Raw genomic sequence first — 71,219 nt, 5'->3', positions numbered from 1 at the left:
TTGCGCTTTTGACAACTATGGTTGGCATGCATTCTGATCTACACAACCAAACCACGTACTTTCATAGATCTCCATGTTTGAAGAAAAATAGAGCTTACATCTTGTTAAGCAGGTAATATTCAGAGTTTATATGTTTAATATACAGGTGAAAAAATCATGAGAAATATGTTGTACCTTGACAGAGTGTTCTGGAGAGAAGTTGCATTTCCTTTTTATGTTACCTGCTTCCATCTTTTTCAGAGTGCAAAATTTTCTTATTTTGCTTTTAAAATTATTGTTTCTCTTGCAGTATGTTTTCAACAATGGTCAAATGGACCTGGAAAGACTAAAAGATCTTGTCAGTATTGTTGGAAAGCGAAGGCTGGTGCTGGACCTTAGCTGCAGAAAGAAGGTGTGACTTCAAAAATTGTATTTGGCTTTCTTGTTGGATGAGTTGATTGAAATCTGAGATGGGATTAATTGAAACTTGATGATTAGGCATAAGCTTTCAAACTTTCCTCCAATATTATTCCTTTTTACTTGATATTATTGTACATTTGGTGAATAATTTTAAGCACAATTAATGCAATGCAGAATATTGAAGTGATCAGAAAGTTTATGGCATATTTGAACTGTTGGAACTTAAAAGAAAGACGTGTTCAAAAAGTTTTAGCTACTCTTCTTTTCACAAACTTGAAACTATTTTATTTTCAACCACTACATTTTACAGCCATGTATGTGCTGCTTCTCACATGCAGGAAGGTAGATATGCAATTGTAACTGATAGATGGCAAAAGTTCAGTGATGTCTATCTTGCTGAGGAAGTATTACAATTTCTTGCCAACTATGCGGATGAGTTTTTGGTTCACGGTGTTGATGTTGAAGGGAAAAAGTAAGTCTTTTAGTCTTTTATTATACAATTCTAAAATAATTTACTATAAATCCTCTATCAACTCTCTGATTCACTCTCTTTCTAGACTCTCAACACTAAACAAAGTAGAGAGCTCAAGCCCCGGTTTTAGACACAGAAGAATATTTAATTCAAGATCTTTTTATTCGATACTGGGAACTCTAATTCATCATGTTTAAGCCTTACACATTGACTGGTAGGCGGAACTTAAATATAGTAAGCACGGTTTTTCTTGACTGATTTTACATGATGTTTTACCCCAACTCTTGGACAAGGATAATTTGCTTTATAAACTAGAGACATTCTCTTATAACTTACCTATATGAGTCCTTTGTATTGGTTGTTTAGGTAGGATGAGAAACAAAGGTCAGTGTTGTAAATCTGAAACCTTTCATCCTGAGACCGAATAATTGTAATCTGGCCGTTCCTTATAACAATCCAATACCTTCAATTGTAAAATCTCCCTCTTAATTTTGTTTTTGCTTTTATTTCTCTAATAACTAAAAAAATGAAAAACATGCACAATTGAGGCCATGCCATTCTGTTGCTTGATCTTTGGCATGACAGGATATGCTTTTGAATTTTTTTTTTTTTTTTTTTTTTTTTTTTTTTTTTTTTTTTTTTGCCATTAATTTTGGTTCCAAGAAATTATATTTGGACTACATGCACCTACTGCTTCCTTTTCAGGCTGGGAATTGATGAAGAGCTTGTGGCATTGCTTGGCAGGTACTCTCCGGTAAGTGACATATAATTTTGCATATTTGATTCTGTTGTCTTCACTTGACACACTGCAGATAGTATTTCCTCAAGAAATGTTGTGCAACTTTGGCAACAACATTAATCATGCCATTTCTTATATTCATAATTTTCAATGAACTGTTCCTACCATGAGCATAATATGCCTGTAGTTGGGTAAATGTGCCCCATCATCTAGTGGTTTAAAGTGGGGAATTATGTTAAAAGTTAGTGAATGATGGATATTCTTCCTGAGTTGATACCCAAGCTGTTAATGGATTTTGGTTATCAATCCATTGGCTTATGCAGCTTCATTTTCTATATTATACTGATTTTGATATGCTAGTATTATTGAGATTAGAGGTACAAGTATAAAGTAATCATAAAGACCGAAACTATTTATAGCTTCCACCTTTATGCATAGTGAAAATTAAGCACTTCTGAAGTATCCATGAGCCTAAACTGTCATTTGGAATTTTAACAATCCTAAATGAATCTTTCTCTTAAGAGAGGTTTGAAGGTACAGACTATGGTTCTTTGCTTAATACTTCTGATGGCCACGGAATTTATTCCTGCTAGTTGAAACTTTTAGATGGATTCCACTTTGCCATGGTGAAACCGAGCTCATAGATAAATGCTCTTTACTATGGCTGTCTAGATATGCTGTAATGCCTGGATTATTGATGCATTTGAGGTTTTGGGTGCCAGATTCCGGTGACCTATGCTGGTGGCGTGACTGTAATGAATGATTTAGAGAGGATAAAGACTGCAGGACAGGGACGTGTAGATGTTACTGTGGGTAGTGCTCTTGATATCTTTGGAGGCAACTTACCCTACAAGGATGTTGTTGCTTGGCATATCCAGCAAGAGTCCTTGACGGTGTAGTTCCTCAAATGTTTCATTTGCATGTTTATCATCAAGCAAGAGGAAAAGGGTTCTATTTCATTTTTTATTTCGTAATTGCTTAGATTTTTATACTCGTTGCCTGTATGGAGGATTGTGTCTTATACTGTCTTGTTATACGTTTTTATTGAAACCTTTTGGCTACTGAATTTTGTTGGGGGATAGAAAGATTTGCTTTGGCCTGATGGAAGAACTGAAAATTTGCTACTGAATTAAAATTTACAATCGTATTTCATTACAGTTTACCAAACATTCTTGGTTTTTAGCTCATTTGCACAGGCCAATCAGAAAGACTTCCAAAGCCCTCCACACTTATGGGTCAATTCGGAAAAATAAAAATGACTATTTGTATGAATAAGTATGTCATTTCTTTTGATTGTGGAAGCTTTAAAAACAATTAGTTACTAGAAATTTTTTTTATTAGAAAAATATTTTTTCATTGTTAGCCAGCTAAGGTGAGCCAGCAATTCAATGAATTGAAATAATGTTTGGACTATACGGTAAGAGTAATTTTCCTTTTTGAATAATATTCTCTAAATTGGTGATAATTTTCATGGTTGAAAGAATTCAAATTTGAAATCTCTCATTCCCTGTTCAGACGATATCGATTGGCTAATGAAATCTAATTTAATGAAGTATTTGAAGATAAATGAAATTAAAATTATAATTGCAAATTATGGAAGGTTTTAAGTTTTGGGATAATGTTATTTTTAGTGTTTCAATTTTCAGTTTTTTTTTTTTTTTTTTTTTTTTGTCTAGTCGGAAAACACTGTGGCATTTGTGGGCCCATCTTTAAAGTGCTGGCTCCAACATGGCCTGCTTTTTTCCACATCATCAATACATGTGGATTCCACGTGTGCTTTCACATAATTTTTCTTTTTCCCTTCGCGGGAACCTAAGTTGTATCTCAATTTGATTCTTCCCTCTGCCTTTTTATCTGTTTCTCTCACTAACCAAGCAATCAGTTTCTCTCCTAACTCTCAACGCAAGCAGTCACTTTTCTCTCTCTAACTCTTAATGCAAGTAAGAGTGAGCGAGATAATAGGCAAGTATGTCACATCCATGACAGAATTCTTGAAAAGCACCCGCAAAAGTCTGGTTTGGATTCTAATAAAACGTGTATGCAGCACTCTGCTCTTAGAATAAAAATAAATAACCCAGTTGAGAATTTGTGGGTTTGAACCAAAATATAAAAAATACATACTTGTTTCCAAACAAGTTGTGAAGGAGTTCTTCTTCTATGAAGTTACCTCGCAAAATGAGGAGTATCGAACTTCAATGTCCAAGGCACGCCGGAGATAAATGAGATTCGACTGGGAATTGAATTTTTAGAAGGCAAATTAGAAGTTAATAACATGTCCACATGGGCTCTAAATCGCAAGTTGATTTGCAGCTTCTTTGTGCCATGTAATATGACATACGTGAAAAAGTGAGTTTCACGTATCAAATCGAGACGCAGAAATGTAAATTTTTTAAAATTTTTTACGTTTAATTAATAATATTTTTTATTAAACATCAAAATAGAAAAAATTTAAAAAATTAAAGACTAAAATTATAATTATTCCTTAATTTTTTTGAAAAAGTATGAAAGATTCTATTATAGGTTGAATCTCTATGCACTTAAAAACCATGAGTAATAAATTAAATAAGTGACATTTGGAAAATGATAATTTATTTTCAATTAAGAGTACAATTAAGGAAAAATTCTAACCACCACAATTATTATTATTATAATTAATTAAATATAACCGATATTTCACTCCCAACAGAAATTTAAGCCACAACTTTATTTTGGAGCGAAGATACGATAGCAACATGCTTCTTCTCTGCAGGGCTTCAACGATGATTCAATCTCTGCCAAAAACTATCACTGCCACTTCTGCAAACCCCAACAAACCATCCTGGAACGTAATCAATTCCAATGCCACCGAAAGAACCGCCTCTTCACCGCCGAGAAGAGCCATGTCATCCGCTTTCGAAGCTCGTGTGTCTCTCGTCTTTGCTATTGCTTCCCAGTCTTCCAATGTCTCTCGGCGACGTAAATTTTATGAAATTTCTTGGTATATGCGTTTCTGTGTTTTAATTCAAATAGTTTTTAAGCTTTGATTGCATTTTTTTATTGCAGTTTTGTTCGATTTGGCAAATGAGACTGCGAAATACTTGTTTCCTAGGAGGTTCGAAAGCCGCAATGTGGAGGAAGCATTGATGGCTGGTATTTTAAATTTCTTTACAATTTTCAATTGCAGAGTTCTCTAATTCTCTTTCGCTTAATCTTTCTTTAATGGAGTTAAAGTTTTGAGTTCATATCTTTTGCTGTTTTATTAATTATCAATTAGTTCCGGATCTTGAAACTGTGGAGTACAAAGTATTGAGTAGGAGAGATCAGTACGAGATTAGAGAAGTTGAGGTGTATATATATGGATTCAATTCATTCACTCTTTTGCTCTGATTTTTATGGTTAGTTCAACATATTGTGCTAACGTTTAAATTGGCTTACTATTGTTTACAAGCCTTACTTTATAGCGGAGACAACAATGCCAGGGACGAGTGGATTTGATTTCAATGGTGCATCTCAGTCTTTCAATGTCTTAGCCGAATACTTGTTTGGTAAGGTAGTTAAGATGCGAGTCTAGTTGAGGATTGCTAAAGCGTGACTGACTTTGTTAAAATGCTTATTTATTTTGGTTTAGTTCTTATGCAATTTATATTGACTTGTAGAATACAACAAAGGAGAAAATGGAAATGACTACACCTGTTTTTACGCGCAAGAGTCAATCTGATGGAGAGAGAATGGAAATGACAACACCTGTGATAGCAAAGAAGGTGAGTCAATTTATATGTAACTGGAAAAAAAAAAAAAAAAAAAGAAGGTGGTGAATTTACAGGATGGGTTTCTGTTTACTAAATTGTGAGTCTCAGTTAGCAGATGCAATCATTAATTGCATGCTTATGTTCTCTGTTTGAATCATAATACAGAAGCAAACTGTGTCAGGTTATTGTTATTAGATTCAGTTTGGCTATATTTCCAGCCTAATTTTAATGCTTTGTTACCATTTATGTCTACTTCTAATTTTCTAGAATGAAGGTTTTCATAGGCTCAAACATCTAGCTTATTCTGTTGGTTGATAAAGTAACTGAAAGATGATTTCAATTCCATATGTCAAGTTGTGGGCCTCATCCCTGTGTGGCGAGTCTAGTGGTTCAATTTGCCTATCCCGACCTGGAAAATCTCAGGTCTGGCCATTAGAATAGAGGGTGAAGTTCACTGGTTCACCCGGTGAACCTATAAGAATGGGAGCATCAACTTTGCAGCATAGTTGAAATTGTGATTTTTGCAACTCAGTTACACTTAGTTATAGTTGATCGTAATACTTGTATTTTCATACTTAAGTCTGATTGTTTAACTTTGATCCCAATACTTGTATTTTCAGTATTTAAAGTCTGAATGTATAACTAAGTTATATTCTTTTAAGAATTTTGGTATTTTCTTTTGTTTTGATTTAATATTATCACAACTTCATTTAGGTGGAAGATCAGGATAAGTGGCAGATGTCCTTTGTCATGCCGTCCAAATATGGTGCCGATTTGCCATTTCCTAAAGATCCAAAAGTGAAGATTAAAGAGGTGCCAAGGAAAATTGTTGCAGTTGTGGCCTTTTCAGGTCTGCCCTTTATGATAATTGAGAACTCTCAAACTTTGTGAATATCTTGACTCTGGTTTGTGATCAAATTAGAAAGTTAAATAGCAATTTGTTTTGTGGTAAAGGTGTTAGTGATGTGGTAGATGAACTACGAAGAAGAAGATCCATATTAACATTGCATTCATTATGTTTGATTTGTACGATTGTATATGTGAGATCTTCATCCAGTTGCATTGTCATAGCCATATTTTAGCCTTGATACATTTCAAGCTGGTAGTTGCTTACAATTTCATCAGGGAGTCTCTGTCTTGAGAATATCATTTGTAAAAGATTTTCATTATTGTAAAATGTATTCTTCAATCACACGATTAAAAAAAAAAAAAAATGAAGAGGTGCACCTGTGAATTAAATAGTGAAGATCATAGCAGGATTGATTTATGATAGATGTGGCAGCTGAGTTTCTTGCAAATCAATGTGTAGATAAATTAATGAAGATTTCTCAATTCCTTGGGTGTATAACATGAATGCCCATGATCATTTTTTTTATATCTGAATCAGGTTTTGTTACCGATGAAGATGTTAAACGACGGGAATTGAAGTTACGAAATGCTTTGAAAAATGACATGCAGTTTAGAGTAAAAGAGGGTGCTTCAGTGGAAGTTGCACAGGTAAGAACCTGCAGTGAAATGCTAACAACAGATTCTGGAACACTGTATTTTTGTTTGCCTTTTGCACTAAAACGTCCATTTCAATATTTCTAACTTTCTGTAATTTGGCAACAGTATAATCCCCCTTTTACACTTCCATTTACACGGCGCAATGAGATTGCATTAGAAGTAGAAAAGAAGGAAGGATAGCTGCTTGATACTGATTCTATAATCTTGAGGTATACTGTATATTGATTTTACTTTCCCCTGTAAATTAAGAATATTCTACTCCATGGATATCCATTAAATGAAACTATCAATATTGCTTATATATATAAACTTTGTGAATTATTTCTCTTGAATTACAACTGTACATCAAACTTATGCACAGCAATAGGAAATTTACTGATTCTTTGATAATGGAATTTTGTTGGTCGTAGTGTTCTGTTACTAATACGATAATCACAAATGAATTTTCTAGGGGCAGATCAATACAAAACAGCTGAACTGAAATCCATAAATGTCTGCCAAGAATATAGCATATTTCAGCCAAATATATAGAAAATTTGACCAATGTCCTTTACATTTCTTTCTTTTTCTATTGAGCTTTGGACATTCTAATCCAAAGTTCTATGAGGATGATAAGAACTAAATTTACTATGTGGCAAGAAAATAGACTTAGTTGTCAATAAATCATATAAATTAATAATATAATACAAATTTATGTATCTTGTAAGAGACTTACTTGTCTTATATAACAATCTATCATCATTCTTTTTCATTGCCAAGGAAATCACTATAAGAATGAATCTGAATATCAAAATATCATATCTGGTTGGTTTTTTTTTTTTTTTACCACATGTATCCCAGCCTACTTGGCTACAAATAACTCGACTTTACTTAAAGAGGAAGAGTGCCAAATCACTGATCTCAACAGTCAGTAATATTATCTGATTGTTAGTCTCTTATTATTGGAATATAAAATCAACCAAAATTTCTATAATCAGAGCCTAACTCTTCCAAAAGGGTTAATATATTATAGAGTTTAAATTTTCCACTTAATTGTTTCATTAAATATTTATTATTTTTTATTAAATAATATATAAAAAATCTAAAACAAAAGAAAAAGAAAAAAAATTCAAAGGAGATCATAGACGTTGACCTTTTTTGTTATATGCTTCGGCTCTAATATACATGTACAGATAGTATAATATATAGATTATGAGTTGGGATGAGTTACCATTTTTTTCTTTTAATATAGTATTCCGTATTTTCGTGTTTAAAATGGTATTCTTGAATTATCGGCACAAATATTAAAAGTTGATCATACTTGTAATCCATTTCTTTTGCTGCTTTGTTCTTTCTTCACTTTGTCAAGAAACCTCATATTACCTACTTCAAACTGCTTTCTCTGAATTGGAATGGCGAGAGAATTCTGATGGAGGTAATTCTTTCGTGCTACACAATTCCTTGCGTGAAACATGTTGGCTATGGCTAATACAGTAAGCAAACTACATTGGAATTTTAAATTTGCAGACCTTCAGATTGGGGAAATTTTTTAAGTGACTTTTAAAATGGGCGGCTTCATAGTGGGGATAGTGGGTTTTGAAAATATGGTCACCTAGCTACCTCGAATCTTCATTGGTAGATTCATGCAAGAAGAGGAAAAAATGTACTTGTAATCAAATTTGTATGGCGACAGAATTATTTGCTCATTTCTTTGGATAGATTCACATAGTTTTTTCTTTACTTTTATTATGAGTTAATCTCTCTCAAGCTGGTGGATGAATAGGAACAAAGGGGCAGCCGGCTGCCCATTAAACTTTTTAGTCGTTTCAACGGATTCCTGTTTTTAATTTATGAAATTCGTTCGGGGTAACAGGTTATAGTTTTTTGTTCTTGCAACTGGTTGCAATAAGACTTAAAAGAAATATAAATATTGATAAATTCAAGCCAAAATCACTAATCACAGACATAATCATATTGATTAACCAAATGAACTGTGTTTATTAATTACAATCCAAATTTTTTTAGGCGCAGAGAATTCCTTTTTTAGATGAAGCCCTCAGAACGGTCAAGGCTACAAACTTGTGACTTTACGGGTAGTTAAACAGTAATAAATGGTACAAATAAGGGTATTGATGTTTTTTTTTTTTTTTTTTTTTTGTGACATTAAAAAAAGAATAAGATAATGAGAATAATGTGTGGATGTTTTCATACATCCATAAGAGGAAAGTAATTTGCTTGTAAACTTTGCTAATGTATACTAACTTCGTGCCTATATATTTATCACATTTAAAATTTCACGTCCTTTAAAAGCATTAAATTTATCTAAGTTACAGTAAATTATTTAATAAAATTGACTATATTACCCTTAATTTAATATATCCAAACACTAAATTTATAAGGAATTAAAGCAATAATTGTTAGTTATATACAAAGGATAAATGTGAAAAAAATAATTTTTATTACTTCTTGAGATTATAAATGTGATTAGAATTTTGGAACATAGTACTTTTTCAAATGTACTCCCTTTGTCTCAAAATATAAGTCATTTTTGAGTGATTATTTTGTATCAAAATATAAGTAGTTTTGAGTATTTTAAAGAGTAATAAATAATATTTTTTCAATATTACCTTTGTTTAGATTAGTTATAATAAATATTTTCACAAATAATTATTTTTTTTTTTTTAGATAAATGATAAGTTAGTTAAATTACCCTTGAGTTTGTCATAATCTAAGAGAATTAGTAACTTTGTTAATTTTTTTTGTAACAACTTTAAACGATTTATATTTTGGAATAGAGAGAATAACAAATATTTTGAAATGGAGCTAGGATAAGGTTTGAAATAAAATTGAGGATGTACAGTACACGCCTGAGGCGTGTAGCCCTTGCGTTACGGGAATTAGGGTGTTCCTAGACTCGGGGCAAAGGCTTGTGCAGTTGTGCCTTTAATTTGATGAGTAAGATATCAAGCATGATAAAAACAGGAACCCAATTCTGACCTTTTTCTCAGCTTTGGGCATTTTTATCTTTTAATAAGCTAAAAACATATCTTAAACTTGATCTTGACTAAATTGTACTCAAAAATTAAGCTACTCAAAATAAGCAAATAGTACCAAATTGTAAACATGCGTGGAATTGTTAACATGAATTCTGCACAAATCAATATGATTAAAATTATAAAGAATAAATCTCAAAATCCAACTATTAGAGATTCAATAGCACACATCTTGAAATTAATTTGAGTACTTACATCAGGATTTCATTTCACGATGCTCTTTACCATTAAAGTTGAGATTAATTCAATTACATATTTCATATATACATCGTTTATCATCCATTATATATTAGTGAAAATCAGTAGGTTCTCAGGAAGGGGACGAAGAGATTAAATTTCGAGCCAGATTAGGTAATTTCTGGTAATGGGTTCGGATACCGATGTTTTACACCAAATAAAAAATCAGTGGACTCTATCATCGTGATTGTGAGGAATGCAAAATTAAGCGTGTGCAAATACACATTGCTGAGGTTTTTTACCCACAATGCATTCGTATTAAGCATTAGATTAGATCGACTTAGTCCTTTCACTCAATTATATCCAACGCCACCATGGCCACCATGGTAGGAGCAGTAGCAGCACTATCCCTAATAATAATGGCGCGTGGATGGAAGTTTGGTTTCTCTTTCTTTTATATATATATATATATATATATATATATATATATATATATATAATATTGCTGCATGATCAAAGAGAGGACTCTGATAGTAGTATAGAATGGGTAGGTGCGCCTATTATAGAACTAGAAGGGCCTTGCTTATATTGCCATGAACACATTTTTATTTTTTTTAATGTATCAGCATGAGTCCGTAACTTTTGGCTACGAGACTATTTTTATTTTGAAATTCGTAATTATCCCTTCCATTGGTGCTTTTTTCTATAGATTAAATTCTTGGCCTTATAGAAATAATCTGTTGAACTCAAATTTATTATATAGCATAACAAATTGCTTAACTTATTACATGTTAAACATGTCTTGTTATCCTTCCCATGATGGTGACTTGTGAAGCTTACATGGAAAAAAATGGTTTCTTTTCTACTTTTATATGGTGACATGAAGCTTATCTGGTAATTCAGATTGTTTCATCAATAGCAATAATTAGATGACACTTTCCCTGTACTGTCTGGATCCACCCATATACGAAGCTAATCTAATGAAGACACAGTGAAAGAATGGACGTATTACTATTCACGGGGAAAAAATGTAAAAGAGTCTTGAAGTATTGAATATATAGATGTAATTTTACTAGTTGAAATGTTTAATAAGTATTACCCTAAAATTTGAGGATATTACAATTTTTTTTTTAAGTTCATCAGGGCGTAGCAAGAAGTTTCTTTTTTTTCCCACTCTCCAAAGCTGCTATTTTCATTTACATCCTTCATGTATCTTGGATGTTCTAATTTTGCATTGAACTAAGCAATACATCCTTTCAGTTAAGTCTAATTGAATGAAACCATATGAATGGTGAGATATGATGGTACTTTGAATGTGCTACAAGCAAACTTGGGTGATATGTGTTAGCTGCAGATTCATTTCTTCTGACTAAAAAGCTAGAGAAGAGATAAACCAAACACTTGTGATTAGAGGACAAGTTAAACTGTCTATTTTCCAATATCTTTCTGGTATACACTATCTATTGTATATTAAATTAAAGGGAAATTATTTGCTAGTCTATTTCGGGTATGCTTTCTAATACAGGCTTCCAAGCTTTACGGTTATCATCATTATCAGATATATCAACACCGTCCACTCTCTTTTGATCCTGAAACTGAGAGACAATATAATCAATTGAAACTCCTCCTTTCTGCAGGAGTTCTTGCAGTTCTTGCTTACTGATGACCAACTTGATTCTCACTACTCCAGTAGTTTCTTGTTTATCTTCTCCTTCTGGAATTGAAAATCTTACTTTCTTCTTAGCTTCTGGAGATGGCAAAGGAAGAGGAACAAGATAATACAAATTACCACCAAGAAGTTTTGCATCTGGTAGAAGATGCTGCAAAGCTTGAACTGAAGCAGATACTGCAAAACCAGAAAAATCTGAAAGGACTTGTTGAACTCTGATTGGTGATTTATATTCAAGAATCTTCCCATCTGGTTTCATGACCTTCACAACCTTTTCTTGCAGAACTAAGCAATTCCCCATGGTTTTTATTGTTCAATAGCTTAAAGAAAACTATGGCAAGTTTTGATTTTCTTGCATGAGAGATGTTGTGATCAGAAATGCAATGTATTTATATGGCAAATGGTTATGAGATTGCCCTTTTTATGTTCAAATATTACTTAAACACCCCTCAATCTTTTTCTGGGCCCCATTGTGTTGATTTTTGCTGGTGTGTATGCTGGACTTGCAACTTAATGGCTTGTGAGCTAGTCATTCTATTTTGAAACTCACAACCGACCTTGTCAGATTGTGGGGGTCAAACCAGAATTGGGAAGTAAATCGGTAAGAAAAAGTATAAATTAAGCATGATTAGCAGTATTATACACAAGTGATTAACATATCATGAAAGCTTAAAAGAATGATTAACATACTAATTGCTAGTTGTTTACACTGTACACCACAAACTGTGTAGCTGTTAATGAGTGGGTAACAATTTTCAGGAACTTGCTTGCTCTTCCTATTTGGGATATAAGTGGATTATCACCAGACACCATTTTTTACGGTGGAGGATTAGCTAGATCTTGTGGGCTCCACATAAAGCTTAAGTTAATGGTTGACCCATTGGTGGATCAGGTTATCTGGTTGACTGCAAGTGCAAGCATTAACTACCTGCTATTAGCAACATAAGGTTAGTAGGCAGAAAGCACTTCCTCCCATTAAAATGCATTAGGGTATATACTAATTACATCTTTATAACCATTTGGTATATGTCTGATTTACCAAATACTATAATTTATAACTTCTATTTTATTGTCAGGATATGGAGTTATTGCAATGGACTACGTAACACGGAAACTGAGATAAAGAAACGTGAAAACATGGAAATGAAATGAGAAACGACGTTTAAAATATAATTTTACAGGAACAAATATTTTATACAGGAAACAGGTACAAGAAAACGTTTCCGAAACGCAGAAACGCCCTTCGCTGGGAGTTTCTGTGCATCATAAGCAATGAATATAAGAGAGAGATGCAAATTCGTTGGATGCACTGAACAACTTTACCAAATAGGAATTTTGAAACTCTAGGAATAATACTTAATATGAAGGAAAGGAGTAACCTTAAAGTAGGAAAATAAAATTAATAACTAAATTAAAGCAACTTGGTTATTAATTTAGTTAGTGTTAAGCCAGCTTGTTTTACACTTTATTACTAGTTAATCCAGATTGGCAGTTGCCTTAATTAATGTCTTTATCACATATATATCAGTGCCCGTCCTAATATATCTTATTGTGACTGTCCACTAACCTACCAATACACATTATATATGTGCTAGTTAGGTCTCAACTCTCATTTCTTAATTTTTGTGGTGACCACGCTACAACCATTAGTGCAGGATTATAAGCTCTCATTTGCTTCAACTGCACTTTAAGGTATGAGAAAGATATTTGTGGGAAACTTGAAGATGCAAATGGCAGAATTACAATTTGGAAGAAGAATTAACGTGGGTTTATGTCCAAAAGAGGGATTGAAATTAAAGAAAAGAAGTTATTGGAGGCTATGAAATGATTGAGAGAGACCCACTAGAATTAAGGGTGATCATGGAAATTTAGAGAGAATTTTACAAGGAAAAAAAAGGGTTTGCTCAGTGCTGAGTGATGTTTTGCACACGCATGATCTAACATAATCAGTTTCTGGGTAATTCTTTAACTATGAGTGGGTAGGAAGTGAACATTTCTTGTTTACTATTCAAAGGAAAGAAAGAATTAGTAAATAAATGAAAATAACAGAAAAAGACAAAGACTTGGGAGCAGAAAAGCAATTGTTACTTTGTTAGTGCTTGTTGCTTATAATGTTTTCCACACGCATGCTTGGGGAAAAAAATTGAAAAAATTAGAGAAGTATTAAATTTTTTTTCCCCCTCGTGTGAATAGAATCTTATAGGAAACCTCTAATCTTAGGTATAAATTTCGTCTTGAAACTTATATTTTTAGTATATGTGCGTGTACATTCATGAACTTATGTAGATAATTAACTCTCGCTCTACTTCTTTTCATAAACACCATATCCAAATCCTAAGCAGGATTGAAGTGTCAAGCTTTGCCTCAATCCTTTCTCTAATATAAGCCATTTACTGATATATTTGATCAATTGTGATGGATTTGAAATAATAATAGTAAGTTATTGACTATTTTTTTTCTATATAAAATGAACAAAAAGAGAGAAATTAAATACCATATATCTTGTTGTGCTTATAAACAATGATGTAAATGAAGACAAGATTTCTTTACCAATGTGTCTAATGGATAGTGACAATGATCATCTATGTTAAAGAAAATTTTGATATTTTGTATAAGATAATGAAAAAAGAAAAGACAAGGAAATCTTGATATTGGTTTGAGTTGATGAAAAAGCTAATTAATTTCAAATAAGGGTACATGCCAATTGCCTAGCATTCGCTGGCTGGGCTAAAGGTTTACTTTAACAATGGAAGATATTTTGGCAAAAAAGAGAGCACAAAAGAGATTAGATCCTGCCTTTTACATAGTGCTTTAACACATTCAAGAATTGCAAGCTTAAAAAAGATGTTCCCTTATAATAAATTATTTTCTCATTTCTATTATTGTATTTATTATTCTCCACTCTTTCGATAAAAGATTTATCTAAATATGAGGCTCTGACCAGTATGTCTTTTAAGGAATGAGCAATGGCTTAATGAAAGGAACCAATAGAAAAATATTGAAAGCAAGTCTTTATAGGACAATTCTCAATTCCTATGAACTCGAACCTAGGTGATTTACGCAAAATGATTTGGGTGAAACTAAGAGGAGGCTCGAAACTATTGATGTTGAAGAATCAATGAATGAGTTGTTGTTAGGGGTGAAATGCCCCTCGAACCTAGAGCTAGTTGATTCTCTACGAAATATGTTGAGGCGCTACAGTTAACTATATATATATAGATAAAATACTGTTTTGATGCAGGTTGCGAAAGACAGTATTAAATCTAGATATAACTCTTTATAAATTAAGTATCTGAATCCCCTCTTGAACCAGTTTAGAAATTCATTTTTATTATTCAAGTTTGTCCCTAATCCGATTACAATTATATATTTATTATTTGAACTCGTTTAACATTAAAAATATATTTTTTATTTTAAAATATAAAATAAGTAAAATTTATAAAACTATAGTTTTACTTAATAAAAAAATATAATATTAATGTTAAACATAATTATAGTATTAATTATAGGTAGAATGGAATATTTTTTTTTGAAAATAATTATTTTAAATATTTTTAGAGTATTAATTAAAAGGATAACAAACAATAGACACTCGATTCCTCCTCGAGCTCGAAGACAATACATGTCATAAAAAAATTAATTCAACCTGTGAAAATTAATCGGATCGAATACCTGACTTATGGGGTAAATTTGTAATCCAAAATTTTACTACTGTAATATTTATGTCAGGATGATGAATGCGTTTTCTTCCCACTATAAATACAGTAATTGTTTTATGTAACCATGATAAAGGGACCTAAGTAAGAAATGGTTGAGCCTAGCTAGGGTTTCACTTTTCCTATCTTATGAATAATTTTGAACTCCTTTGACTTATCATATTTTTGTTGTTTTATGTAATCGTGATCAAAGGGACCCACCCAAAACTAGCCAATGCTAGAGCACTATGATTTTACTTTTTCTTTTATTGATTGATATGTGTACAGTTTTAAACTTCTTCAACTTATCATATTTTATCTATTCAATTATTTATTATTATTATTAAGAATTACGTTAGTAGTTAGCTGTTAGTTGTTATAAAGAAAGAGAAGCGAAAAGGGGGAAGATGGAGGACCGAGACATCACTTCATGGAGGAAGAAACAAAACTCTAGGGCTTAGCAGAGGAGGAAATTTAGCTAAATCTGTAAATTAACCTTTGTATTTATTTTAAAATATCTTGTAACATTGTAAACTTCGCAACAAATCTATTTTATACTTAAAATTATGAATTTTGATAACACTTGAGAGTTAGCCCTAAAAACTTGAAATGAGACTTCCAATTTCTAACATTTTCTATAAAATATAGGAAATTAATCATATCACACCTGATTGGTGATTTAAATGTCCTATTAAATTCTTAAATTTTAATAGTTTCATATTAAATTCTTGTATTTTCATTAAGAAATTTCTTTTTGATATTTCCATTTATCATAAACAATATCCTCTCACATGAAAAAAATATTAAAATTTTAAGAATCAAATTAGAGCAATTAAAATTTATATATTCAACACGCAAACCCATGCCACTTTTCACCCATGTTTTTCTTTTTGTACATTTCCTGTGGAGTTGGGATTCCCCCTCCATTGGTAGCTCTACAAGGCATGTTTTATCACATGTACAAATTTTTATTTCACAATTTTGTCCTCTTCGAAGAATTCAAAATGGAAAACCAACTCCACCTTCCAACATTCTTTTCTCATTCAAGATTTTCATTTTGGATTCCCCTCCCAACATCTCCTTTCTCTTTGTTGCTTTGTTGCCACTATATGCACATTTGCTCTAAGTGGGAGGGGACCATGGTCTGCTGACGTGGCATATCGGAGTATGACACTTGCTCCTCAGTGGTTGGCCGGCACCGCCAAGTAGAATTCTGTCCGACTTCGACAGTTATTGTTGACTTGGAGTTTCAAATTATAATTACTATTAGTTAAGCGCCTAATCTATAATATATATAATATAATATAATATATAAAAGTACGAATAAGATCATTCAATTCTATTGCTAATAATAAGGATAATTTAGTCATTTATTAATTAGAAAATTTTTAATTTTATTGGTATTTTTATTCCTATTTGAATCTAAATTTTATTGAAAAAGTTAATCTAATCCTATTCTAATTATGATATCAATTTATTATTTTTATTATATTAATATTAATTAGAAATTTGTTCTATCATACCAATATATATATATATATATATATATATATATATATATATATAGTTTTAATTGTTTTTCGATATCAAGAATTTCTTTCCTTTGACTATTAAGAATTATTACTTCAAACTTTTGCTAATTTCAAATTATTAAGTTTGCAATCGTGTTTTCTTCTCATAGTAAGCATTAACTCTCTCTTTTTATAAATTAATAGAATAATTTTTATTTATATTTCTTATAATTTAATAATTCCTTTATTCCTCTTGTTTGCCTTTAGAGTTATAAATTTATTGATAAAAAAAATAAATTTATAGATTCGTTATACAAAGGGTTCTGCTTATATATTAGCAACCTAATTTTTTTTCGTTTCTAAAATTTATTAATAAAAGATTCTCAAGGATTTACAAATGGGTTAGCAACGGAATTTCTACCCATTGCTAAATTTATAACCAATTCAGCACGTCTCTTTCGCACTGCATCCTTTGGTATGCCTGCTCTTCCTTTTCTTTTTTCTTTCTTCTTTTTATTTTATATTTTATTAATAAAAGTTTAAATTTTATTTAGATTGTAAAATTAATATTTTTCATGTTAATATATTTTATTTTTTATTTTCAAGTATTTTGATGGAACAATGAGAATTTTAATATTCAAATTATAATATAATAAATTATAATTTTTTTTGAGTACAGGGAAAAGGGGATTCGAACTTGAATTTATTATCAACATATATGCACTTATTACTAGGCTATCCCTTGGTGTGCATAAATCATAATTTTTTGGCTTGTATAGGAATTCCAAATTTTATTTGTATTTTATTGGTTGATTAACAATGTCATTAATGATAATTTAGTTACATCCTAATTAGGAAATATTGCATTCCTAAAATGCCCTCGTTAAGTTTATGAATTGACAAAAATGCCATTGAGGATTTTGATTTTATTGGTTAAAAAATAAATGTAATTTAATTTTGATTGATTATGTTAATTTCCTATTTGAATCTAAATTCTATTAGAAAGTTTAATCTAATTTTAAATAGAAAATTATCCAATTACCTAAAAAATAAAATTAAATTAAAAATTGTAATTGTAGTTGTTGAAGTGATTAAAAATACATACATATAAAGTCTATTATATATAATTCAAATTTGTTAATTTTGTCCTATGAAAGAAGAATGCAACCTGATAATATTACAATATCAATTCTTTTTGTTTTTTTTATGCATGAGATCATAAAATCTTTCAATATCATATTTAGTACTATTCTAATAATGATATTGTCACGGCCCGTTTTTATGGGCCGGACCGGTTGTAACACCCTTCCCGGTCCACCTGTAAACCCGAATAAACCGGACCGAGACGCTACAAACTGGTTGACTGTATGGCCTGACATGCTAAAATCATAATATGTATTGAATATAATAGCATGCTGATGTTGTATACAAAAATAATGTAATTGATATTTACAAAACATGATGCTAGTGTCAAAATGAAATGGGCCCAACTGAGTGCCCTGTACATGCCATAAAAAGGGTAGACAAAGATACATATTAAAATGAGTAGCTACCCTGAAGACTGAGTCTTCTACAGATGAACTGCAGCAGTTGTAAGCCGACTCTCTATGGTCCAAACTCAAAACCTGCGAGTTAAACAGGTAACTCGCTGAGCAAATAAAGCTCAGTGGATATCTCAACATATAAAGAAACAAATAAACACATACATGTATAGAAAGAACCATTTAAACACATATGGCACATATAAGCACACACATCATGATACTTTCATGATACCTTGATTATCTTTTGTACTGTTTATAATACTGTGTAATTCATGAAATGTTATGTCAAGATATCTGTATGGCTCCATAAGGTTATAGTGAAACCGAAGTGATAAGAAAAACTGTATGAAACTGGATGAATACTGTATGCTTGGCTGCTATGGCCCATATATAATCATATCCACTCAACGGCCTGTAGCCGGAGTATCAAACTGTATGAGGTGCAGATCTGCTATCCTATGTCGCGACATAGCCTTATCTACATTGTTTCTACCTAACCTCAATGGAGCATAATATTGGTATGTCAATAATATAACACAACATCATATTAATAGTTCATAACTCATAATGTTTATTTGATTTCACATCATTTGTATGCTTGCATGTTGTTTTAATACATGATTTAATGTTGTATTTGATGTTAAAATGATTGGAGGCATATAAGGGAAGCAAAGGAATACAAGTGCAGTGAAAATGAAGTCCAAAAATGCATGAAAACACAAGTCGCGAGCGCGCCTTGCAAGGTCGCGAGCGCGTAATGCACTAGATGAGAGACAGTGAGTTATCGGGCACAAGTCGCGAGCGCGTACTTGAAAGTCGCGAGCGCGAGAAGTGCCAAATGAGAGACAGTGAGTTCTCAGGCCAAATTCGCGAGCGCGCGATGAAGGTCGCGAGCGCTTACAGGCCAAGGGCCAAGTACGCGAGCGCGTACTTCAAAGTCGCGAGCGCGAGATGTGCCAAATGAAAGTCAGAGAGTTTGCGAGCACAAGTCGCGAGCGCGCACTTGAAAGTCGCGAGCGCGAGATGTGCTAAATAAGAGTCAGAGAGTTTCAGGTGAAAGTCGCGAGCGCGTAGTTCAAATTCGCGAGCGCGAGAAGGCAACGCGAACTCGTCATGCAATTCTCGCGCGCGCTTCCAGCCTGCACTGTCTGTACTCTTTTGGTCATATCTCTCAATATACAACTCCGATTTGGATGATTCAAAAACCCATGTAAAGCTAACACATAGAGGAACAAATAACTCTTCTATGACACTTCCTAATTCCATCATTAAATGGGGTCAAAATCAAGATGAAGTTACTGGTAAAATTTCCAGCAAAACCTGTTTCAACATAAACTCAATATTCACTTCATTTATTCAATACTTCCCCTGTTTTCCCTTGTTTTCTCACCATTACCAGTCCTCCCACTCAACATGAAGCAAGATTTGTCTCATAGCAACACACCACACAAATCTCATACAAAGAAAATGAAAAATAACAAGAGATATCAAACCTTTACTCCAAAAGCTTGAGCTCCTCTTTAACTTCTTTTCTCTACACTCTTAGAACTCCCTTCACCTATAAATAAGAATTCTTATGAATTCTAAAATAATAACACCAAATGATTCAATTATGAACTTCAAGAAGGTTTACTTACTTGAATAAAAGAGAAGTTGAAGTTAAGGCTTAACTACCATTAAAATTGAAAGTAAGGTGGAAGAGGAAAGGAAGAAGATGAAGATAAACATGAAAATGGGAAAGTGAAATGGTTATTACGGGTAAGCCATCAAAAATCAAGGGATTTTATGTAAAACTTCCTAAATGGTACCTCAATTGTAAACAGGCTACAACTTAATACCCAAGCTCAATCTTTTAATGCAAATCAATCCTCACCCATATGCTTTAATCTTTTCTCTCAATCAAGTAACTCCACTTAATAACCTATTCTACCCCAACCGGGTTTGATTCAACTCGACTCAACTCGACTACTCAACTCTATGCTAAGACTCGACTCGGTAGGATGTCACACCGGTACTAAGATCTAGGTAAACTTAAGACCCTCGAAGCTCGTATTAAGTCTAAATCACAAAAATTCAACTATCTTAGTATGAATTTCTACCATTCAGCTCATATTACTATGCGCAATAAACTTCATAATTATGTTATGTTTCGGCTCTAAATGTAATATATTAAGTATTTCATAGTTCGGGTCCAATTGTAATGCATTACATTCATAATGTGGGCTAACAAATTCAAGCATTCTAATAAATGATTAACTAAACATTCTTATCGGTTTATTGATTACAATCCTACAAGTGCAGAGTTCATTAATAGCTAAAAGTAGTAAAGTTCTTACACATGACAATACATAAATTAGCCTATTACAAAAACAAAAAATTTATTTCTATAGCCCTACAGAGAAGATTGCAGAGCTTCGGTCGGATCAATAAGAACCCTACTTCCTGACAAGTTAAATAATAAAAAAAGTGAGTTTTATAATGAATAATAACTATTGTATACACAGGCATTCTAACATTTCAAAGGCTTCCTCACATCAACATCAACTCTAATCCGCATAAACGATCACCAGCAAGAGAGACTACTATTAGCATCATATTCCACAAATTGGCCAACAAAATTGCCCAGTTGTTGGCGAACAGTTTCGGACATTGTCCCCCTTGGCAAATAAAAAATCTAAACCCAAAACTCATAATGAAACAAAGGGACCTGCACTAGATCATCACCCATAGGAATTCTTTTAAGTACCAACAAATAATTGTTAAAAGACCAAGGACCTCACTTCCACACTCGAGAAACATCCACATGATGGAAAAATTGGAACAAAAAATTCTTAGGATCTATTTCAGTGATACAAATCCCACGACCCGGCTACCAGAGAGTGGCTAGAGATGATTTCATAGCCTCAACATTAACCTTCTTGTTCGTTAAAAGCTTTCCAACCAAACAGAGTTTGTAGTCTGGAGGGGGTTCAACACTGTCAGTAAGCGGGAACTCCATCTCCGCCTCCTCATCATCTGACATCGCCATAGCCGCGGTCTCGTTCTCCATCTGGTGTTCATGTACAGAAGCCATAAGATTATTATTATATAAGCTTATATGAATGCTATGAGAACAATAATTAACGATTGAAAATGGTAGAACAAACTCTTAACTTAGTATTTTTGCAAAAACTGAGATATGAGTAGAAATTTTTCTTTCATCTATAGAAACCATTTCAAACACTGAACCGAAGGCTTACATTAAAGCATTACCTCAAAAGAACACAAATTTGCAAATGCAATATGTAAATAATTATGAACACGCTGAAATTCCGTTTCATGAGGTTTGTCATACCTCAGCTTTGCAATCACCTACTAAATCCATTTATTGGTATACTTTGGATTCCAACCATACACAATTGCTAAAAATAAATTAACAATTATAGTTTATTGAATATGGAAATAACAAAAGTAAAAAATCAATAGAATTATAATCTCATACCTAGGGGTGAGTAGTATTTAGTTCGGAACGAATAACCAAATCAAACCAACTCATTTCGGTTTGGTTAGGTAAAATTTTTTAGAGATTGATTACCGATTGGTTTAAATAATAAACTGAGTGGTTTTTGATTTTTAGTTCGGTTATTTGCATAGCGAATCAAATTTATTTTTACGTCCAAAAGAGAATATTCGATTCAGAATAACCGAAACAAAGTCAAACCGATTTGATTTGGTTCAATTCCGAATCAATTTTCATAGTTTTCGGTGCGATTTTGATCGACATGAAATCTATTCGATTAGATCGAACTTAACCAATTCGGTTCGGTGTGGTTTGGTTAGACTAAATGCTGACCCCTACTCATTCCATTGTTCAAAATGAAACTTGGGGTCTATGAGACAGAATATAATATATTAAGTCGAAAAATAATCAGAATTTCTCATAGTCTTACTAAATTATTTTTTCACTAACAACATAAAATTACAATAATTATCAATTACAATCAAACAAAAACCCATAAATAGAGATTTGACTAAAAAAATGAATAAAACCAAATAGTTTAATTATTGATCCACTATTAAATTGGTAATAGAAAATCTATTAGTTATTAGTTTCTAGTCAATAAGGGCATTTAGTTTAGTTAAAGAAAACAATTCAAAGACTTAGTACAATTTAGTTTTCCTTATACTTATAAATTTTATCTCATCATTGTTTTTATTATTATGGTCTTTAGCTTTTCAAATTTTAATACTTATATGATCTAATCCCCCAATATCATCTGAAAAAAAAAAGAGTAAACATCTGATAGTGTTAAACATAATCAATAATCAAAATAATTGTAGCTAATATTTTCTTTTGTATGAATTAATCTTTCTATTTTTTATTAATAGAAAAAATTTATTCAGAATTACTTAATAGAGGAAAAATCTATGTTAAAATTATTTTCTTATTATTATTACCTCAACAAGTTATTGGTGTCATAAAAAATAAAAAGTATGAAAATGGTTTTCATGAACATAATTTGAAATTAATAAAAAAACATCTAAAATTTTAGGGAAAGATGACAAGGAATATTCAATTTTTGAGATGGGAGAAAATGAGATGGAATTTTGATCGGTTTTAATCAAAGAACTAATTATGTCTCAAAATTACTTTCAGGTGACTCTTAAATTTATATCAAGGTTTATTCAAAATGAAAAATTCAAGACCCCTTTATCGAATGAGGATTTTCTAAAGTTGTATACATATCTCTTCCACACATGATGCAACTTGTATCAATTGTATCCTAAAATAATCTTAAGCCTTCATGCACCCAATTTTTACTTTATGTTAAAATCTTACTGTCACGACCCATTTCCATGGGCCGGACCGGCACTAGGGCCCAGGTAAGCTTAAGGCCCCCGAGGCCCGTAGTAAGCCTGAAACGCTACAAATTTGCTATCTCAATAAAATTTTAAACATTTACAAATTTTCCTGCTTACAATACACTATAGTTATAATACAGGCTCACAGAATTATTCCATCTATAATAATACACAACTTAAAAGTATACAAGTTCTATAACTGCGGAGTTTACTGACGGATGTATACATATAAGTCTTCGGACAATTATCTATTTAATTGATCAATACTAAAATTAGCGAATTTCTTTTTAACGGTGAAGAGAAGAGTTATAACTGGGATTTAGAAAATGCTACTTCCTGAAAGAATTGAACAAAAGGGATGTGAGTTTATTAATGAATAATAATTATTGCACAACACACACATTCACACATTTGTATAAATATATCAACCTAGTCATCCGACTAGGTATATGCTCACACAGCCAGTCACACAAATGGCATATCACCGGCACTCACAATTATTAACATCTTCATATAATCACATCACGTGGAAATTAGTCAGTGGAGTCACCGAACCCCCGATGAGCCGTCCTCCCACATGGCTCATCCTCTCACATGTGCACCAGGGAGCCGATCCCCCATACTGGCCGACCGGTCTAATCCTCACTTGACCAGCCCTCTCATTATTTTTCCATTCTCTCTTTTCTTTTCCATACCAACAGGAGGCAACCCGGTCGTCTCCATCAAATCTAGATTATCAGGCGCTCACAACAGGAGGCCACCCTGCGGGCTGCGATCAAATCTAGATTATCCGGTGCGCCCAATAAAGAAGCCAACCCGTGGTTAACAGGAACGGTAACGGTAGGTGCACACGGGGGCGCCGATCTCCCATTTACCCGGCTAACAGAAACAGAATCAGGATCCATATAACAGAATCAGAATATAACAGAATCAGAATCAGGATCCATATAACAGAAACAGTCTCACAAACCCATGGTGACCCACTTCATCCCAATTCCACACAAACAAAGCAAGGCATTGTCACATCACAACTAATCAAGCATTGCAATTAATTGCAGAAATATTGCAAAGTTAAACATCAGAATGCAATGCATAATTAGACATTCATACTCAAATGCAAATAAATGAATAATATTAACAATAAACAACAATGATAGAATAAACAATAATAATGAAAATAAACAATAACAATGAAAATAAATAAGTAATTGAATAATTAAGTAAATAGTGATGATAGTAAAATAATTAGAATACTTTATTTACTATGTATTGAGTTATAGAATTATTCTAAGTAAACTTATTACTTTACATTGTTAACTAAACTAGCCTAAGTTCTATCGAAATTTCGGCAGCACCTCCCCTAAATATTGGACTATCTACCTGCTCAAATATCACAATATTAGTATATTTTTATGAATCAATGCACACAGCCCATCCGTCGGGCAATCAATCAGCTATATTCCCATCCTCCTTTCAAAACAACTCAACCCGTTCACCATAATCCTATTTTTCAATCATAGATCAATCAATTCAGACAGCCCATCAACTTCAAGCTACATATATCATTCATCACACTTACATATATACTTAAATGATTTCAACTAGTTAACCTCCATGCGTGATTCATTAATAGCGTTAATTACCCTATAACTATTTACTTTAACTTGTAACTTCTCCTAACAATGTTTATTAAAATTCCTATTTAACTTACATAGAATTTAGTTAGAAATTTTTATTATTTATTATTTATATATATATATATATATATATATATATATATATTTTTTTTTATCTTAATATCAAACTTCCTAATTAATTATGGTTCATGTGATTTATTTGACCATGTTCTAAGCTAATTTGCAATTACATTACTCTAAAATCCTAAGCCAATTAACAAATCATATTCACTATTCAAATACACACACTAATCAATCTCATTTATTTACAAGACTATAAATGTTCATATATTTTTAAGCTAATGCAATAACCTAATTTCTTGTTATTCAATTTAATCTATTTAATAACTCAATTAAATTCATTAATCAATTAATTCGTTATATACAAAAATTGAAAATTTAGTTCAGAACGTACCAATTGGGAATCGGGCGACGATTCCGTAATCAGCATGAAGAGAAGAGAATTCTGTCTCTCGGAGGCCTCGCTGGAGTGTCGCCGGCAGGTAACCGGACTGCCGCCGTCGCCGCCGTGCACGGTGGTCGGAAAAACGACTTTTGCCCAGAATTTTACAATATATACACCAAAATGTTCGAAATCTCATGGGGACTCCGGATCTGTGTTCAAATTGGACTGACTGTGCCTTAATTGGCCGAAAATTACTTCGACAATGGCTTCGCCACTGCCATTCATGGCAGTTCCGTCATCCAGGCTTCATCGTCGGAATCAATGCAGGGAAAACGTCAAGCAAGTGATGCGGAGTCAATTGAGTCCCTCAGTTGCATGTGAAGCAGTCGTAAACGGGGTGGATTTCGCCGGAATCGAAGCTGCGTCGCTAAGAGGAAGAGGCTTGCATCGTCGCCGCTGAGGGCCTGATCGGCGTGAAGAAAGACTGGCAACGTGACCGGCGGCATGAGAGGAATCGATCGCCACCCACCATCGTCAGTCTGGTGGCCGGAGACAGAAGGAGAGGGAGAGGAGGGAGTCGCGCCCGCCCGCGAAGAAGGAGAGGAGGAAGGGAAGGAAAAGAAAGAAAAGAAAGGTATGTCGGTTTCTAGGTCATTCCGGTTCGATTCGAACCGGTTTGATCAAATTCAACGATTTGGCTCGATTCTTGCTCAGTTTGCAGGTTTTTCTCTCGGTTTTCGAATTTTTCGTGTGGTTTTCGAAAAATCAGTTTGATTTTAAGGGCCGGTTTGATTTATTTTAATTATGCAGTTCGATTCCATAATATTTTCTCCATTTAGTCAATATTAATAGAATATGAACAATTGTGACATTTGATTTTTTTAGGAAAATTAATTTATATATATACATAATAGATTAATTGCTGGACTTCACATTATTATTCGAAAATTTAACTGTTCTCGATTCAAAATTTTCGATATTATATTTGGGCTTGCGCCCAATTCGAAAATTTGGGCTCGAATTGAGACTGTATTACATTTACAGCCCACACGGTCAAAATTTCCGATTTTTAATTAAATAAAAATCCAAAGATTTCAAAAATAAAAATTCGGGGTGTTTCACTTACCTTAATTTCAAATTAGTCAAAATTATAGATTGAATAAATAATATTCGTGGGTCCCACATTTGAGCTTGAGTTACCTAACCTAAGGAATTGATTAACCAAAAATAGACTATTTTTCACCTACGGTAGCTAACCTTTCTTGTCTTCTTAATTCTCAATCGAACCTCAGGCGCAGATTTCCACTTTCTCTCTCTATCATCATAAACCCTAAGGCATCACAACCACAAAATTGTCTCATCTCTCCATTCCTCATTCCATGATGTTTCTCTTGAGCTTCCTCGCCTAATCGCTACCTCTTCTCTTACCATTGTCGCCCGCAAAAAAATACTCGCTATAATTATTGCTACCAAGAAAGGTGTCAATATCCTTAATAATACTTCCACTATTGAAGACATTGTCATTTTGCCCAAAAAAATGATAGTCTATTTTCTCACTTTTAAATTACTCCTTCAATTCTCTTAATTTAGAGAAAATTTTCATTTCAAGTGTTTGTTTTATAGAGAATTTAACTTTAAATGGAAATTTTGAAAAGGATGCAAAAAGAAAAAGTTTAATATGCCCTTGATTAACCTCTATTTTTCGGCTTAATTAACGAGCATAGTGCAGACAAAAAGTGGGTTGAGCAATTAATGATTTTATGTTTCCAAAGCATGAATAACAATTTATAGGTGGTTTGTTAGAAATGTGTTCGACTTTACGAATTTCAACTTGAATAAAAAATACGTATACTAGCCATGTTTCATAATATGACCACACTTTTTAATTGTTGCGTGTTATTTATAAAAAAATCTTTATGTCCATATTACATCTTTTAATTTGGAGAGAAATTTAAATGTCTTCCAACAAACTTAATTGTAATACTTTGTTGACTAAGTTTCTACTCAATTTCTAAGAAGTGTGAACTAATTTAAGCACGAAGTACAAATATGACTAAACATGAGTATTTTTCTTGGAATGTCAGCATATAATAGTCACAGGTTTATATTGTTACACCCTACTTTAAAAAAAAAATTGCTTGTACATGGATATAAACCCTTACTAATATGTGCACAAAATTTTATTTTATGTTCCCATATCCAGTGATTTTGAGGATAGTTTCTTTCTTACTAGTGCCGTATTTTAAAAATGATGTAAATCTATTCAAATGTTCTAATTTGAAATTGAAAAAACTCTTGTTATCCTTAAAGATTTTGGTTAATAAATGCACTCTTGGAATACTCAATAAGTGAGTTGGCTTCTTCGCCATTATTTATGTATTTAAGGCTGATCAGGTTATTATAGGCAAAAAATGAAAAAAATATTTACTTAACTACTTTTTTAATTCTAGAGCTTTTTCTATTTTCTTTAAAGTAAGTGAACAGAGAGAGTAATATTTTTGAGATTAATTTTCCTTTTGCATTCTCTGTTTGCCTAATGAGAAAATGAGTGAAAAGAGTTAATTGATGTATTCAGTTTTCTGTTTTGGCTGATGTGTTTAGTGTTATTTTGAATCATTAATGCTATATTTGGAAAAAGGAAGTAAAATAAGGGTGAAAGTAAGATAAGGGTGTAAACTAACACTAATCATTTTCCTTACAAAATAGAGTGAAAATTAGGATAGAAATGTGTAAAATAAAAATTTTTTTACACTCTTTTTAACATTCTCACCCAAACTAAATAAGAGATTTTAAAAATTTTAAGACATTTTCACCATCTATTTTACATCCATCCCATCTATCCAAATAGCCCATAAAAGTAAATTTTGAAGAATTTATGGACTTGCGAAGAGTATAATTTTGCTCCTTTGAGTTCTATTTTGATATGCTTGCTTCTGAATCAGAAATTTTCATTTGCTCAATAGATCTAATTTTTTTAACAGTGTAAGCTCTGTTTTCTATGGTGAGAGAGATAAGTGAGAGAGTGGAGGGAGAGAGAATGGGGTTGAGGTTGGATCAACAATGAAGAAAGGAGGCAAAATGAACAAATTAAATAGTTAACTCAAGCAGTAGGTGTTGGACAATAGTTAATTGTAATTCAAGTTTTTTTTTTTGTTTTTTTTTTCAGGGCAGGACTTAGAATCAAATGCATTCTTGGCGTTGGTTTTCTGCAGTTAGATCGTGGGCATTCAAAGGCCCAATAGAAAATCCAACCCAACTTTCGAAATTTTCTACTATTGTTTACTACTCTTTAAGTTTTTCTTTTTTTCAAAAATAAAAAATGCATCCATTAATAATGTTATATAAAAAATATCTATTATGCAAAGTTATATATAACAACAATATCATATGTAAATAATTTCATAGAGGACCAAATAATGAAAGAAAATTTTTATTTTAATATATAATAAAATAAATTTTAGTCTATAAATTAAATATAAAATTTACAAATATATAAGAGATACTAACATTCATTGATAAAAAATTTAATATATATATATATATATATATAATATAAAAAGAAACAAATAAAAATATTTTAGTTCACGTAAATAGGTTAAAAAAAAAAAAAAATCTTCTGTTCTGTCATCATCAAATTCAAACAAGTTGAGTTTCAAAGGATTTTTTCTCAATGTATATTATTTATGTCTCTTGAAGAGAAGATTCAAAAATAAAGGGCCTAACTAAATTACCTGTCACAGTCTTTAACAGGAAAGTCTCCAACTCCAAGTACTCAACACAGGAACACCAACTTCCAGTCCTCGTCGCCGGTAAAAAATTATGGCTGGAATCCTCAATATCCCTCAATCTTTACTTTCTCGTTCAATTCCCGGCAACCGGAAAACACCTAGAAGGCCAATTCCAATTATTAGAGCCAGCTTAGAGACTCCTCTCTCTTCTTCTTCAACTAGCGCCACAACCACCAGAGAAGAGACTTCTTTTACTGCCCCGCCTAATTTCAAGCCGCCAGAGCCCAAGCCGTTCGCAATCAAGTCCGGCCAGTTTCTGAACATTCTTGGTGCTGCTCCCGCCTTGTTTTTCCGGTTGGGCACTGGTGTTTTCGTTAATGGGTACGGAAAAACCAACTTTCTTTTGCTTATTTGTCTGAAAAATTTTGTAATTTTTATTTTGATTTCTATTTTTTAAGATTATGAGATAGATATGAGGGTGAATTTTAAGTTTAATTGAGTAATTAACAATACTGATAAAATGTGTGACAGGTTGAACTTACTGAAATTTACAACTATTTTCTGCAAATTAACTATAATAAGCTCTTCCCAGATGCATTTTTCTTGAGAGAGCTAAAACCAGTAAAAAAAAAAAAGGAAAAAAAAAAAATCTAGGCAGGAGAATATATTTATTATTTACTATTATTCATAGTAATTAAGTTTTAGACTAGTTTTATGACTTTGATAGAATATTCATTCAATTGAATGACTAGTTTCTAGTCTCCCCACAAAATGGGAGACCGGAGGATCTCTGTAGAACAAATGAAAGAGAAATCTATTGGATTGGTGGGGAAAAATAAGCATAAAAAAGGACATATAAATACTTAATTGTTCAAGATTATCTATGCAATAGACAGTTTTAAGGAGACAAATGACTTAGGAAGAGGATGCAAGTTTTGAGAATTTTCCCCGATGTATACAAGATTGAACACTTTAGACAGGATTTCAAGTTGTCTGGCGATACTTCAGTAATGGGTCCTTCAGCTTTGGTATCTTTTTGGTTCTTTCCTTCTTTTCTCACTTGTTTTGCCTTCTGTTTATGTCATTTTGCCAATAAAAAAAAAAAAAGGAAAGGTCAAAATGTTATAAAGAAGATAAAACACTAAAAGGACCCAGGAATTATGATCTGAAGTATTGTTATGCATTCAAGTTATGACATACAGAATACTGCAGCTGCTGAAAGTAGCATGTTTAAATATAGCACCACCGGTTGCATGGTTTCTGAATTTCTTGCATTTGCATTGTATTATGGCAGGTATTCTGCGTCTTTTGTTTCCAAGAATGAGATTCCACCTGGCCAATATGCTCTAGAAGTAGCTGGTAGCTGTCAAATTTTCTAAGTTACTATTGTACTAAGTTGTAATGATGCCTGTTTAATGGCTGCAAGAAATTGTATCTCAGGCAAAAAGTGGAGGATCCATTTGAAGTTTTAAGTTGACATGCTTCACGTTTGTATATGGGAATCCTGTTTTTGTAAAATTACATAAAGAATTCATTTTGTCAATATAGGTTACAAGGTGAAGGAGAGCTCAAAAGTAGGCCCTCGGCCTGAGAAGCCTATTGAGATATATGAGTTTGAAAGGTACACTAGTTTCCCTATAATTTAACATGCTTGCAAAATGAGTATATATAACTTTCTTTAAAAAAGAAAAGAAAAGAAAAGAAAATTATAGGCTCTTCTTTTTTCCTTTTTTCCCTTCCGATGCAATTTTGGATAGTAAAACTGAATATTTCTACTTTTGTTTCTTCACACATGGGTTTCCTTGATCACTGGCAAAGTTCAGCTGTCCATTCTGTCGCAAGGTAATATTAAATTATTTTACAAGTAAGATTTGATTTGCATGTGTTTAATTTGGCAGGATCAATGTCCATGTGCATGATAAACCATGATATATTTCATATATTTTCACTAGTTGATTGCCCTTATCAGTACTATGCTTCTGAAGTTATGTTCTGCAGCTTTCTTCTGATGTTTGCTAGCAATTGTAAATATGTGCAGGTTAGAGAAATTGTTTCAGTTCTGGATATTGATGTTCTATTTTATCCTTGCCCCAAAAATGGTCCAACTTTCCGCCCCAAAGTTGTTCAGATGGGTGGAAAACAGCAGTTCCCTTACATGGTTTGTCATCATTGATCATTCCTTCTATTATTCTTCTCTTTGATGATAACCTAATTAACAGTCTTGCGAAATTAAAATAGTTAATATTCCCAGATCTGCAGCCCTATCTTTCGAGAAATCAAATAGTAGAATGCATATAGATATGTATACTCTCTCATGAAATGGTAACTGGAGGCATCTTGCATTTCATTTGTGATCGGGATGCTTGAGCGTTTTGGTTTAGAGTAAATGCAGGAGAGAAAAACATTACAATTGAAGATTTGAATGGAAATGAACATTAACAATACAAAATTATCTTTCTTAGGTTAGCTTGTTCTGATGTTGGTACCTTTGAAATAATAGTTACATTACAAATTGACTCAATAGTTGAACAGCTTTTCAAACAAACATAAGCCAATTCTGGTTGCTAAGAATCCTTCCGGTTCAACTCTTTAGTCCCAAACATTTTATTTATCATCACTAAGATATAATTTAAAAAGAGTTGAGCAAAAATGATTGCATGTGGTGGGAAAAACTGACATTTCTTCTTATTACGTAGCTGTTCTATGGTACTAGGTATATACTTAAACAAAATTTCATGAAGCTTCTAATACCTTAACTCAGCACACACATTAGGTGCTTCTTATTTAGTAGGCAACAAAATTTTCAGTTACTAACATATTGACTCATGAAACTCGGCCACACTGTCACACACTTTAGGTGCTTATTACTAAATTGAGATCTTTTAACGTAATTTTGTATTTTGCTTTTCGCAACTTCATGCCTTTAGGCATGATAAGTTTACGTAACATTTTGGCCTTGTGTTGGAGTTAAGATCAACTTTTCTTTCTGATTGCAGGTGGATCCAAATACTGGAACTGCAATGTATGAATCAGATGACATAATCAAGTATCTGGTTGAGAAATATGGTTTGTTTCTCGTTTTAACTTCTTTCCTGAGCTTCACATAATTATAAAGCTGATATTATGGGAGAACGACCTGTTAATTTTTGCTGTGGCCAAATACATAAATTCAACCATACATTTTTTATAAAAAATATTGTGGCACCCCAAACTTTGCTGGACTTATTATGCTTCCAAAGTTATGAATTTTGGTGTTATTACACACCTCTTTTTATACTAGCAACAATAGCTTTTAAGGCTTTTAGTATTTATATGCAAAATATTGATTTGATGTGTGGTTAGTATAACTTTTTGAATAATAATTTTCACATTTTCAACTATCCAATAAGTGTTTAATTGATAAAATTTTACAAATTGGAGTATTCAATAGAATTATATGCAAGTTGAAGTGTTTAATAAATCCAATTATAAATTGAAGTGTTCAATGAATTAAAGTAAAAGTTGAGAGTATCACAAACTTTTTTTTGAGAACTACAGGGATGAATTTATGCATTTGGCTGTTTTGCTATTTCTAAATTACTTTTTCAGCATTAACTTCGATTTTTTTTTCTGTATGCATTTTACTTTTTATCTCCTCATCTTACAATATATATATTTTTTCCTCATTTAAAAGTTCAGAAAAATTGAGTTCCATATACTAAGATAGTTAACAAGTAGTTTATTTATCAGTCCCCCATATTTGACCAAGATGGTTCTAGGATTTGGTTTGCGATGGCTTGAAACTTTGGTACTATCTTAAAGTTCATGGACCCATACACACGTGGGCTTATAAGTGGGTAAATTTTAGAGTCCTGGCACAAAACCAATTATTTTGTGCTAATTCCAACACTCATCTACCTATAAACCCTTGTTACTCTTTACATTTTTTCAATGTACTTATGCCAACATGTTTGACACGTACTTATGCCAACATTCGCATGTTTTGTTTTTTCCTTACATGCTTCCTACCATTTGGAGGATCAATATTACGTACCAATTTCTGCTTTGGTACTATTATATGTCTATGATAGACATTTTAGGGTAAAATGAAGACTCAAAGTAACTGAACTTAAAATTAAAATTAGGAATTTCAAATCACTTTTTAGTTCCTATTGTATAATTCAGGTTTGTATTCTCTCAAATTTTAAGATGATCTCATATCTTATAAAGAGAGGCTTAGAGTTATAAGATTTGCATTGATTATTTCTACTACATTCCATAACATTCTTTATATTTTCTGTGTTTGATTTATTTTGTTCAGGTGATGGAACTGTTCCTTTCATGCTGTCACTTGGTCTTTTAACAGTTAGTATTTGAATTTTCTTTTAAATTTCTTCATATCAATCTTTTGAATGCAAATTTCTGTTTATATTGCTTCTTGATCTCTTGATTGATAACTTTTCTTCTTTGTAGACTTTGACTGAAGGGTTTGCTATGATTGGCCGTATGGGAAAGGTAATAATGGTTTGAATTTCTTAATTGACTTTAAATTTTTTCCATCAGCATTGAAATGAAGTTCTTGGAATGTGCATTGTCCATTTATACAAGTTTGGAATGATTTTTATGTCAAGCATCTTAAGTTAATAATATTCACTTGCATTTATATGCTGCATTCATATTCATACTCGAGAATCATGACTTCAATATCTCCTGCAAATCAAAATATTGTGCAGCCATGTCTTCAAATTTTTCCTTGGGTTTTATGCAGGGGTCATCTTATACTCCATCGAAACTACCACCCAAACCACTTGAAATATGGTCCTATGAGGTTTGTATAGTTCTTTCGAATTTTCTTTCAAATTTTCCTAGCAAGTTTGGTTCTTTATTCCATTTTTCTTTTCTGGTGTGTAACCTAAAAGATAAGTTGCTTGATCTGATATTTACCTAAATGTACATGGAGATGTACATTGAGATGTACATTTCATAAACATTAACCTTTTCCTCTCAGGGTTCCCCATTCTGCAAAATTGTCCGTGAAGCACTTGTTGAATCAGAATTACCACATATTCAGCGCAGGTAAAGTCCATATCTGGTCTATTTTTGGTCTGGCACCTGGGAATAATTTTTCAGTTTTGGATTTAGAAATAAACCTACTTTGTTATTCCTTCTCTTTTTTATTTTTAATAATTTAGTTATAAATGAGATTTTTGGTTTTTAAGTACACATGAGAAAATGCATATTTATACTACTATGAGAATTCCATGTTTCTAATCACTGGATTCAGAGATGAATAGTCCATACTGATAGCTTGTACATCCAGAAATCTTTTGACAAATCACAAATCAAGTTGGATAGGTATCTTCATGCTTACATATGTAAAAGGAAATTATTTCTTAAATATCATCTATACTTATATTATTGATGCCATGATCTGCATTAATTATGACTTACATGACAAGTTGTTACTTTTTGTGCATGGGAATCTGCTGTTTATATTGATTAGCATATAATAAATCTTATATATCATTGCATATATGTATCCATTGATACTGTGATACATTTCACCAAATTTTTCTGTTTCTGCTATTAGTTGTGCTCGTGGCAGCCCAAAACGACAGGCTCTATATGAAAAAGCTGGACACTTTCAGGTGCTAAAATATGCATCAGTTATAGTGTCTGCTCGCTTTCCTACACAAACACACACACACACACACACACACACATTGGCTTAATATAGAATTATACCCTCACTTTGATGATTGTTGCAAGTACACACCCTAATTTGAACTTTGTGACAATCATACCCCAAAATGAAATTAGGGTTAAGGTTTTTAATAAAAAAAATATTTTCATGGCCCCACATATTAATTTGGTTTAACTTAACCTTCATCTAGTTCTCTTCCTCGTCAATCTCTCCGAACTTTCAGTTTCACTATTGTTTCTCTTGTTAATAATTTTTCTTTCTTTGTTTTAGGTGGAGATTAGACTTAATTAGTTCATTCCCTTTTGGGCTTTCTACAAATAAGCTCTATAAACATGGAAGACACCTGTCTTGTCTGATCCTCTACTGTCTTCCTCTGTTTTGGCCGCACTGTGTTTGTATTATATACAGACACACACACAATCAAAGTTGTTTTTCTTTTCTTCTCATTCTTTATTAACATATCTATTTTTCGCAATTTCTCTTACTGGGTTTTGATATCCTTAGCCTTTGAAGCAAATTAGTCTACAGCTTTATCTAGGGTTTGTTCTTTTTACAATTAGCTATATTCTTTTATTATTATTATTATTATTTCTTGTCTTTCTGTGTTCTTGTTAAAAATTTTTGAATATTTGGGAGTTGGTGACTTTTTTTCCTTTCTTCCAAACATTTGTTCTTCAAGGAGTAACTTGCACTGTTTTTAGTGGGATTATTGGAATTATTAGAATTAATTGTACTTTTGGATATCTTCTCCTGACATGCTTTCAAAAGAGAAGCAGCATTTAGAAGAATAAATTTGCTCTCAAGAAATTGCAAAAAAAAAAAAAAAAAAAAAAAAAAAGAAAGTTGTACTATTGACACCAAAATTGAGTTTATTATTGGGCATTTACATCATTAAGGCTGTGTGCACCTCTTGTGAGGTTTCCTCTTCTAGAGCCGCAGTTATCCTCCCACAAACACCAAAGTTATGTTCTTTGTTTGGTAACGTTGAATACTACTAGCAGTAGAGTAATAATTGTTGGTGGTGGTAAAAGAAAAGATGACCTCTTAGCAAGATCTACTTATTTGGAGGCTCAACACAAACAGAGAGAGAGAGCACAGGATGAAGTTTAGAGAGAGAAGAGCTGAGAGATGAGAGATAATTTGGGGATTTTTGTTTTTCCAAAATTGTGCCAGTTCAATTAGAGTAACTGAAATTGAATTAAGTTAATCCAAGCTCAAATGTGGGATCTGCTGAAATATTTTTTTATTAGAAACTGTAACCTAATTTCAACCTAGGGTATGAAAACGCTCAACATTTCATTCTAGGGTATATGACTGTCACAAAGTTCAACTTGGAGTATAATTGCAACAACTTGTAAACGTGGAAGTATAATTGTATGTTAAGCCCACAAATTGCTATACAGAAATTATATGAGCGCACTATCAATTTTACAAGAGTTATTTACAGGTACCATATTTAGAAGATCCAAATACTGGGGTGCAAATGTTTGAAAGTGCAGATATCGTAGAATATCTAAAAGCAACTTATGCTCGTCAATAAGCAAACCTTGCAGGTTTTTCTTTCTTTCTTCTTTTTTTCTGTTGTAATTTTTAATATACTTGTTTCCTTTTCTTTTCCTTTTTTTTTTTTTTGGCTGTAACTGTAATATAATACTTCTACATGCACATTCTGAGTACTGAAATCCTTTTTCTGTATAATAAAATGATTCCTAGACAAAGTGGTTTACATTAGAAAGGCCAAATACTTACATTCTCCCACTGAACTTTACACAAATAACCTTGTGGCACAATATGTCCTCTGCAAAGTTTGGGGTGCCACAAGCTTATTTACTCCTAATAGTTTCTTCTATCCACGGAACTGAATGAGCTCCTCTGTTGTGCCATATTGCTGTGAAAGTTCAGGGTTGAATTTATCATTTGGCCCATTTGTAATGATGCATGTAAACCAATTCATGCTTACAAATGATGTATCCATTTCTCTTAGTTTCTTCATTTTCTTTTAACCCAGAATTAAAAATTCTTTTGGAGAAGTTATTTACAGCATTTCAGATGTCAAACAGAGATGCTGCAAATGAAGTGGCTGGTGGCCTGAGAGTATATATAGAACGATTATCTCTCATTGCCAAGCCAAATTCCCTTTACAAGTTCAACCAGTAAGCATTTCTCAACCTAAAAATTTGCATATGAGATAAGATGATAAATGAGGAATGCGTTCATTGTTCAGATATGGAAAAAATTAACAAATACTGTATAGGTGTCCAATTCTGTTTAGGTGAAAACTCAAAGTACCAATCTGCTATAACAGTCTAGGTTACCCATTAATTAATTTTGTTTTTTTAAAATTTTTTTCTTTACTCTTTTTTGAGATAAACTTTTGTCTTTAAAAACATACAATTCTAAATTTATGCTTCATTCTCCAAAAAAAAAAAAAAAAAAAAAATCAATAAACTAGTTTTGACTGTAATCACACATGATTGGAAAATTTAAAAAAAAAAAAAAATTCAAGCTTAAATTTATGCAATGAAACATAATTTTTTTTCATAATATTGAAAGTAAACTTGATTATTTCTTAAATTTTAAATAATTTATTAATGATATTTTGAACTGTTTTTAAAAGGTTGAATTGAAACTTTGATGAGATGATGCATAAACCTAATATTTAAATAATTTAAATCTGAAGCAAGGTGAAAGGAAATGTACGAGTATTGAAATTTTCAATTTGTTACTATAATTTTGTTGTCCAATTATTTATTATGGTGTTCTGTTGTCTTTCTGAATCCCAAAAAATAAGAACCGATAAATGGACATAACAGAGTAAACAGGGAATCATTAGGACAGATGTCTATGGTAGAGAAACCTGTAAAGTGTGGTTGATGGTCCTCTCATGTTGGGGACTGGAAGAGTATATTCAAAGTGGACGTTATCCTCTTTAGTGTATAGATTCGTGACTTTGGAGCTCAGGAAAAAGAAAAAAAAAAAAAAAAAGTGCTGTCAAATATATATATATATATATATATATAGAGAGAGAGAGAGAGAGAGAGAGGGATTGCCCATTTTATGTGGCAGAAGGATTTTCACATTTTAATAGATGCCCATCGCCCAGTTTTCCACCTTCTTCCCTATCAGTATCATCAAGTAAGGGCTCCTTATAGTGCATTGTGTGATGTTGGGTCATTTTCCCTAACGAGTGTTTGGCATTCTTGCGTGAAATATTACATTACCATGAAATATTCCCTCGTGTCAGGCTGGTGAGCTATTGAAGTTTCAGTTTGGTAAAAGCCGGTTCAAACTTGTGAAATATTCAAGGTTGAGTTTGGAAAAAGCCAGTTCAAACTTATGATTTCACTTAATAAACTTTAAAAGAATTGAGAATTGGAGTTCGGAGTCCATAAAGAAACATTTTGTTTTTAATTATAAATGAGCCAGTTCGAATTTAATTTTTAAGTTTGAGCGGACTTTATAATTTTTAAGTTTTTAATTTTAAAATTCAGTTTTTTGAAGCAAGAAAGTTAAATCCAGTTGAATGGAATGCTGACCTCTAATGTTATGAAATCATAGAGCCTTGTTGTAATTTACTAAAAAGCAGAAGAGAGACTATGAGACATGGAATCACAAATTTAGTGAAACATGAGCATGTGGAAGAGAGAATGATGTGGGTCCAATCCAGTTAGCTTTTATTTGTTTTTTGAGAATAAATGTGGAGGTGGATTTGCTTTGTTCTTTGGCTGATTGATAGTTCCTTCCTCTTTAATTTTGGGGCACAACTTTGCGGTCTCTACTTTGATATCCTTTTTATTACATTGGCTGATGGTATTGTGGGGAGGGCATGTGTAAGTTTTATATTGGAGTGGTGTCATGTCATTTGTTAATGTTTGTAATATTTCCTTTTTGTTGTCTAATTTTAAATATCAAATCATCATTATTAAAATAAACACCAAACTCATTTATTAAATTTAATTATTCCGCATTTCACTTTTATCTTTTCAGAAAAATTAAAAAATGATTAAAATATATTGATTTTTTAAAAATATACAGTAGAATACCTATTAAAAATTCTTCATTCAATTTTACTATAAACCAATGCTAATTTTATTTCATGTTAAAGCACCACCACATTTTAAAAATTTTCTTTAATGTATTAATTTTAAATCATCCTCCATTCTTTTTTTTTTCTCTTCGGATCAACAAATTCAATATGCAACCAATTATTATTATAAAGCAATAAATATCGACATTGCCTAAGAGACTATCTAGAATATAGATAATATCTATTTTTTATATATATATCAAATAGATATTAGCATTAGAAAATATTTTTTAAAAAAAAGCTTTCTATTTTCCTAATGTGACAAGTAAATAAAAATAATTCACATCAGTAGTGGAGTGCTCTTAGGATAGTAATTTCATTTCACTTTTTCATGCATTGATATAATGAAAAATTTTTACATGTGTAAGTAAAATTTTAATTTAACTACAATAAAGTAATGATGAAAAGAGAAAATAAATATAAACACAAAAATAAATTACATTTAATAAATATAAGTAAAATTTAAAATAAATTTATTAATATATTCTCATTTAAAGTGGAACATAATAGAATAGGATGAAAAGGATTTTTTTTTTTTATATCAATTTTGGTGCATTAAATATTTAGGATTTTTATTAATCAGGTTTCATCAATCAGTATTCAAATCCAACAATAATCAGCTGCTTGACTTCATGAAGATGTGATCATCTTTATGACTATTGACAATAAATTATTGAGATAGACTCTCATCTTCATCTTGAGTATTGTGCTATCTAGGGAGTTGCGGTTCTAACTGAGAGAGGTTTTTCTCTCTCTCTCTCTCTCTCTCTCTCTCTCTTACATGGCCATAGGTCCAAATTATTATAATTATTATAATTTTTTAAATATTAAAGAAACATATTACTGGGTTAATAAAAAAAAATGCTATCACTATACTAAGCATGTGAGTCTTAGTTATTGATCACATAACCATTTGGAATAGTTATTATTATTTTTAAAATTACACAATAAACTTAAAATATTAAAAGTGGATTCTCAATGTGTCAAATCAATGTTCCACTATCTAAAGTTAAATATTTATTACTATTAGCACTCTTTGTGTCTTATTTCTCGTCTTACTTCGTGCCTGCTACATTGTCATCGTGTTTTCTTTTTTATTTAATGCATAAATTTAATTTTAAATTTTGGTGCATTATTCTGGTGGTTCTTAAATTTTACGAGAATTCAATTATAACTCTGTATTTTTATATTTTAGTTATAATTATACCGCTCGTTAATATGAAATATTTTTACAATGTTTAAAGCGTATGACCGTATACTTTTATATTGGCGAGATGTATAATTATTATTGAAATATGAAAGTATAAAGTCATTATTACCATAAAATTTAAGGAGTTACAAAGATAATCGCAGAAAGTACATAATCAGATTTATGTATTAGACTGTGTTCTTTTCTAACTGTAAATAATATTTAAAATTATCTTATTTTTATTTAATATTCATCTTCATCGATAAAAACTATATTATCATTTATTAAATCTTGATATAAACAAAACTTATAATAGCTCCACTTGAAATTTTGGCTACAAAAGAAATTTTCAATCAAATATTAAGAGGGATATATATTTTCATATTTTTTAGAATTAGAAGTATTAAGAGATTTCATATTGAAATTTCTCCAAACAACAAATTTGACAAGAGTCATTTAAAATCCAACTAAATAACTCTAAATATTAAAAAAAAAAAAATCCAACTTATATTAAAATATTAATCTAATTATTACCATCCATCTTGTATTCGCTGTTGACTAACATCTTTTTTAACCTCCCTTCTAACTGTAATACTATGTATTAATACAACAGTCAATTCATTTGCTTAGCAGAAGAAGTTGATGGTTCATATTTTCTCAGCGTCAGGTCAGCTTTCTGTATCTTCTACTCTCTTAAGAGTTAACAACTCAACTTCTATAAATAGGTTAGAGGATTGCAAGAACACACCCCAATATTCTGGCAGCTTTGTTTCTCTCTAAATTTAGCAGTACTTGCTATAATTATAATTTGAGATTCTTACACAAAACACAAAGTAAACAAGCACCCAAATAAACACCGTCTTCTTCTTTTAATTTTTTAACAGGGTTCAAGTATAGGATATTAATGGTTGCTCAAATCTGCTTCTCCTCTCTTATTCTTGCATTGTTGCTTGTTGTTGCTTATGGAGGTAATGTTGATTCTGCACTTCTTAAACATATATTCTTTGTTTGGTCTGCTGTAACGGAATGTAATGTAATTTAATGATCAAACAGGAACTGCAGCAGTTAAATTCGGTTACTATGGGGCAGTTGGACCGGAGAAATGGGGAAGTTTGAGTCCAACTTACTCTGAGTGCTCAAAAGGGAAATCTCAGTCTCCTATAAACATTATCAAGAATGATACTGTTCTTGACAGTAATTTGAAACCTTTGATCAGAGATTATGAGATTGCAAATGCTACCCTTGTCAACAATGTCTGCAATATTGGGGTTTGTTTTCTTTTATTGAAATTTAACTTTCTTTTTTAAATGCAAGAACCAAATTAGAGCTTGTTAGATTCAGGTGTTCCGATAGTTGTTTGGGGAAAAATAGTTATGGAAATATGTTATTTAACCATTTAAAGGTTTTCTGACTAAAATTCATGGACCTTTTTAATAATTCTTCTTAGCAATATTTAACTTAAAACAATAGAGGTGTTCGATAACAGCTATTTAAGTAGCTTTTACTCCATTTTGTTTATAGTGTTTAGTACTATAGCTTTTGAACTAACTTTTAGAAGTTAAAAGATAGCATTTATAAAAAATTAACTCATATAACGTTTAATTTTTAGCGTTTTATCAAAAGTTATTCATAGCTAACAACTAAAGATACTAAAACAGCTAATTTTACCGAACAAACCTTAAATATTACCTTAGTTGAGGATAGCCAATGGTCCAATTCGAAGTGAAATCAGTTCAAAGATATTGGTCTTGAATAAGAGAGAAATTAAGGAAAGGACCAAATCGCTCGTTAAACCGATAGTTTTAATCTGATAGATAAAAGATTGAAAAGCTTATTAGGGTTTTTTTTTTTTTTAATCCATGATTTTACTTGCAACTAAGCTTAAAATAAATTATTTGAGTAAGATCATCACAAGATTTAGTTCTAATTCTATATATAAATGATTATGGAATGTTGTTAACCGTGATTAGTTAGTTCTAATGAGAACAACAAAGTTCACATGAGTCTCTTCAACTCCGAGCCAAACTTGAATTCTTATTTAATTTAATTAGCGAAAGCATTTACAGGTAACAATATATTTTTTATACTTGGAATATTCTTACATACCAGACAAGAGCTAGAGACAATATAAGATGTTAAAAGATTGTCCACTATAAATATAAATAGAATATACTTTTCCTGCAAATTTTGCAAAAGGCTATAAATTATGATTTATATATTTTTGTTTGCCTTAAAAAAGTAAATATCAGGAAGAAATATTATAATGAACTAGAGGATTTTTGTCGTGAGCTTCCAATATATATAATTAAAATAATTAGGTTGAACCAACAAGATATTATTCGCGTGATAAACGACTTCAAATTTATAAGAATGAAAATACAAATTAAATTCCGAGAACCTACTACCTAATCATCAATCACGAGGCAATTGTAATTGTTTAGAACTCTAATGAGGATTAATTTTTGGAATCGGGTCAATAATTTTTTGTAATGTTTGAATTCTTTGTGTACAGGTACATTTTGACAATGGTTGTGGAGCGTTGATTATAGATGGTAAAAACTACAAATTAATACAACTGCATTGGCATTCACCTTCTGAGCATCAAATTAATGGAGTCCAGTAAGCGCTCTTTCAGTCTCTCTCTTTCTAAAAACTTTAACTAAGTCCATACATATACATATCTATCTAGGGGCGGCCATTTTACGGTTTTTAAAATTGGAATCGCTAGTTCAGATCGGAAGGAATCAGAATCAGACCGGTCCGAATCGAAATCGAAACCGGGGTCTGTGGTCCGGTTCTGGTTTTAACTTTTAAAGAACCATAAATCGGCGGTTCTAAAAACCGGTCAAAACGGGCTGGAAACGATGATTTTTTCAACAGGTTAGAAATACAGTTCCGACAGTTTGAACCAGCCATTCCGACGGTTCGAACCAGTCGTTTCGATGATTCGAACCGACGGTTCCATCCGGTTCCAATAACTTTTTTTTTTCAAATATTTTTGTGAAATCCCCACCTATCTACATAGAGGATTATACTTTATATTATTACATTCTTTATATTTGCACTGGTAGTTCCAAAACCGTAACCATTTTGTTTTGATTTTGGCCGATTTCGAGAATAGTTTTTTTCCTTTAGAAAAGAAAAAGTATATCTTTAATCCTCCTTGATTCTGGTTCAGGTCTGAGTTTAACAATCTCTCCCTTTTAAAAATCTGTAATACTAATAATTTTTTCTAAAAAAAAAGTAATAATTAAAAAGAAAAAAGAAAATTCATATATTGCAACTTTTATGGGCGGGATATATGGGCTTGGGTCTATTCACTTATATGGCCTTGACAGGACATGCAATTGAAAGTGTTATTATTTTTTAATCTACAGTTATCCACTGGAGCTTCACCTAGTCCACCTAGCAGAGGATGGCGCCCGCTCTGTTGTTGCAGTCCTTTACAAATATGGACCTGAGAATCCATTTATAGCAAAGGTAAACATGTCCAAAATTAAAGCAATTTCATAAAAATTAATTTTTCCCATTATATATTTTTATTTACAAATTTACATTTTAAATTAAAAAAAAAAAAAGATGTGATACAAATAAATGGTTTAGAGTATAGAACTTTAACTCGAGCCTCTGATAAGATTCGACCATTATCAAAATGATTGCAACTAGTTATTTTAATGACTAATCCAGGACACTTATATATACTTTTAAGCATAAAATATTCTAATATATAAAACATTTTTTATCATTAAATGTAGATTCACAATGGTTTGGGAAAGCTAGCTAAGAATGAATATGGTAATGGGCACGTGCCACTTGAGCAGTTGGATGTGAAGCCTTTGAAGAAAAAAACAAGCAAATATTTCAGATATATTGGTTCTCTTACCACTCCTCCATGTACTGAAAATGTCATCTGGAATGTCCTTGGCAAGGTAAGTAATATATTTACACATTTCAGCTCCGTTTGCTTTCAAAAAACAGTTTACCTTTAAAAAATATTTTTCTGCAAGTTATTTTACAGAAATAAATGAGACTTTATTTGATTTACTATTCTCTAAAATTAATTGACAACTTTGGTTCAATGGCATATGAAGGCAAGCAAGGTTTTGTTTTGACAATATCATGTAAAATATGCAGGCGAGAACAGTATCAAAAGAGCAGGTAGAAGCACTGAAAGCTCCATTAGAGAAAGCTTACAAGCACAATAATAGGCCTGTCCAGCCCCTAAATGGGAGAAAGGTTTCACTCTACAAAGAAACTTAGTGTTTGTATCTTCTTTACAACTTTGCAATTATACCTCAACCAAGAAAATTCACCTTGTACTAAATCATATGTTTTACTCTATAGCAGAAAATAAAATAAAAGTGTTCCACAAAGCCAATGGCTTAGCGAAATATATAATTCTTACATGCACTGTAAGAGATTCATAATTGCCGTTATCCAACTGGAATATCCAACTTCAAACCATTTGAATTTTCATTTCGTAACAGAACAATGTTTTTGTATGAGCCAATGTATGGATCATGATCCTCAAACCAGAAAGACTTACCTACAATCAATGTATAAATCAAGTTATAGATCAAACCAATCACAAATAGTGTTTAACCAGTGTATGAGTTCGCCTATGCACCAAACCAATCACAAAAAATGTTTTGATTCAAATGAGGATATTTTTTTTTATCACAAATTGAAAAAAGAGTATAAAACAATAATATTTTTTAATAAACTCTATTTTGATTGGCTTGGTGCATGAGACCATTCATAGACCGTGTGTGCAAGAATTTTCCTTCTCAAACATGTTCACAAGCATGTCCACTGATGTGTGATAGGTGTTAATTCTATAGTGTTTTAATATAGTTTTTATTTGAATTTTAGTAAGTTTTATTGCTTTAATTTGATTTTAAATCACTTTTAGTATAATTATGTTCAAAAGCTTCCTTGATCTTTAATCCGCTTGATCTAAGAAAAAATTGCAGAAATTTGGCGCAGAAAAGAACTTTATAATACAAGGCACTTAGCTTCTAGCACGCCCAGGCTGTGCTAAAAAGCACAACCGTGCTAGAAGCCAAGGAAACCAAAGGAGAGACAGAAGAGAGCACGGCCAGGGTGTGCCAAAAGGCACGGCCGTGCTATAATGGGACCAGGGCGTGTCAAAGCATAGCACGCCCGTGACAACTCTAGGCAGACTTCCAGAGAAAAGCACGCCCTTGCCGTGCTAAGTGGCACGCCCGTGCCTCAATGCTTCGCTAGCCCGTGCTACCTAGCACGCCTCGTGCTTCACTAGCCAGACTTCCAGACTAAAGCACACCCAGCCCGTGCAAGGAAGCACGCCCGTGCTGTGCAGGCGGAACCAGCGGGAATTTAATGCGCAAATCAAGCTTTTTCTCACATGGGCCGACCTCGGGGAGTTTCCTAAACACACTAAACAAGACCTGGACCTATTCTTGAGGAAAAAGGAGTCCTAATCAAGAAGAAATCAAGAACCTAAACAGTCATGATCTCCTATAAAGGATTTTGCACTAAATAAGGATTCTATTTCCTAAAAGGAGAAAAACTTGCCTTCAAAAAAACTCTATATAAAGAGAGGAACTTCTCCTAACAAGGAATCTCGTTTTTTATGCAATTTCCTTACATAATTCTTTCTCTCTCTCAAGATTTCAAGCATCAAAGAATTGTGCCAAGATTCAAGGAAGCCATCAACATAGTTGTGATACAGTTTTTATTCTAAACCCTTCATCTTGTTTCTTTCTTTATTGTCTTTAATTATGATGAATGATTCAAGTATGATTGAGTTTAATTTAATTACTATGTCTAGCTAAACTCTTATACTAGAGAATTGATGTAACTTAATTCGATTCCAGTTTATAATATTAGATTTATTCTTCCTTGTTCTTGTTATAACTTATTATTGTGCTTAAGGCGTCCAGGCAGAAATTTTCCCCCGGATTGAATTATTTCAATAATTACATTCGGGAGAAGGGTTATTGATATGAAAAAGATAATAATTTACTTGAGAATAATAACTTGATGCGGAAGCCATATGGTTTGACTCAAGGGAGGTTTTCATAAGTTAATAAATTTTTAAGTTGTGAACTCACAAAACAACCATAAAACCTAATAATCTGATTTATGTTTAATTTCACTATTAAAGATAGGTAATTGAACTGGATTAGAATAACTAACAATAAATCGGGAGAGCTTGTTAGTGACGTTAGGGTTGTTCTCCTACTTGAACAATTAAAATTGATTAATGAACTAATAGAATAAGCTGGATAGAATTAAGTGAAATCAAATTCCCTAGTAGCTTAATCCTCTGATTTCTTTTCACTTGAATTTTGTGTTTGATCTCTTCTATTTTTACTTTAAATTTTATTTACCTTACAGCGAATCTCCTTTATCGTCGTCTAAATAATAATAGGTTAACATAATTTTGGTAATTGATAAACAATCCCTGTGGATACGATACTTTCTTACTCTATACTACTTGTTGCGATTTCGTACACTTGCGAAAACCGCTGTCAAGTTTTTGGCGCCGTTGCCGGGGATTGGCATATCAATATCAATACGAATTACCCTATTGTTAATTTAGACACTCTTTTTTGTTTTTACTTAATTTTCTCCTAAGAATTATTCCAGGTGTTTTATGCAAAGAAGATCGAGAAGGACTGAACCACTAGTCTTTGATCCGGAAATTGAGCGAACTTGTCGTAGGCACAACGCTGCAAGAAAAACACGGGAAATAAAACCCGAACAAGAAGCAAACATGGCCAACGAAAACGAAAACATAAATGAAAACATAGTTGGACCACCACTTCAACATCCGGTCCGTACCTTGAGAGATTATACCACACCTAATTTGAATGGGACAACCTCAAGTATTACTAGACCTAGGGTAGAAGCCAATAACTTTGAAATTAAACCCGCAATCATCCAAATGCTCTCTACCTCGATCCAGTATGGGGGTTTGCCTAGTGAAGATCCTAATGCTCACATCACCAATTTTTTGGAAATTTGTGACACATTCAAACAAAATGGTGTTTCTGAAGATGCAATCAAATTAAGACTTTTTCCATTTACTCTTAGGGATAAAGCAAGATCCTGGTTACAATCGTGTCCCGCTGGGAGTTTTACTACATGGGATGAATTAGCTCAAAAATTCTTAGCTAAATTCTTTCCATCCTCCAAAACCACCAAGTTGCGAAATGAGATAATGACATTTGCTCATCATGATCAAGAGAGCTTGTATGAAGCTTGGGAAAGATTCAAGAACTTGTTAAGAAAGTGCCCCCATCACAGTTTGCCCAAGTGGTTACAGGTACAAACTTTCTATAATGCATTATCTCCTAACATCAAAATTACCTTAGATGCAGCTGCAGGTGGATCCCTTGAAAAGAAAGGAATTGATGAAGCATATGAATTGATAGAGGAAATGGCAAGCAATAGCCATTACCAAAATAATACCGAAAGGAGAAGAACTGCAGGAGTCTATGAAATAGACGTCATTACAGCACTTAATGCCAAGGTAGATAACATGGTAAGGAAATTGGACATGTTAACTACTAATCCTGTAAATTCTGTCATGCAAATTTGTGATAGGTGCAATGGACAACATGGAATTGGAGAATGTGTCATGGACTCTTTAAATCCACAAACTTTGGAACAAGTGAACTATGTGATGAATCAAGGAAGAAAGAATTACCCTTATTCAAATTCATATGACAACAGGTTAAGGAACCATCCTAACCTATCCTATGGTAATCCTAACAATGCCTTGAATGCACCACCTGGTTTCCATCCTCCGGAAAAGAAATCTCATGACGACCTCCTCACTGTTCTTTCCAAATCACACATGGAGTTCATGAATGAAACTAGAGAAAACCATAAAATCCAGCAGGCCGCAATAAGGAATTTGGAAATTCAGTTGGGGCAATTTGCAAACATGATGGCATCTCGACCTCAAGGTACGTTACCTAGCAATAGTGAAAAGAATCCAAAAGAACAAGTGCAGGCTATTACCTTGAGGAGCGGCAAACAATTAGATGAACCACCAAGGAAAGAAAAGGAAGAAAAAGAACAGCCAAAGGTGCCTATCATTGACTTGGAGGAAAAAGAAAAGGTAAAACCATATGTTCCCCCTGTACCCTTTCCACAAAGATTAAAGAAAGCACAAGATGACAAGAGCTTCCTCAAGTTCCTGGATGTGTTTAAGAAGCTTCAAATCAATATTCCTTTTGCTGAAGCTCTTGCACAAATGCCTAGCTATGCTAAATTCCTAAAAGATATCTTGAGCAAGAAACGAAGAATTGATGATCAAGAAACGGTAATGTTAACCGAGGAGTGCAGTGCGATTATCCAAAACAAACTGCCTCCAAAGTTAAAAGATCCAGGAAGTTTTTCTATCCCTTGTAACATTGGTAATCTTGACTTTCAAAAAGCTTTGGCAGATTTGGGTGCTAGCATCAATCTTATGTCCTATGAAGTTTTTAAGATGCTAGGTATGGGAGAACTCAAGCCAACAAGGATGTCTTTGCAACTAGCAGATCGTTCAATTAAATATCCTAGAGGGATTGTCGAAGACGTACTTGTGAAGGTAGGTACATTCATCTTTCCTGTTGATTTTGTTATTCTTGACATTGATGAGGACAGGGAAGGATCTCTCATTTTGGGAAGGCCCTTTCTTGCAACTGCAAGAGCATTAATTGATGTTTATGAGGGTAAGTTGACCTTAAGAGTTGGACAGGAAGAAATTGTCTTTGATGTACTTAAATCGTGTAAACTTCCTATGGACTATGGAGACTGTTTTAGAATTGATGTTGTTGATGAATGTGTGGAAACCACTTTGCATGTTGAAAATAACACTAATGAATCAAGCATCTTGAATGAAAAAGAAAAGGAACTTCCTAAGCATGAACTGAAACAACTTCCACCTCATTTAAAACATGCATTCTTAGGTGAGAACCATTCTTTTCCTGTTATTATTTCTTCTCACCTAACGCTTGATCAAGAGGAAAGGTTGTTACAGGTTCTACGAAGGCACAAGAAAGCTTTAGGGTGGTCTATCTCGGATCTACAAGGAATAAGCCCAAGTGTGTGCATGCATAAAATCTTGATGGAAGAAGACTACAAACCTTCAATCGAGCACCAAAGGCGATTGAATCCTAACATGAAGGAGGTAGTCAAGGCTGAAATCATCAAACTCCTAAATGCCGGTATCATTTATCCGATTTCAGACAGTAATTGGGTAAGTCCTGTCCAAGTTGTTCCAAAGAAGGGAGGTATGACAGTTATCTCTAATGAAAACAATGAACTCATCCCCACAAGAACAGTCACAGGTTGGCGTGTGTGCATAGACTATAGAAAACTAAATAAAGCAACACGCAAGGACCATTTTCCCCTTCCCTTTATTGATCAAATGCTTGAGAGACTTGCAGGTTATCCTTTCTATTGTTTCCTAGATGGCTACTCAGGGTACTTCCAAATACCTATAGCCCCTGAAGACCAAGAGAAAACCACATTCACCTGTCCTCATGGCACTTTTGCCTACAGGAGAATGCCTTTTGGGCTATGCAATGCTCCTGCAACCTTTCAAAGGTGCATGATGTCCATCTTTTCTGATATGGTGGAAAAATTTATTGAGATATTCATGGATGACTTTTCTGTGTTTGGTTCTTCTTTCGATGCATGTCTTCATAATTTATCTCTAGTAATGCAACGATGTGAAGATACTAACTTGTGTTAAATTGGGAAAAATGCCACTTCATGGTTAGTGAAGGTATTGTCTTAGGGCATAAAATCTCTCAAAAAGGAATTGAAGTAGACAAGGCAAAGATTGAGGTAATTGAAAAACTACCTCCTCCTAACACAGTAAAAGGTATAAGAAGTTTTCTTGGGCATGCAGGGTTTTACAGGAGATTCATAAAGGATTTCTCAAAAATCACTAAACCTCTTTGCAAATTGTTAGTTAAAGATGTTCCATTTGATTTTGACAAAGAATGTTTAGATGCTTTTAACAGGTTGAAGAAGGAGTTAATCTCAGCCCCGATCATCACTACACCAGATTGGACTTTACCTTTCGAGCTTATGTGTGATGCTAGTGATCATGTTGTAGGAGCTGTGCTTGGACAGAGAAAAGACAAGAAGTTGCATGTTATTTATTATGCCAGTCGCACATTGAATGATGCGCAATTAAACTATGCAACTACGGAAAAAGAATTATTGGCTATTGTTTTTGCTTTTGACAAATTCAGGGCATATCTAATTGGAGCTAAAACAATCGTCTACACAGATCACTCCGCCATCAAATACTTGCTGGAAAAGAAAGATGCAAAGCCGAGACTCATTCGTTGGGTACTTTTATTGCAAGAATTTGACCTAGAAATTCGCGACCCAATAACCCATTCCCTTAAAGAAATAGCATTATAAAAAAAGAGATTGGAATTTGGAACTTGTAAAGCAGTCCAAATTTGATGAACTGATACACAATCTCTCAATAGATGGAGGGTAGTTTCATGCATTCTTATGCAAGCTCCTTGACAATTCCATGATAAAATTGACATAGATATGATGAGAATTAAAGGATGGACCAGAAAACCAAACCTGGAGTTAATTGACCAGGTATGGGTCTTTAGTTTCACGTTCAAACAAGGGGTCATCATCTTCCTCTTCATCATCCGATAAATCTTGCTCACCAATATCCATAATAGAATTACTCTCAACAGACCCCTTGATAAGCTCAAACTTGAGGATTCGAGCTTGTTGTAAGAAGAGCTAAGAGTGCTAGAATTGACCATGTTAGGATGGTCTTGTAAATCCTAAGGATTCCCTGTCAAAAGCATTTCTTGAACTCCAACTGGAACCAGCATCCTACCATCAGAAGTCTGTCCAAAAGCATGTCATTATAATCCTGCATTGGGGTATCTTTCGAAGGAGAAAGAATTCTAACTACTGAGTTGCTTTTTGGGTTCAAAGAAGTAGAACGAGGAACCACAATCTTATTATTAACAACCCTATTAGTAAAATTAAAAAACTATCCCAATGTTGGCTTTTATGGCCCATATTAGATGCAGGCTTATGATTCACTCTGGAGGAACTTGGGCCTTTTTTAGTTTTTGACCCATCTTTAGAGATTTGACCTGAATTGACACTCATTATTCCTTTTCCTTCAACATTATGGTAAGTCTGATTTGCATGCACCATATTCTCTACGTGATTAAGACTTCCATCCATCTCGGGATTGTTATCTCCTACATCGTCGGACTCATGATCAGCAAGGATACTAAAACGAGTGGACTCCTTTCCTTAATCCTTACGCCATCCCTGATTATCCACCCCTTGTCTAGGATTATGATGAGTTTTACATTGCACCACCATCCATGGCCCGTAATCCGGTCTCGAAACCTTAGTTTCTTCCTTCGTAGGAGTAGGATTATTCTTAGTGCTCTTAGCTACAGTTTCCTTCAAGGTACAAGACCCATCACGATGTCCTGCTCTACCACAATGGTAACAAAGATCAGGAATACTCTCATATTATACTAGTTGTTCTTAGCCATTCATAAAAAACTTGGATACTATAGGAGCTTTAATGTCCACTAAAACAACAAGCCTAGCAAATTTCCCCCAGAGAAGGTCCTGTATGTTGTAATCCACTTTAACAACCTTCCTAACTACATCCCCAATAGCATGAAGGACCTTCTTATGGTATAGGTGAAGGGGTAATCCAGGAAGCCTTATCCAAACCACAGTCTGTTCTAATGCAAAATTTTGAATATTGAACAAGGAGCTCCATGGTTGAACCACCAAATTACTACCTGTTATTGTCCATGGCTCGTCCAACATGGCTTTGTGGTAGTCCTCATCACATTGGAATTTAACTAGAAAGTAACTATTACCCAAGTCAAGGATTTGGTGCCCTCTAGGGTTCCATAACAGTTCAAGTTTAGTACACAGGGCTTTATACCCTATGCGTCATCCCCACAGATGCACAATAACAGCCTTTGACCACTTGTTTGCGAGATTGCTTTGTAAACTATCTGAGATCACCACTTCAGGTATCTGACTAGTCCTATCAATACGAAACATCCTCAGTGGATAGAATGAAACCTTCATTGTCTAAAGGGTCTTGCTTCTTATCAATCTCCATTTCTTGCATGACTTTGTCACTAAAAGAAGATCCCAGTCCTACCTCTTGGTCCATATTGTCAACATGATTGGTTACACCCCATTTCTCCCGTTGTTTCACATTTTTGGTCGCTCGATCTTCCTCAGGGGCAGGGTCGCCAGGGTTCTCTCTCTTTGAGTGTTTTCTCTCCATAAAGCGGGCTCTTTTTTTTCTTAAATTCATGTATTTTTTTTTTTAAAATAAGGACAAAGTGATTAATTTTGGCATTCTATAGGGACAAGTTTATAATTTTCTCATTATTTTTCTATTAGTTTGTTTTGTTGCCCTTTCATGGGTTACTTTCTAGGAATGTTTTGCTCTCATCATCATTAAGGAAGATGTACGGATCTCTTCGCGTCTATGCTTTTCCTTTTAGTTATTTGTGCTTCTTGGTGTAGGGAATCCACTCAAAGAAAGATTAAGCGACAACCTTCTATGGGAGTGGTTTAGTATAAGAGGGATTTTGTATATCAATGACTTCAGGAGATAGGTTCTTTTACTAGATCTTGTTTGTTAAAGTTGAGAATGACTACTATTTGCAACATCATATATTGCAAGCATACGGATCATGTAAGCAATATATAAATTTTCAATCCCACAATGATTAACTACTTGTTGTGTTTTAAACTACTTGAGTGTTAAATGAATTTTCCTTAGAATTTAAGGTTTTTGTTCTAGTGTGAGGCATCCATAAGAAAAACTGCCTTTCTTTACTATTTATGGTACTGAATTAATTATTTTAATCTTATACTCGTCTGTGAGAAGAATTATTGTCTATTGTCCATGAAATCAAGTTGCTTGTTGTTGGATAGGTACAAGTTTTTCTTCAAGTAAGTTCCTTACGTACAACATGTAAAAGTTCAAATCTATCCAGAAACAGCTAAAACCAAATGAACTAAATTACTTCATTCTACTATTCAATTTAATTTACACTTTAAGAATTTTGCTTATTTAGTGAGCATAGGTTGGTTTCATTCAACTAAATGATCATATATAAGAAGATTAATTGCGGAAAATTCTTTTTCTCCCAGATAAAAAACAAAAGGAAAAAGGAAAAAAAACATACCTACCTCCTCACTCACCCCAAAATACCATTGGCCACTGTAAGTTTAATTATTATCCTGTTTTCATTTTCCACTATACAATTGCTGCAGTTATTTCATTGCACATTGACAGCGGTTTTCGCAAGTGTACGAAATCGCAACAAGTAGTATAGAGTAAGAAAGTATCGTATCCACAGGAATTGTTTATCAATTACCAAAATTATGTTAACCTATTATTATTTAGACGACGATAAAGGAGATTCGCTGTAAGGTAAATAAAATTTAAAGTAAAAATAGAAGAGATCAAACACAAAATTCAAGTGAAAAGAAATCAGAGGATTAAGCTACTAGGGAATTTGATTTCACTTAATTCTATCCAGCTTATTCTATTAGTTCATTAATCAATTTTAATTGTTCAAGTAGGAGAACAACCCTAACGTCACTAACAAGCTCTCCCGATTTATTGTTAGTTATTCTAATCCAGTTCAATTACCTATCTTTAATAGTGAAATTAAACATAAATCAGATTATTAGGTTTTATGGTTGTTTTGTGAGTTCACAACTTAAAAATTTATTAACTTATGAAAACCTCCCTTGAGTCAAACCATATAGCTTCCGCATCAAGTTATTATTCTCAAGTAAATTATTATCTTTTTCATATCAATAACCCTTCTCCCGAATGTAATTATTGAAATAATTCAATCCAGGGGAAAATTTCTGCCTGGACGCCTTAAGCACAATAATAAGTTATAACAAGAACAAGGAAGAATAAATCTAATATTATAAACTGGAATCGAATTAAGTTACATCAATTCCCTAGTATAAGAGTTTAGCTAGACATAGTAATTAAATTAAACTCAATCATACTTGAATCATTCATCATAATTAAAGACAATAAAGAAAGAAACAAGATGAAGGGTTTAGAATAAAAACTGTATCACAACTATGTTGATGGCTTCCTTGAATCTTGGCACAATTCTTTGATGCTTGAAATCTTGAGAGAGAGAAAGAATTATGTAAGGAAATTGCATAAAAAACGAGATTCCTTGTTAGGAGAAGTTCCTCTCTTTATATAGAGTTTTTTTGAAGGCAAGTTTTTCTCCTTTTAGGAAATAGAATCCTTATTTAGTGCAAAATCCTTTATAGGAGATCATGACTGTTTAGGTTCTTGATTTCTTCTTGATTAGGACTCCTTTTTCCTCAAGAATAGGTCCAGGTCTTGTTTAGTGTGTTTAGGAAACTCCCCGAGGTCGGCCCATGTGAGAAAAAGCTTGATTTGCGCATTAAATTCCCACTGGTTTCGCCTGCACAGCACGGGCGTGCTTCCTTGCACGGGCTGGGTGTGCTTTAGTCTGGAAGTCTGGCTAGTGAAGCACGGGGCGTGCTAGGTAGCACGGGCTAGCGAAGCATTGAGGCACGGGCGTGCCACTTAGCACGGCAAGGGCGTGCTTTTCTCTGGAAGTCTGCCTAGAGTTGTCACGGGCGTGCTATGCTTTGACACGCCCTGGTCCCATTATAGCACGGCCGTGCCTTTTGGCACACCCTGGCCGTGCTCTCTTCTGTCTCTCCTTTGGTTTCCTTGGCTTCTAGCACGGTTGTGCTTTTTAGCACGGCCTGGGCGTGCTAGAAGCTAAGTGCCTTGTATTATAAAGTTCTTTTGTGCGCCAAATTTCTGCAATTTTTTCTTAGATCAATCGGATTAAAGATCAAGGAAGCTTTTGAACATAATTATACTAAAAGTGATTTAAAATCAAATTAAAGCAATAAAACTTACTAAAATTCAAATAAAAACTATATTAAAACACTATAGAATTAACACCTATCAAAATTCCCCAAACTTAAACCATTGCTTGTCCTCAAGCAGGAAAAAAAAATGACTAGCTTACCATGGTTGAAGATGATCTCAATAAACTTTTCAATATATCATGATTAGCAAATAAGTGGATAGACTCAATTGTTCTCCATGCTATTCACATTTAAGCTTGTCTTTTATTTCTTGAAGAAAACATGTTCATTGAGTAAAATACAAGTTTAAAGAGATTGTCAACACTAATACGTATTCAAATTATGATAAACAGGACATAAATCATCTAAAGCATTTAAAAATAAGACAATTTATAGAGCAAAAGTGGCATTCCCATATGCAGAATTAGTCATCCTTTCTCCACGATATAAATGCATACGATTAAAAGATCAGAAGGTCTTTATTTTGGGTTGTAATGGGGCTTTCTTGGTGTAACTTTTGCTTGATCAAAGAAAGGGATAAAATGTAGACAAGAGTACAAAAGGATGTATAACATTCAAGATTCTATTTTAATTAAACTTTTTCTAGTTCTAGGGAGTGTCTTTGTTTTGAAACTTTCTTACTAGCTAGAGGCATCTTGGACAAGGTCTTTTCTTAATATTTTGGCACTTTTCTTCCTTGCCCTTTTTTTCTATTTTTCTTGAATTCTTTTGATTGCTTTTCATGTGCCTCTTTCTTGATTCTTTCTTCTTTTCTTTATTTGCTAGTATTATTTGATGAATTCTCCCTCTTTTGTTGCTACATTCTAATTAAAAATCGAATCTTTCAATCATACAATCCTTTGTACTTAGGGTAGGAAAATTGAATTTTGGTTTTAATGGCTTGGTTTATTGAGGGTGAAGAAGAAAAATTTACGGTTTTTAGGCTTCAAAGTTGGTTTCAAGAGTCATATTTTTAATTTAGGTGGTCTAGGCTAAATATAGGTTTCAACAAAAAATTGCCTAAATCATCTCTTTCAAAACGTAAACATTTAAATTTTTCGCCTCGAAGGGATTTCTAAGTTTTGTTCTAGGAATGCCGAGGTTTAAAATACTTTAGAGTGAAACACACCTATATATCATAACTCTCATAAAAATCAGTGTTTAAAACTCTAGAAACAAATAATTTAGATCAATGAACATATTTAAATCAAAATTTCAAATTCAAAACTTAAATATGCTAGAATTGAGAATCAATTATGTTTAACACTTATTACTAGACATGAGAATCTTCAAGCTTACTTGTAATCATTCCAACCATGTTAAGTAAAAACAACAAAAAATTTTTAGCTAAAATTCCCTTCCCCCAATTCAATCAATCACATTGTCCCCAATGTGTATAAATTCCCCAAACTTATTTCATTACTTGAAGAAAAGCAGTAAGAGAGAAGAAGAAAAATTTACCAACATTGTATTGAACAATACAATAGAAAGGTGGTGGAAAGTGTCTTAGCTAAAGGAGCAACTAAACATTAAGAACAAAAACTACTAAGAGGTTATAAAAATCCACATAACAAATAAACAAGTTAAAAGGGAAAACAACCACGACAATGTATTAGAACAAAAGAAACATAAACAAAAACAGAAAAGAAAAGAGAAATCCATCAATTTTCTGGTGGTGGGGGTGGCTGCAGAAACTGGAGGATGGTCTGCAGTTGTCCTTGCATGGTGTCCATCTTAGAATCAAGACTGTCATTCATGATCTCAATGGACTGGAAACGGTCTGTGATCATTGTTTCCATTCCGCTAAGGCGCGTGTCAAAGAGGTCCATTCGAGACATCATCCTTGCAAGGACTTCATCATTTGACATGTTGGATGTGCCTTGGAACGATGGGCCAGCACCCGATGTACCTGCACCAAAAGAAGAAGTAAAAGGTGGAGGGATATCCTCCTCTATGTCAGCACCGCCTGCAGCCTCGGCTTCTTCCTCATTAGAATCATTCTCTGGGGCACCTATTACTCGATATGCATCCCCAACTTTTTCAATCAACTTCATATGAATCATAACATCGACATCCAGCCTGGTATCACGCCCCCCTCCTACACTATCATAAATTGGCCTAGCCGGGTTCCAAACCTGTAGATATCTAGTAATTCGGGTTACAAAACACCCCATCATTATAGCTCCTTTGTCGGCTTGAGCCACCTTTGCAAATCTCTGGCAGAGCCAATACCCAACATTCAACAAGACTCCATTCTCAATCGCCCATAGAAAATATAGCTCATTCAAACCTAACACCCCATCACTTTCACTCCTTCCAAATATAGTATTTGACAAAAATTTATGAATATACAGCAAGGAAGGTTTTTTCAATTTTGACGCTTTCGAATATCTAGGATTATAATTTACTTCACCGGTAAATTCTTGCCAAGTATTGCGTGCACTAAAATCACTAGAAATTTGAATTTGACTATTTTCTGTGGGGAATCCGAAAATTTGGCTAATCTCATTCACAGACAGTTCAAAATCCTGGCTAAGAAGCCTAAAACGAATTTTGCTTGGTGGAGATGTAGGCAAAAACCGGATAAAAGATGAATAAGAACTTAAGAATTCTAGAGTTAATGAAGCATAAATTAAGTCCTTCATTTCAAGAAACTGTCCCCACCCTATTCGCCTAAGAGGTTCTAACACAATATCTCTAAGACCCACTTGTGCTAAAGCAGCTTCATCAATGAATCGATTCGGTAAAATAGGCCGAAGAGATAATTTTGTGTACCTTTCTTGTTGTTCTGATGAGGCAAAGTCGAAAGGAATTGCTGGAGGTGAAGGAGGTTGAGGAGCCGTGGTGGATCGCGCAGTTGGGCGTTTTCGAGCGGCAACTGAGGATGCGGGTCTGCTACGTTTGTATCTAGGAGGCATGGTTGGAGATGATTATTTGAAAATTTGGTGTGGAGGGTGTTGGATTTGAGAGAGAAAGGAGAAAAAGAGAAAAAGTTTGAGAGAGAAGAGGTGACGGCTAGGGCGTGCGAGATGGACAGTGGGGCGGTTGGAGGCGTGCTCTTTAAATAGGGGCGCCAATAAATGAGGGTGTCTGATTGTGGCACGGCCGTGCTGATAAGCACGGCCTGGGCGTGCTCTCCTCTGACCTGCAAAACGAAAGAAAGGGCGTACCTGGCACGAGCGTGCTGAAAAGCACGCCTTGGGCGTGCTCTTCTCTGACTCTCGTATTGAAAAGTGTCTGTGAATAGCACGGGCGTGCTATCTGGCACGCCGTGGGACGTGCTTGTCCCTGCCTCTCAAGTTCTTTTCGCGCTCGCGCATATGAAAGTCGCGCTAGCGTATTTTGCTGGCAAACTTTCTGCCTCTCAAAGGTGCTTTTTCGCGCCCGCGTATATGAATATCGCGCTCGCGCCTTCTCGCGTCTTCTGGTCCAATTGCTTCTGACACTCAGATCTGCTTGTCGCGCCCGCGTATATGAATGTCTCGCTCGCGACTTCAGCTCGCGCCCGCGTATATGAATGTCGCGCTCGCAACTTTTCTTTGCAAATCTTCTGACTCTCTTTTCTAATTGTCGCGCCCGCGCTTGTGAATGTCGCGCTCGCGACTTGGGCGTTTTCTTTGTTGAGACTTGCTTCGTAGCGCGACTTGAGCGTGCCACTTAGCACGGCTAGGGTGTGCTTGGTTCTGAATTTCCACTTTTTCCTACAAAAACTCTTTACTAAACAGAAGAACACTTAAGGAGAAAATTTGGGACTTTGACAAATAAAATAGGGAATAAAAATAAATAAATAGACGAAAATTTAATAAAAATAGATGGGTTGTCTCCCATGAGCACTTTTGTTTAACGTCGTTAAGTTCGATGCACTTATCTGAATTTAGGCTAGGCAAGACCAATTGTAGTCTTGATGGGTTCAAAGGTTTCATTATAATAGCTTCTCAAACGTTGAGCATTTACCTTGAAACTTCGATTCGACTTACCATCCACTATTTCAATCGCGCCATGAGGAAAGATTTCCTTGATTGTGAATGGTCCAGACCATCTAGAGCGCAACTTACCAGGAAATAACCGAAGTCTAGAGTTATAGAGCAACACCTGCTGGCCTACCTTCAGATCCCTCATGATAATGCGCTTATCGTGCCATTGTTTGGTGCGATCTTTGTATATTTTGGCACTTTCATAAGCATGGAGGCGCATTTCATCCATCATGTTTAACTGTAACAATCGCTTTTGACCAACTTCCTTTGCATTGAAGTTAAGAAATTGAATGGCCCAAAACGCCTTATGTTCTAACTCTACAGGAAGATGACAAGCCTTACCATACACCATGCGATATGGAGACATACCTATAGGCGTTTTGAATGCCGTTCTGTAGGCCCATAGAGCATCGTCTAATTTTTTGGACCAATCCTTTCGTGATTGTCCAACAGTGGTTTCGAGGATCTTCTTGATTTCCCTGTTAGTGACTTCTACTTGTCCACTTGTTTGAGGGTGATATGGAGTACCTACACGATGAGTGACACCATATTTTACAAGAAGGGAATCTAAATACTTATTACAAAAATGCTTACCTCCGTCTGTGATTATTGCTCTAGGAGTGCCATGCCTTGTGAAAATGTTTTTCTTGACGAAGCTCATTACACTTTTGGCATCGTTATTTTGAAGAGCAACAGCCTCTGCCCATTTTGACACATAATCCACCGCCACTAGAATGTATTGATTTGAATATGATGGCGGAAAAGGTCCCATGAAGTCCAAACCCCATACGTCGAAAATTTCAACTTCAAGGATGCTATTTAAGGGCATCTCATGTCTCTTCGAAATATTACCTAACCTTTGACAACGATCACAAAGACGAACATAGTTATAAGCATCTTTAAAGAGATTAGGCCAATACAAACAACTTTCTAGTATACGTGCAGCTGTTTTGCTTGCTCCAAAGTGACCTCCACATTCCATTGAATGGCAAAATTTAAGGACACTTTCTATTTCAGTCTCCGGTATACATCTTCTGAAAAGCTGATCACTGCAATACTTGAACAAAAATGGCTCCTCCCAATAGTAGAATTTGATATCATGAAAAAATTTTTTTCTTTATTGATAAGAAAAATTGGGAGGAGGAATTCTGCAAACAAGATAATTAACTATGTCAGCGTACCAGGGGGTTTGAGCATTTGCTACTAGAAGAAGTTGCTCATGAGGAAAGCTTTCATTGATTTGTAGCTCGCTTGTATCTTCTTCCCCCAATTCAAGCCTGGAAAGATGGTCAGCAACGAGGTTCTCGGTCCCCTTTTAAAGAGCAAGGCTAAGCATGTTTCGGGTATCCCGTGCGCTGTTGTCTTTGGTATAACGTGTTGGAAACTAAGGAAGCGAAGGAACCTATGGATTTTTTATGAAACTCATGTTTCAACTGATAACTTTCTATGTGCTATTGTTTCTTATGCCTCCGAGTGTGTTGCAGCTGAGTTCATGTTTTATGAAGGGATAAACAAAGAACCTAAGAGGAAGGATGTTTGGATTGCCTTGGCCCCGCCCAATCTACCTTTCTACAAGTTGAACACTGATGGCTCATTGGTTAGGAACTCTGCTAGTGGAGGAAGGTTAATCCGGAATGCCTCTAGTAACTAGATAAGAGGTTTTGTGGTGAATATTGGCACCTGCACTACTCCAGGTGCTGAGTTATGGACAATTTTAGAAGGGCTAAAGTTGGCATGGCATATGCAAATTTCTCACTTGGTTATTGAATGTGATAATGTTGTTGTGGTCCAGCTTATACAAGGCCAGTTGCATTCGAGTGGGGCTCTGCATCAGCTTGTGGTGGCTTTCAAGAATCTTTTGCAACAGAATTGGTCATGAGTCATCGACCATGTATATAGAGAGGGTAATCAAAATGTAGACTTTCTGTCAAAAATAGCTAGGAATTTTAGTTTGAGCTTTCATAGTGGAGCCCCTTCCTAGTCTTGGATATTGGCTTAATCATGATCTATATGGTGTTGGCCATACCAGATCATGCATGTAGTCCTTAGAGCATTTTTGCTCTCCATTCTACCAGAAAAAAAAACATTAATTTGTCCTCCTATTTTGCTCGAGCTACACTATAATGTATTTCTGTCCAAATTAGTCCATTTTGGATGTTAAATGAGTAGCAAAAGACATAAAAGCCCTTCTACATAAAAAATCACACCAAATTGGATTTTTCTGGCGAGTAATTGAAAAAGGAAAAGAGAGAGATAGATGAAGATTAGACTAGATAGATTGGAGTGTTTGTGAACAGAAGGGTTGAAGCAAAATAGATTTATAATAGATTTCGCCTTTCTCCAAATTTGATCAGGATGAATGCCGAGTTCATCAAGGAGTGGCTCTTCATCGTCAAAGTTCGCGCACCTGAGGATGTGATAGGACCACCGCCAATAGGACTGACTCCATATGAGCCAGTGGGAGCTGAACCGATCTCGATGGAAAGAAACGAGATCCTTGAGTTTAAAGGTCTTAGAGGCTAAAGTGATGTCATTAGACCCCGTCATTACTGCACATGTCATTAGACCCCGTCATTATTGCATGTTAGCGGTATAATGATGCGGCGTTAGGCATTGATGGTCGGGGCGGTCGGCATTAGGCAATAGCTATATCTTACACAACACTGTTAGGCAAAGAAAAACTTTTAGCACTTTCATCAATAGTGTTTGCAGTTTTTTGACTCTCAAGATGTCTACCATCAACCTTGTGAAAGATGTCAAAACATTCATTATCAAGATAAATATCGAAAGTCACCATCTTCTGCAACAACATATTTGCTTCACCTATCCTACGATGTCGATAGAGGCTACTGACAATTTTGTTGTTAACAATTATGTTGGTGTTTCACAATGGTTGGCAGAGGAGGAGAGGTAGAGAGGTTTCCAGAATGTTCTGTTATTATAGTTAAGGACTTTAATTTTGGGTAATACAAATATGTCTCTCTCTTCTCACATGAGTTTTATCTTTAACTTGCACTATAAAATGGGTTAAGCTTCACGGAAGTATATTATAGTGTAAAGGAGGTAAAATATGATAATAAAGTAGTTAATTTTGACATTTTATGGAAACACATTTATGATTTTCCAAAAATAAACTACTAGAAAAACGAGGAAAAAAAAAAAAGGATTGTCGCCGATAGTAAATCATTGTTGGTTGCCATCTATATTAAAGCCGGAAGGTGAGCTAGATACTTATTTTCAGTTATTATAACTTTGGTGAATGGTACTATAATTTGGATTTGTGTTCATAAATATATAGTAAAGAAGTTGAAATAGGTATCTTAACTTATTGCAGCATTGGTGAATGGTACCTTATTTAGGTTTGCATTCATAAAAATAGTAAAGAAGGATCAAATTTTTCTTTAGTGAGATAATGATGCATGGATTCCTCCATGGACATCTCACATCAATGAGTAACGAGATTAGAAATGATAAATAAATTTGGAACTTTCAATGTTTATACAAACATGATATATCTACTGTTTGTTAGTTAATATAATCTCAATATTTAAATTTTAAATAAGCAATTGATATTGTATTAAGAAATATTCTTTATTACTTTAAAATAGAAAAATTGAATTTTCTATCGTAATTAATATTTAGAAAGTTATATATTAGAAAGAAAGATAAATACTTATCTTTTAAAAAAATTATGATCAATGAATTAGAAGGGAATTTATTCTTTTCTCAATCAGGTTAATCAATTCTCAAAATTATTAAATTATTTTATACTTTCTTTTCAATTTGGTTAATTAAAGATGTTAGACTTATTATATGTTTAATATAAAATACAAGTATAGTTAAATTAAATCATTACCCAATTGAGGAAAAGAAATTAATTAATTGCATCTGTATAGTTCTAAAATTATTTGAAAAAGTATAATAATTAATGTCATAAGTACGAGTTAATAATCAAAGAGATTTCAATCCATTTGTGCATAAATATTTCACCACCAAATGATGTGTATTTTGGTGAAAAATATTTTGAGTAATAAATATTTTTTATTTAAACTATAAATTAATCGAATCGATTATTAACAAAACATTATTCTAAATAATTGATTTGATAATTTACATTTCATATTAATCGAATCACATCCCATATGGAATCGATTATTAACAAAATATTTGGTGGTTTTTTTGCAAATATGGAATTAATTCTAAATGACATAACCATATATTTCAAAAGACATAATTTTTGGAGAAATAAATAATTTTTTTAATAAACTAAATGTACATCTATTCTACAATATAGTTTTATAACGCCTGCAAAATTTTGAAAATAGTATTCTAATAATTACCATCCAACTCATTTTGACCAACTTTCTTCTTTTTCTTTCTGTCATTCTTTCCCTTTAGTGCAATGAAACGCTAGCCACAACTAAAAATAAATTTTGAAAAATTCCAAAACACAACCCCAGTTTTGGCAGCTCTAAATTTAGCAGTTGCTAACTATATTAATAACTATAAAAGCTTTCAACAGGGTTACTGCATAATTAGGTTCAGGTATAATTTAATAATGGCTGCTCAAGTGTCCTTCTCCTCTCTCATTCTAGCATTGTTCTTTCTCAATGTAAATGGAGGTAATACTAAATCCACACCCGATAAATATATAATTAACATCTTTTGTATGCACGTTCCGCACACATATATATAAAACGATAATTAAATACATATATAAATATCATAATTTTATTTTTAGTCCTTTGAAGTTGTTTTATATATGCACGTTCCGATTTTGTGTTCATTGATTATTGGAATTTCTGTTAACAGAAGGACCAGTAGCAGCCATATTCGGTTACTCTGCGACAAACGGACCAGAGAAATGGGGAAGTTTGCGTCCAACTTACTCTCAATGCTCAAAAGGGAAATCTCAATCTCCTATAAACATTATCAAGAATGACAGTGTTGCTGACGGCGATTTGAAGCCTTTGATCAGAGATTACAAGGCTGCAAATGCTGTTCTTGTCAATAATGTCTATAATGTTGGGGTTTGTTTTCTTTAATTCATATAACTTTCCTTTTTCCTTTTTCCTCTCTTTTTTTAATGCAAGAATCCAAATTAGAGCTTCTTAAATTAATTAAGGTGTTGCAATTAAAGAATCTTTCATATCAAAATTGAAATTGTTTTCTAGAAAAATCATTTTAGATGTTGCGGGGGAAAAATTGTTCTGGAAATTTCATTTAACGTGGTTTAAATTTAATAATTAGAATATATGAAGTTCACGTTAAAAATAAATTTTGATAATCCTAAATATAAATTTTTAGGATTTTTTTTAGCAATAAATTGAATAATAATGTGAAATATATTAGGGGTGTGCAATTGGGTAGGTTGGTCTCAAATGGCAATCGATTTGGGAATATCAATTCTGAATCGAACCAAGACTAAGAAATCTTAGGACTGATTCAGGTCTTGATATATTTTTTCTACAAGCACAGTTAAATTTATTTTGTAAAAATTTTCTAAAAAAGAAAATTTTAAAAGATAATAAGTATAAATATAAAAATAATATTTTTTTTTTCTATATATTTTTTGGATGTGAAATTTTGAATATGCAGATAAATTTCGAACGTTCTGGAGCAGCAGGACAATTGAGTTTAGACGGTAAAAACTACCAATTAGCAAACATGCACTGGCATTCACCTTCTGAGCATCAAATTAATGAATTCAGGTGAGCTCTCTTTTTAATGGAGCATCAAATTAGTTGTCTTTCGGTTTGAACCGAGTCTGTCTAGCTCGGTAATTTAATTTTTCTGAACTATGTTCAACTCTAATTTTGGCCCACTTACATATTAGTTTTTGTTTTGGTGGAATTCCATGACAGTTTTTTCTTTTGAAAAATATATATCCAATTAGGTTGTTTTAGACTGTGTTGGACAATAGCTTTTAAGTAAAGTTTAATATTTTAACTAAATGTTATTTTTTATAGTGTTCGGTAACACAGCATTTAAATTAGTTTTTAAAAGTTAAAATAGCATTTTATAAAAAGTTAACCCGTTTAATTTTTAGCGTTTTATAAAAAGCTTTGCAAATAACTAATAACTAACGGCTACTAAAATAATTATTTTTATCGAACAGACCCTTAATCAATTCTTAAAGAATATAAGAGCTGATTTTGTGGAAATTAAACCAAGTCGGTCTTCCTTGATTCTGCTTCGGTTTAGAGCCAGACGATCACTAGTCTTGTCCGAAAACGGTGGGAGAGGTCTCGGTCTAAAACTTTCTCCCCCTCTTAAAAATCTATTAAGTAATTAAAATAAATCCATAATCAGTATTTTATCCATATACTTTTTTCAAAATATAGTTAATTGTCGTGGCATTTTTTAAAAATACATTAATTTTTCCTTATGTTTTGCATTTATTACACTAGTTTGTCCATTTTATCAATTTTTTATATTTTTTTCCAATACTTACAAAATTACTTTTGCAAAATATATTATTTTATCAAAATTAACTAACTTGTTCCTACTTTTGCAAATTTTCGTACGTTTTAATGAAAAAAATATAAAAATTTGGCAGAAGAATAAAAACACTCAGAAAAATTAGTGAATTTTAAAAATTGCAGGGACATGCTAGTGTATTTCGGCAAAATATAGAGATAAAATATTATTTTTTTCAATATATATATATATATATATATATATATATATTTCACTTTTATGGGCCGGACGCATGGGCTTGGGTAAATTCACTTATATGGGCTTGACGGTACATGGAAATGGAAGTGTTTTTATGTTATTATTTATTTAATCTACAGTTATCCACTGGAGCTTCACCTAGTCCACCAAGCAGCGGATGGAGCCCTGTCTGTTGTTGCAATCCTCTACGAAGATGGTCCTGAGGATCCATTTACAGCAAAGGTAAAACAAATAAAAAATTAAGGCAATTTCATAAGTTTTATTTTTTCCAAATGAAAAATTAAATATTTATTTGAATTTATATTATGATTAATAAGAAATGAGGCTATACAAATAAAATGGATCGCAGTATAAAATTTGAATTTCAACTTTTGACAAAATAACTATCATCATTCTCAAAATAACTCTCATTTCAGAGATGGGGGACAAACATTTTGGGTTTGTTCAGTAGAATTAGTTGTTCTGATAGCTATTAGTAAGTTTAGTAGTGTTTAGGTGTTAACTGTTTGAATAGTTTTTTATAAAACACTAAAAATTAAATATTACATGAGTAACATTTTATAAAATACTATATTAACTTTTAAAAGTTAATTTAAACTCTATATTACCGAACACTATAAAAAATAGTATTTAACATTTTAATTACTTAAAACGTTGTTCCCGAACACGGCCATAAGAATTAAATTGAAGAAGTAAATAATTAAGCGTATACCTTAAAATATTAGGTTCCAACTTCCAATCACAGTGCTTATTTTGAAGATTTTCTATTCAAAACATAGTTTTGCCACTAATCATTTGACTGATTCAGCCTTAATACCATTATACTTTTTATATTTTTGAACTTCCAACCAACTTGGAATATTCTTTGAAAAAAAAAAAATAACACTGATCATTATTTGCAGATCCAAGATGGTTTGACAAAGCTTGCTCAGGCGGGAAATAGTAGTAAAGGTGTACCAATAGGGCTGTTGGATATTGAGCCTTTGAAGGAAAAAGCTTCAGAATATTTCACATATACAGGTTCTCTTACCACTCCTCCATGCAGTGAAAATGTCCTCTGGAATGTCCTTGCCAAGGTAATTTCTTACTTTTAATTTTATTTTTAGATAAGGAATTAGCGACAAAATCTATTAATGGTAATTTCTGTTTTTCTTGTAGTGTTGGTTATATATAATTAAAAAAAAAAAAAAAGCAAGTTTATTTTGATAATGTGACGTAAATATGCAGGTGGCAACAGTATCCAAAGCGCAGGTAGAAGCACTAAAAGCTCCGCTAGGGGAAGCTTACAAGCAGAATAGCAGGCCCATCCAGCCCCTCAATGATAGAAAGGTGTCACTATACAAACAAGTTTAGTGCTTGCAACTTCTTCCCAATTTTGAAATTATACCTGAACCTACAAATCATCCTGTACTAAATCAATATGTTATTTTCTTTTTTTCTTTAACAGAAATACAATAAAAATATTGATTTGTGATAAAATTATGTGTCTTGTTTCTATCTCATGCATGTTCTTTTCAAAAACAAATATTTTTCTACCAAATTATAAATATGAGTTTGAATATTTATAAAGAGTAGCTTATTAATAAAATCACTGAAAGTAAATTAAAATTTTAATTCAAATGATATTGGTAAATGCATGTTCAGATTATATATCCGAATAAAATAATAATTATTGATTATATATAAAGAGTAAATATAAAAAAAAATTCATTAAATAATTTAAAATTCTCACATCAGTTAAATGCGAGCACGAGTTATTATGTGTACGAACAATGAGCAATCTCCCTCTAATTTTATGCAATTGAAATATCAACCTTTTAAGCTTTTAATAATGATAAATTGCATGTTTCATGAAAATAAAAACAACCGTGACTATGGATAAGGCTATCAAAGTGTTAATTAAAACAAATTATCATTCAGTAAACTTAATATCTTGATCCTCAATAAGAAAATTTTTGCTTCATATATCTCCAAATTTCTCATTATCTACATATATTTATTTTTGAAAATATAAATTTTAATATTAAAAATTTTTTATTATCTATATATATTAAAATTAAAATCAAATATTGAAGTTAAATATTATAAATATTTTTTAAGTTAACATATTTTTAATTATTCATCATTAAGATTATTTTAAAATATTTAAATTTCACTAAAAATATTATAAGAAATATCTTTATTCTCCTGTTTCTACATATATATACTCTTTTTTTTTTTTTTTTTTTGACATTTACATATATATACTCATATTTCCAAAGAATAGCCTCATTCAATTAGAGTGGAAAAAAGAAAACGAAAAAAAAACAAAGGCCAATAAATGCATTTGTCTTGTTGCCTTAATAATGCAATTTAAGGAAATTCCAAAAAAAAAAAAAAAAAAAAGGAATTACATATAAATGCTATTAGGTCAAAATCGGCAACCGTGTTCAAATTTCAATTAGAAATCCAAATAGAATCTGTTTTGTTGACAGAATTTCGTCAGTCAAGAACTCAATATTCAAATCCCTATACTCAATGTCAAGTAAAATATCAACAAAAAACAAAAAATAAAAATCAAGAGCAAAGATTTGAGAGTTATTTATTAATTTTACTTTAATGATCATTTGTCGCGAGAATATAAGAATTATATTCCTTTTTTTTTTTTTTAAATAAACTTAAAGGTAACCCAAGACTCAAGCTTTAGCTTTAAAAAATTAATTTTATAAAGTTATTTGAAGTCTTAAAGGCATGGGTGTGTTTTAAATAATATTTTAGTCTCCGTTGATCAAATTTAGCTGTTTTATTAGCTGTGAACTATTTTAATAGTTGTCAGCTATTTTACTAGTGATTAGCTGTTAAATATTACTTTCTCTGTCTTAAAATATAAATCATTTTTGATTTGTTATTTTGTTCTAAAATATAAGTAATAAATCGTATTTTTCGAATGTTGTCTTTGTTTTCACTAAATACAATAAATACTTCACAAGTAATTATTGATTTTGAGATAAATGATAATTTGATCAAATTACCCATGAGCTTATTATAATATATGAGAATTAATTGTTTCTTTAATCCTTGTGCAAAAACCTTAAACGATTTATATTTTGGAACAAAATGAGTAGATGTTAGTAGTTAACGATTATATAGCAATTTAGAATAAAAGTGTTTGGTATAAATAACTATTTAATTAGTTGTTTAATATAAAATAACAAAAAAAGTGTATGCAAGCGAAGAAGAATACGATAAAGACAAGTGATGGATTTAAGTGTCATCAAAAATTACAAAAAGCTAAACATTAATAAAGATAACGTTTTATAATACACTATCTCAAACCCTATCTCAAACTATAAACGTTATGATAGATATTATATCATAAAATACTGTCTTAAACTCTAAACGGTAAGGGAGATAGTATTATTGAACGCTAGGATAGATATTGTATTACCGAGCGCTATAATTAATTAAGATAATACCGAATATTATAATTAATTAAGATAGTGTTTCAACCCTATCAAAACACTAAACACTGCTTCAAACGTTCCACGGAACAGTATCTTAATCTAATAAATGAAGAAAATTATTTTAAAAATAGATATAAAATTCTCCAAATTCTACACTATTTTATTTACCATTCATATAATCGCCCACTGTTAAAAAATATATAAATAAAAATTAGGAAGAGTTGAAAACGGATTTCTTAATTATTGGCTGACTGTTGAATCAATGTAATAGAATTATTGATAATTACATGAGTCGCTTTCGATGACAATTGGGGTTATTGAATACAAAATAGTCAAGGGTTCCACCTATTTTTTCACAATTTTTTACCTTCTCCCTATTATAGTCAATAATGCCGATTGTCTTTATTTGGACTTAATTTTCCCCTTCGCTCTGTCCCACCGCACCAAAAAATATATCTTTCCAAAATAAATATACTAAATCTTAATTCAAATTATAAAATAACATCACTAATCTTTAAATAAGATTTACCCTTTAAACTTTAAAAAAATTAAATAATTATATCCTATTTAATTTTTTTTTACCATAAATTCAATTCACATTTTAAAATATATATCTTCATATTTATCGAGTTTTAAAAGTTATTAGATATTTTAGTAGTTATCCGAATTGCTGTACATACTGTGAATAAGAACCTTAAATTTTAATTAGAGTTGAGCAAAAGTACTTGCTTAATGCTATTTGGATTCATTGGCAACTCAAAGAGAGCACTTCCTTTTCTTTTATTAGAATAAAAATTTACACTCATATTCTATATTTACAAACTCTAATTGCTGGTTTTGGAATTAGCAAAAACTTGAAAATCTAAAATAATCCACCCAAAAAAAAAAAATTTAAAACGAGGGATAACTGTAGTTACCGCGCTTGAGAGGAAACCGTTATTTCAACGCGCCACGTCATTCCAACAACCATTTAAACACTAACGGGCCCCACGGTTGCCCCAATCACGAGGGCGACGAAATAATTTTTCCTCTCCTATTAGCTGGCCCCCACTCATTATTCCCCCGTCACACGAAATAGTCCGTCGACGACTCAGATCATGCCACGTCGACCCACGAGTCCGATTTCCTACCAGACGCAAACCGCTTCATTGCACCCAAACCAACCGGTTCAGTTCCCGCCGCTGGTTCAAAACCGTCACTGTCGACACTTTTTCTTGGCTGCGAATCCCTCTCACCCGCTGGTAGCCGGTCTCTAATGTCCGTAATCGTCGTCTTCGCCGTCGAGCCCTGTCTGGATAATGATCCATCTTTTCTGTTCCTCGTATTATGCTTAGTAACCCGAAAAATAGCCCGAAAGGTCGAAAAGAATCCGGTTCTTTGCTTCCTTTCTACTTTTTCTCTTTTATTGTCTGTTTCACTTGATCGTCCAGATCGTTGTCGGTTTCTTAGTCTCCGATTCCGATCTTTCTTCGATCTTACTCTTCCCATACAAGAAACTTTAGGCGAAGACGGCTCAATCAACGACGAATCCGATTTAGAAACCGAAGCGGACCGTTTCGGGAACAACCGTGTTTTTCCCGGTTTACAATAGCGTCTGGCTTCAACAAAGCAAGATTTCTGAGGCTTTGGCAAACCAAGAATGGACGCTTTCGATTTCAGATTAGAAAATCGTTGAGAATTTGACTGAATACCAGAGTGTGGGATAATATTTGGATTCAAGTTAGCAGAGTGAGAGTTGTTTCCTTTGGTGGAGTCTTTGCGCTCGATGAAGGCGTTGCGATCGAACCAGTCGTACTCAGCATCCTTAGACAGCCAAAATGACTCGGGCGGAAAATCCGGCGGAAGTTCCGGAGGATCGGTTTCAGAATCTTGAGGCTGCTGATTATGGTTATCGGAGGCGGTAGTGGTGGTTGCTAGGGTTTCGCAGGCGATTTTGCGGTCGCAGGAAACGCCGGCGCAGGCAGAAACTAAGGTTTCAAGATCCACTTGTGGCATCGTCCGTACCACAGAAAGAAGTAAGAAAGAGAGAGAGGAAAAGATTTGTTACAGAGAGAGAATTTCAGAGAGAGAATTTCGGAGAGAGAAAAAGCTGAGGCGGAATGGAAAAAGAATGATGGGT

General features: G+C 33.0%; 7 protein-coding genes, 2 long non-coding RNA genes and 1 other non-coding gene across 12 annotated transcripts in view; 6 read left to right on the top strand and 4 right to left on the bottom strand.

Moving 5' to 3' along the window:
• The window catches only part of APG10 (Aldolase-type TIM barrel family protein), a 4,686-nt gene extending 1,909 nt beyond the window's left edge, over window positions 1–2,777 (top strand). The window contains exons 5-9 of one of the 2 annotated variants that reach the window (XR_002284415.3): window positions 290–391; window positions 738–871; window positions 957–1,085; window positions 1,577–1,625; window positions 2,333–2,415. Coding sequence is in view for 1 of the 2 variants with exons in the window: in XM_012217573.4 (XP_012072963.1) it covers window positions 290–391; window positions 738–871; window positions 1,577–1,625; window positions 2,333–2,509 (462 nt within the window). In the remaining variant the exon portion in view is untranslated. Of the gene's footprint in view, window positions 1–289; window positions 392–737; window positions 872–956; window positions 1,086–1,576; window positions 1,626–2,332 lie in introns of both variants that reach the window. The other variant, XM_012217573.4, reaches the window with a different exon arrangement.
• Window positions 2,778–4,301: 1,524 nt separating this feature from the next.
• Window positions 4,302–7,176, top strand: LOC105634686 (SOUL heme-binding family protein). Its single transcript, XM_012217574.3, has 8 exons — window positions 4,302–4,565; window positions 4,653–4,739; window positions 4,864–4,934; window positions 5,038–5,139; window positions 5,246–5,350; window positions 6,053–6,188; window positions 6,726–6,835; window positions 6,950–7,176. Exons 1-8 carry the CDS (start codon window positions 4,343–4,345, stop codon window positions 7,022–7,024), a joined length of 909 nt encoding a protein of 302 aa, XP_012072964.1. The 5' UTR covers window positions 4,302–4,342; the 3' UTR covers window positions 7,025–7,176.
• Window positions 7,177–8,196: 1,020 nt separating this feature from the next.
• Window positions 8,197–8,563, top strand: LOC110009524 (uncharacterized). Its single transcript, XR_002284414.3, has 2 exons — window positions 8,197–8,258; window positions 8,351–8,563. It is a non-coding gene; the product is annotated as an uncharacterized LOC110009524 (long non-coding RNA).
• Window positions 8,564–11,460: 2,897 nt separating this feature from the next.
• LOC105634687 (uncharacterized) lies at window positions 11,461–12,104 on the bottom strand. Its single transcript, XM_012217575.4, has one exon. It carries the CDS (start codon window positions 12,021–12,023, stop codon window positions 11,547–11,549), a length of 477 nt encoding a protein of 158 aa, XP_012072965.1. The 5' UTR covers window positions 12,024–12,104; the 3' UTR covers window positions 11,461–11,546.
• An 11,339-nt stretch (window positions 12,105–23,443) lies between these two features.
• Window positions 23,444–25,475, bottom strand: LOC149498163 (uncharacterized). Its single transcript, XR_016319686.1, has 2 exons — window positions 25,406–25,475; window positions 23,444–23,650 (listed from the first exon to the last, which is right to left on the bottom strand). It is a non-coding gene; the product is annotated as an uncharacterized LOC149498163 (long non-coding RNA).
• Window positions 25,476–29,080: 3,605 nt separating this feature from the next.
• Window positions 29,081–36,790, top strand: LOC105634688 (Thioredoxin family protein). 2 transcript variants are annotated; one of them, XM_012217577.4, is made up of 12 exons: window positions 29,081–29,505; window positions 30,419–30,483; window positions 30,673–30,745; window positions 30,948–30,966; window positions 31,163–31,282; window positions 32,121–32,190; window positions 33,425–33,468; window positions 33,577–33,618; window positions 33,872–33,931; window positions 34,112–34,179; window positions 34,694–34,751; window positions 35,078–35,652. In XM_012217577.4, the coding sequence occupies exons 1-12, from the start codon at window positions 29,216–29,218 to the stop codon at window positions 35,096–35,098; spliced, it is 930 nt and encodes a 309-aa protein (XP_012072967.1). In that variant the 5' UTR covers window positions 29,081–29,215; the 3' UTR covers window positions 35,099–35,652. The 2 variants fall into 2 exon arrangements, with proteins under 2 accessions (XP_012072967.1, XP_089574490.1); XM_089718364.1 differs by lacking the exon at window positions 35,078–35,652 and adding an exon at window positions 36,255–36,790 and having other exon boundaries at window positions 29,083–29,505.
• Window positions 36,791–40,679: 3,889 nt separating this feature from the next.
• LOC149498162 (alpha carbonic anhydrase 1, chloroplastic-like) lies at window positions 40,680–44,456 on the top strand. Its single transcript, XM_089718521.1, has 7 exons — window positions 40,680–40,750; window positions 40,968–41,051; window positions 41,137–41,351; window positions 42,596–42,702; window positions 43,461–43,563; window positions 43,839–44,012; window positions 44,218–44,456. The coding sequence occupies exons 1-7, from the start codon at window positions 40,726–40,728 to the stop codon at window positions 44,341–44,343; spliced, it is 834 nt and encodes a 277-aa protein (XP_089574647.1). The 5' UTR covers window positions 40,680–40,725; the 3' UTR covers window positions 44,344–44,456.
• Window positions 44,457–47,272: 2,816 nt separating this feature from the next.
• Window positions 47,273–47,378, bottom strand: LOC149498161 (small nucleolar RNA R71). The gene has a single exon (XR_016319829.1). It is a non-coding gene; the product is annotated as a small nucleolar RNA R71 (small nucleolar RNA).
• Window positions 47,379–63,452: 16,074 nt separating this feature from the next.
• On the top strand, window positions 63,453–67,159 carry LOC105634691 (alpha carbonic anhydrase 1, chloroplastic). The gene is made up of 6 exons (XM_089717520.1): window positions 63,453–63,601; window positions 63,792–64,009; window positions 64,578–64,690; window positions 65,777–65,879; window positions 66,560–66,733; window positions 66,885–67,159. Exons 1-6 carry the CDS (start codon window positions 63,538–63,540, stop codon window positions 67,008–67,010), a joined length of 798 nt encoding a protein of 265 aa, XP_089573646.1. The 5' UTR covers window positions 63,453–63,537; the 3' UTR covers window positions 67,011–67,159.
• Window positions 67,160–69,844: 2,685 nt separating this feature from the next.
• The window catches only part of LOC105634692 (uncharacterized), a 1,598-nt gene continuing 223 nt past the window's right edge, over window positions 69,845–71,219 (bottom strand). Inside the window, exon 1 of the mRNA XM_012217581.4 lies at window positions 69,845–71,219. This exon is cut by the window's right edge and continues 223 nt beyond it. Coding sequence (XP_012072971.1) covers window positions 70,196–71,095 — 900 coding nt within the window. The 5' untranslated portion in view covers window positions 71,096–71,219 and the 3' untranslated portion in view covers window positions 69,845–70,195.

The sequence above is a fragment of the Jatropha curcas genome, chromosome 2 (genome assembly GCF_041381405.1).
Source record: "Jatropha curcas cultivar XTBG-Jc1 chromosome 2, XTBG_Jcur_1.0, whole genome shotgun sequence".
NCBI classification, from domain to species: Eukaryota; Viridiplantae; Streptophyta; class Magnoliopsida; order Malpighiales; family Euphorbiaceae; genus Jatropha; species Jatropha curcas.
Note: the sequence above shows the minus strand (reverse complement) of the source record. Positions and strands in the feature narration are given on the sequence as shown.

Bases quoted from the DNA above. Each gene is read 5' to 3' on its own strand.
- LOC149498162 (XM_089718521.1), top strand. From the start codon at position 40,726: ATGGTTCATATTTTCTCAGCGTCAG. The intron at 41,352-42,595 runs GTTTGTTTTCTT...CTTTGTGTACAG, and splicing joins ACAATGTCTGCAATATTGGG to GTACATTTTGACAATGGTTG. The intron at 44,013-44,217 runs GTAAGTAATATA...TAAAATATGCAG, and splicing joins TCTGGAATGTCCTTGGCAAG to GCGAGAACAGTATCAAAAGA.
- LOC105634686 (XM_012217574.3), top strand. From the start codon at position 4,343: ATGCTTCTTCTCTGCAGGGCTTCAACGATGATTCAATCTCTGCCAAAA. The intron at 5,140-5,245 runs GTAGTTAAGATG...ATTGACTTGTAG, and splicing joins CCGAATACTTGTTTGGTAAG to AATACAACAAAGGAGAAAAT. The intron at 6,189-6,725 runs GTCTGCCCTTTA...TATCTGAATCAG, and splicing joins TGCAGTTGTGGCCTTTTCAG to GTTTTGTTACCGATGAAGAT.
- LOC105634687 (XM_012217575.4), bottom strand. From the start codon at position 12,023: ATGGGGAATTGCTTAGTTCTGCAAGAAAAGGTTGTGAAGGTCATGAAA.
- LOC105634688 (XM_089718364.1), top strand. From the start codon at position 29,216: ATGGCTGGAATCCTCAATATCCCTCAATCTTTACTTTCTCGTTCAATT. The intron at 33,932-34,111 runs GTTTGTATAGTT...TTTTCCTCTCAG, and splicing joins TTGAAATATGGTCCTATGAG to GGTTCCCCATTCTGCAAAAT. The intron at 34,752-36,254 runs GTGCTAAAATAT...AGTTATTTACAG, and splicing joins AAAAAGCTGGACACTTTCAG to GTACCATATTTAGAAGATCC.
- LOC105634691 (XM_089717520.1), top strand. From the start codon at position 63,538: ATGGCTGCTCAAGTGTCCTTCTCCTCTCTCATTCTAGCATTGTTCTTT. The intron at 63,602-63,791 runs GTAATACTAAAT...TTCTGTTAACAG, and splicing joins CTTTCTCAATGTAAATGGAG to AAGGACCAGTAGCAGCCATA. The intron at 65,880-66,559 runs GTAAAACAAATA...CATTATTTGCAG, and splicing joins AGGATCCATTTACAGCAAAG to ATCCAAGATGGTTTGACAAA.